We start from the raw sequence: 72,089 nt of genomic DNA, 5'->3' as shown, positions 1-72,089 counted from the left end.
TTGTCTCCATGGGTCGATTGCTGACTCGGGCACCTAATGGCCGTTCTGCTGTGAGTCAAAGATTTTCGAATCGGACGAAAAACTGATAGTGAATTGTAACATTCAGGGCCACCTAATGACGATGGACCACGCAAATTGCGTCCCGATTCAATACATCGTCCTCCAGCCGAGTTGACTCCATGGGTCTATTGCTGCCTCGGGCACCTTATGGCCGTTCTGCTGTGAATCTAGATTATACGTAGAATGGGATGAAAAACTGATAGTGAATTGTAACGTTCAGGGCCACCTAATGACGATGGATCACTCAAATTACGTCCCGATTCAATACATCGTCCCCAGCCGACTTGACTCCATGGGACTATTGCTGCCTCGGGCACCTTATGGCCGTTCTGCTGTGAGTCTAGATTATAGAATGGGATGAAAAACTGATAGTGAATTGTAACGTTCAGGGCCACCTAATGACGATGGATCATTCAAATTGCGTCCCGATTCAATACATCGTCCTCCAGCAGACTTGTCTCCATGGGTCGATTGCTGCCTCGGGCACCTTATGGCCGTTCTGCTGTGAGTCAATGATTTTCGAATCGGACGAAAAACTGATAGTGATTTGTAACATTCAGGGCCACCTAATGACGATGGACCACACAAAATGCGTCCCGATTCAGTACATCGTCCACTAGCCGACTTGACTCCATGGGACTATTGCTGCCTCGGGTACCTTATGGCCGTTCTGCTGTGAGTCTAGATTATAGAATGGGATGAAAAACTGATAGTGAATTGTAGCGTTCAGGGCCACCTAATGACGATGGATCACTCAAATTGCGTCCCGATTCAATACATCGTCCTCCAGCAGACTTGTCTCCATGGGTCTATTGCTGCCTCGGGCACCTTATGGCAGGCCTGCTGTGACTCAAAGATTTTCGAATCGGACGAAAAACTAATAGTGAATTGTAACGTTCAGGGCCTCCTAATGACGATGGAACACTCAAATTGCGTCCCGATTCAATACATCGTCCTCCAGCAGACTTGTCTCCATGGGTCTATTGCAGCCTCGGGCACCATATGGCCGTTCTGCTGTGAGTCAAAGATTTTCGAATCGGACGAAAAACTGATAGTGAATTGTAACATTCAGGGCCACCTAATGACGATGGACCACACAAATTGCGTCCCGATTCAGTACATCGTCCTCCAGCCGACCTGACTCCATGGGTCTATTGCTGCCTCAGGCACCTTATGGCCGTTCTGCTGTGAGTCTAGATTATCGAATGGGACGAAAAACTGATAGTGAATTGTAACGTTCAGGGCCACCTAATGACGATGGATCACTCAAATTGCGTCCCGATTCAATATATCGTCCTCCAGCAGACTTGTTTCCATGGGTCTATTGTTGCCTCGGGCACCTTATAGCCGTTCTGCGGTGAGTCAAAGATTTTCGAATCGGACGAAAAACTGATAGTGAATTGTAACTTTCAGGGCAACCTAAAGACGATGGATCACTCAAATTGCGTCCCGATTCAATATATCGTCCTCCTGCCGACTTGTCTCCATGGGTCTATTGCTGCCTCGGGAACCTTATGGCCGTTCTGCTGTGAGTCAAAGAGCTTCGAATCGGACGAAAAACTGATGGTAAATTGGAACGTTCAGGGCCTCCTAATGACGATGGAACACTCAAATTGCGTCCCGATTCAATACATCGTCCTCCAGCGGACTTGTCTCCATTGGTCTATTGCTGCCTCGGGCACCTAATGGCCGTTCTGCTGTGTCAAAGACTTTCGAATCGGACGAAAAACTGATAGTGAATTGTAACATTCAGGGCCACCTAATGACGATGGACCACGCAAATTGGGTCCCGATTCAATACATCGTCCTCCAGCCGAGTTGACTCCATGGGTCTATTGCTGCCACGGGCACCTTATGGCCGTTCTGCTGTGAATCTAGATTATCGAATGGGACGAAAAACTGATAGTGAATTGTAACGTTCAGGGCCACCTAATGACGATGGATCACTCAAATTGCGTCCCGATTCAATACATCGTCCTCCAGCAGACTTGTCTCCATGGGTCGATTGCTGCCTCGGGCACCTTATGGCAGTCCTGCTGTGACTCAAAGATTTTCGAATCGGACGAAAAACTGATAGTGAATTGTAACGTTCAGGGCCACCTAATGACGATGGAACACTCAAATTGCGTCCCGATTCAATACATCGTCCTCCAGCAGACTTGTCTCCATGGGTCTATTGCTGCCTGGGGCACCTTATGGCCGTTCTGCTGTGAGTCAAAGATTTTCGAATCGGACGAAAAACTGATAGTGAATTGTAACGTTCAGGGCCACCTAATGACGATGGATCACTCAAATTGCGTCCCGATTCAATACATCGTCCTCCAGCCGACATGTCTCCATGGGTCTATTGCTGCCTTGGCACCTTATGGCCGTTCTGCTGTGAGTCAAAGATTTTCGAATCGGACGAAAAACTGATAGTGAATTGTAACGTTCAGGGCCACCTAATGACGATGGATCACTCAAATTGCGTCCCGATTCAATACATTGTCCTCCAGCAGACTGTCTCCATGGGTCTATTGCAGCCTCGGGCACCTTATGACCGTTCAGCTGTGACTCAAAGATTTTCGAATCGGACGAAAAACTGATAGTGAATTGTAACGGTCAGGGCCTCCTAATGATGGAACACTAAAATTGCGTCCCGATTCAATACATCGTCCTCCAGCAGACTTGACTTCATGGGTCTATTGCTGCCTCGGGTCCCTTATGGCCGTTCCGCTGTGAGTCAAAGATTTTCGAATCGGACGAAAAACTGATAGTGAATTGTAACGTTCAGGGACACCTAATGACGATGGATCTCTCAAATTGCGTCCCGATTCAATACATCGTCCTCCAGCCGACTTGACTCCATGGGTCTATTGCTGCCTCGGGCACCTTATGGCCGTTCTGCTGTGAGTCTAGATTATCGAATGGGACAAAAAACTGATAGTGAATTGTAACGTTCAGGGCCTCCTAATGACGATGGATCACTCAAATTGCGTCCCGATTCAATACATCGTCCTCCATCAGACTTGTCTCCATGGGTCTACTGCTACCTCGGCACCTTATGGCCGTTCTGCTGTGAGTCTAGATTATCGAATGGGACTAAATCTGATTGTGAATTGTAACGTTCAGGGCCACCTAATGACGATGGATCACTCAAATTGCGTCCCGATTCAATACATCGTCCTCCAGCCGACTTGACTCCATGGGTCTAATGCTGCCTTGGCACCTTATGGCCGTTCTGCTGTGAGTCAAAGATTTTCGAATCGGACGAAAAACTGATAGTGAATTGTAACGTTCAGGGCCTCCTAATGACGATGGAACACTCAAATTGCGTCCCGATTCAATACATCGTCCTCCAGCCGACTTGTATCCATGGGTCTTTTGCTGCCTCGGGCACCTTATGGCCGTTCTGCTGTGAGTCAAAGATTTTCGAATCGGACGAAAAACTGATAGTGAATTGTAACGTTCAGGGCCTCCTAATGACGATGGAACACTAAAATTGCGTCCCGATTCAATACATCGTCCTCCAGCAGACTTGACTTCATGGGTCTATTGCTGCCTCGGGCACCTTATGGCCGTTCCGCTGTGAGTCAAAGATTTTCGAATCGGACGAAAAACTGATAGTGAATTGTAACGTTCAGGGCCACCTCATGACGATGGATCTCTCAAATTGCGTCCCGATTCAATACATCGTCCTCCATCCGACTTGACTCCATGGGTCTATTGCTGCCTCGGGCACCTTATGGCCGTTCTGCTGTGAGTCTAGATTATCGAATGGGACAAAAAACTGATAGTGAATTGTAACGTTCAGGGCCTCCTAATGACGATGGATCACTCAAATTGCGTCCCGATTCAATACATCGTCCTCCAGCAGACTTGTCTCCATGGGTCTATTGCTGCCTCGGGCACCTTATGGCCGTTCTGCTGTGAGTCTAGATTATCGAATGGGACGAAAAACTGATAGTGAATTGTAACGTTCAGGGCCACCTAATGACGATGGATCACTCAAATTGCGTCCCGATTCAATACATCGTCCTCCAGCCGACTTGATTCCATGGGTCTACTGCTGCCTCGGGCACCTTATGGCCGTTCTGCTGTGAGTCTAGATTATCGAATGGGACGAAAAACTGATAGTGAATTGTAACGTTCAGGGCCTCCTAATGACGATGGATCACTCAAATTGCGTCGCGATTCAATACATCGTCCTCCAGCAGATTTGTCTCCATGGGTCGCTTGCTGCCTCGGGCACATTATGGCCCTTCTGCTGTGAGTCAAAGATTTTCGAGTCGGACGAAAAACTGATAGTGATTTGTAACATTCAGGGCCACCTAATGACGATGGACCACACAAATTGCGTCCCGATTCAGTACATCGTCCACTAGCCAACTTGACTCCATGGGACTATTGCTGCCTCGGGCACCTTATGGCCGTTCTGCTGTGAGTCTAGATTATAGAATGGGACAAAAAACTGATAGTGAATTGTAACGTTCAGGGCCACCTAATGACGATGGATCACTCAAATTGCGTCCCCATTCAATACATCGTCCTCCAGCAGACTTGTCTCCATGGGTCTAATGCTGCCTCGGGCACCTTATGGCATGCCTGCTGTGACTCAAAGATTTTCGAATCGGACGAAAAACTGATAGTGAATTGTAACGTTCAGGGCCACCTAATGACGATGGATCACTCAAATTGCGTCCCGATTCAATACATCGTCCTCCAGCCGACTTGACTCCATGGGTCTATTGTTGCCTCGGGCACCTTATGGCCGTTCTGCTGTGAGTCTAGATTATCGAATGGGACAAAAAACCGATAGTGAATTGTAACGTTCAGAGCTTCCTAATGACGATGGATCACTCAAAATGCGTCCCGATTCAATACATCGTCCTCCAGCAGACTTGTCTCCATGGGTCTATTGCTGCCTCGGGCACCTTATGGCCGTTCTGCTGTGAGTCTAGATTATCGAATGGGACGAAAAACTGATAGTGAATTGTAACGTTCAGGGCCTCCTAATGACGATGGATCACTCAAATTGCGTCCCGATTCAATATATCGTCCTCCAGCCGACTTGTCTCCATGGGTCTATTGCTGCCTCGGGCACCTTATGGCCGTTCTGCTGTGAGTCAAAGACTTTCGAATCGGACGAAAAACTGATGGTAAATTGGAACGTTCAGGGCCTCCTAATGACGATGGAACACTCAAATTGCGTCCCGATTCAATACATCGTCCTCCAGCGGACTTGTCTCCATTGGTCTATTGCTGCCTCGGGCACCTAATGGCCGTTCTGCTGTGTCAAAGACTTTCGAATCGGACGAAAAACTGAAGTGAATTGTAACATTCAGGGCCACCTAATGACGATGGACCACGCAAATTGGGTCCCGATTCAATACATCGTCCTCCAGCCGAGTTGACTCCATGGGTCTATTGCTGCCACGGGCACCTTATGGCCGTTCTGCTGTGAATCTAGATTATCGAATGGGACGAAAAACTGATAGTGAATTGTAACGTTCAGGGCCACCTAATGACGATGGATCACTCAAATTGCGTCCCGATTCAATACATCGTCCTCCAGCAGACTTGTCTCCATGGGTCGATTGCTGCCTCGGGCACCTTATGGCAGTCCTGCTGTGACTCAAAGATTTTCGAATCGGACGAAAAACTGATAGTGAATTGTAACGTTCAGGGCCTCCTAATGACGATGGAACACTCAAATTGCGTCCCGATTCAATACATCGTCCTCCAGCAGACTTGTCTCCATGGGTCTATTGCTGCCTCGGGCACCTTATGGCCGTTCTGCTGTGAGTCAAAGATTTTCGAATCGGACGAAAAACTGATAGTGAATTGTAACGTTCAGGGCCACCTAATGACGATGGATCACTCAAATTGCGTCCCGTTTCAATACATCGTCCTCCAGCCGACTTGACTCCATGGGTCTATTGCTGCCTCGGGCACCTTATGGCCGTTCTGCTGTGAGTCTAGATTATCGAATGGGACGAAAAACTGATAGTGAATTGTAACGTTCAGGGTCTCCTAATGACGATGACTCACTCAAATTGCGTCCCGATTCAATACATCGTCCTCCAGCAGACTTGTCTCCATGGGTCGATTGCTGCCTCGGGCACCTTATGGCCGTTGTGCTGTGAGTGAAAGATTTTCGAATCGGACGAAAAACTGATAGTGATTTGTAACATTTAGGGCCACCTAATGACGATGGAACACACAAATTGCGTCCCGATTCAGTACATCGTCCACTAGCCGATTTGTCTCCATGGGTCTATTGCTGCCTCGGGCACCTTATGGCAGGCCTCCTGTGACTCAAAGATTTTCGAATCGGACGAAAAACTGATGGTGAATTGTAACGTTCAGGGCCTCCTAATGACGATGGAACACTCAAATTGCGTCCCGATTCAATACATCGTCCTCCAGCAGACTTGTCTCCATGGTTCGATTGCTGCCTCGGGCACCTAATGGCCATTCTGCTGTGAGTCTAGATTATCGAATGGGACGTAAAACTGATAGTGAATTGTAACGTTCAGGGCCACCTAATGACGATGGATCACTCAAATTGCGTCCCGATTCAATATATCGTCCTCCAGCAGACTTGTTTCCATGGGTCTATTGTTGCCTCGGGCACCTTATAGCCGTTCTGCTGTGAGTCAAAGATTTTCGAATCGGACGAAAAACTGATAGTGAATTGTAACTTTCAGGGCAACCTAAAGACGATGGATCACTCAAATTGCGTCCCGATTCAATATATCGTCCTCCAGCCGACTTGTCTCCATGGGTCTATTGCTGCCTCGGGCACCTTATGGCCGTTCTGCTGTGAGTCAAAGAGTTTCGAATCGGACGAAAAACTGATGGTAAATTGGAACGTTCAGGGCCTCCTAATGACGATGGAACACTCAAATTGCGTCCCGATTCAATACATCGTCCTCCAGCGGACTTGTCTCCATTGGTCTATTGCTGCCTCGGGCACCTAATGGCCGTTCTGCTGTGTCAAGGACTTTCGAATCGGACGAAAAACTGAAGTGAATTGTAACATTCAGGGCCACCTAATGACGATGGACCACGCAAATTGGGTCCCGATTCAATACATCGTCCTCCAGCCGAGTTGACTCCATGGGTCTATTGCTGCCACGGGCACCTTATGGCCGTTCTGCTGTGAATCTAGATTATCGAATGGGACGAAAAACTGATAGTGAATTGTAACGTTCAGGGCCACCTAATGACGATGGATCACTCAAATTGCGTCCCGATTCAATACATCGTCCTCCAGCAGACTTGTCTCCATGGGTCGATTGCTGCCTCGGGCACCTTATGGCAGGCCTGCTGTGACTCAAAGATTTTCGAATCGGACGAAAAACTGATAGTGAATTGTAACGTTCAGGGCCTCCTAATGACGATGGAACACCCAAATTGCGTCCCGATTCAATACATCGTCCTCCAGCAGACTTGTCTCCATGCGTCTATTGCTGCCTCGGGCACCTAATGGCCGCTCTGCTGTGAGTCAAAGATTTTCGAATCGGACGAAAAACTGATAGTGAATTGTAACGTTCAGGGCCACCTAATGACGATGGATCACTCAAATTGCGTCCCGATTCAATACATCGTCCTCCAGCCGACATGTCTCCATGGGTCTATTGCTGCCTTGGCACCTTATGGCCGTTCTGCTGTGAGTCAAAGATTTTCGAATCAGACGAAAAACTGATAGTGAATTGTAACGTTCAGGGCCACCTAATGACGATGGATCACTCAAATTGCGTCCCGATTCAATACATTGTCCTCCAGCAGACTGTCTCCATGGGTCTATTGCAGCCTCGGGCACCTTATGACCGTTCAGCTGTGACTCAAAGATTTTCGAATCGGACGAAAAACTGATAGTGAATTGTAACGGTCAGGGCCTCCTAATGATGGAACACTAAAATTGCGTCCCGATTCAATACATCGTCCTCCAGCAGACTTGACTTCATGGGTCTATTGCTGCCTCGGGCACCTTATGGCCGTTCCGCTGTGAGTCAAAGATTTTCGAATCGGACGAAAAACTGATAGTGAATTGTAACGTTCAGGGCCACCTAATGACGATGGATCTCTCAAATTGCGTCCCGATTCAATACATCGTCCTCCAGCCGACTTGACTCCATGGGTCTATTGCTGCCTCGGGCACCTTATGGCCGTTCTGCTGTGAGTCTACATTATCGAATGGGACAAAAAACTGATAGTGAATTGTAACGTTCAGGGCCTCCTAATGACGATGGATCACTCAAATTGCGTCCCGATTCAATACATCGTCCTCCAGCAGACTTGTCTCCATGGGTCTATTGCTGCCTCGGGCACCTTATGGCCGTTCTGCTGTGAGTCTAGATTATCGAATGGGACGAAATCTGATTGTGAATTGTAACGTTCAGGGCCACCTAATGACGATGGATCACTCAAATTGCGTCCCGATTCAATACATCGTCCTCCAGCCGACTTGACTCCATGGGTCTATTGCTGCCTCGGGCACCTTATGGCCGTTCTGCTGTGAGTCTAGATTATCGAATGGGACGAAAAACTGATAGTGAATTGTAACGGTCAGGGCCTCCTAATGACGATGGATCACTCAAATTGCGTCCCGATTCAATACATCGTCCTGCAGCCGACTTGACTCCATGGGTCTATTGCTGCCTCGGGCACCTAATGGCCGTTCTGCTGTGAGTCAAAGATTTTCGAATCGGACGAAAAACTGATAGTGAATTGTAACTTTCAGGGCCACCTAATGACGATGGATCACTCAAATTGCGTCCCGATTCAATACATCGTCCTCCAGCAGACTTGTCTCCATGGGTCTATTGCTGCCTCGGGCACCTGATGGCCGTTCTGCTGTGAGTCAAAGATTTTCGAATCGGACGAAAAACTGATAGTGAATTGTAACGTTCAGGGCCACCTAATGACGATGGATCACTCACATTGCGTCCCGATTCAATACATCGTCCTCCAGCCGATATGTCTCCATGGGTCTAATGCTGCCTTGGCACCTTATGGCCGTTCTGCTGTGAGTCAAAGATTTTCGAATCGGACGAAAAACTGATAGTGAATTGTAACGTTCAGGGCCTCCTAATGACGATGGAACACTCAAATTGCGTCCCGATTCAATACATCGTCCTCCAGCCGACTTGTATCCATGGGTCTTTTGCTGCCTCGGGCACCTTATGGCCGATCTGCTGTGAGTCAAAGATTTTCGAATCGGACGAAAAACTGATAGTGAATTGTAACGATCAGGGCCTCCTAATGACGATGGAACACTAAAATTGCGTCCCGATTCAATACATCGTCCTCTAGCAGACTTGACTTCATGGGTCTATTGCTGCCTCGGGCACCTTATGGCCGTTCCGCTGTGAGTCAAAGATTTTCGAATCGGACGAAAAACTGATAGTGAATTGTAACGTTCAGGGCCACCTCATGACGATGGATCTCTCAAATTGCGTCCCGATTCAATACATCGTCCTCCAGCCGACTTGACTCCATGGGTCTATTGCTGCCTCGGGCACCTTATGGCCGTTCTGCTGTGAGTCTAGATTATCGAATAGGACAAAAAACTGATAGTGAATTGTAACGTTCAGGGCCTCCTAATGACGATGGATCACTCAAATTGCGTCCCGATTCAATACATCGTCCTCCAGCAGACTTGTCTCCATGGGTCTATTGCTGCCTCGGGCACCTTATGGCCGTTCTGCTGTGAGTCTAGATTATCGAATGGGACGAAAAACTGATAGTGAATTGTAACGTTCAGGGCCACCTAATGACGATGGATCACTCAAATTGCGTCCCGATTCAATACATCGTCCTCCAGCCGACTTGATTCCATGGGTCTACTGCTGCCTCGGGCACCTTATGGCCGTTCTGCTGTGAGTCTAGATTATCGAATGGGACGAAAAACTGATAGTGAATTGTAACGTTCAGGGCCTCCTAATGACGATGGATCACTCAAATTGCGTCCCGATTCAATACATCGTCCTCCAGCAGATTTGTCTCCATGGGTCGATTGCTGCCTCGGGCACATTATGGCCCTTCTGCTGTGAGTCAAAGATTTTCGAGTCGGACGAAAAACTGATAGTGATTTGTAACATTCAGGGCCACCTAATGACGATGGACCACACAAATTGCGTCCCGATTCAGTACATCGTCCACTAGCCAACTTGACTCCATGGGACTATTGCTGCCTCGGGCACCTTATGGCCGTTCTGCTGTGAGTCTAGATTATAGAATGGGACAAAAAACTGATAGTGAATTGTAACGTTCAGGGCCACCTAATGACGATGGATCACTCAAATTGCGTCCCCATTCAATACATCGTCCTCCAGCAGACTTGTCTCCATGATTCTAATGCTGCCTCGGGCACCTTATGGCATGCCTGCTGTGACTCAAAGATTTTCGAATCGGACGAAAAACTGATAGTGAATTGTAACGTTCAGGGCCACCTAATGACGATGGATCACTCAAATTGCGTCCCGATTCAATACATCGTCCTCCAGCCGACTTGACTCCATGAGTCTATTGTTGCCTCGGGCACCTTATGGCCGTTCTGCTGTGAGTCTAGATTATCGAATGGGATAAAAAACCGATAGTGAATTGTAACGTTCAGAGCTTCCTAATGACGATGGATCACTCAAAATGCGTCCCGATTCAATACATCGTCCTCCAGCAGACTTGTCTCCATGGGTCTATTGCTGCCTCGGGCACCTTATGGCCGTTCTGCTGTGAGTCTAGATTATCGAATGGGACGAAAAACTGATAGTGAATTGTAACGTTCAGGGCCTCCTAATGACGATGGATCACTCAAATTGCGTCCCGTTTCAATACATCGTCCTCCAGCCGACTTGACTCCATGGGTCTATTGCTGCCTCGGGCACCTTATGGCCGTTCTGCTGTGAGTCTAGATTATCGAATGGGACGAAAAACTGATAGTGAATTGTAACGTTCAGGGTCTCCTAATGACGATGACTCACTCAAATTGCGTCCCGATTCAATACATCGTCCTCCAGCAGACTTGTCTCCATGGGTCGATTGCTGCCTCGGGCACCTTATGGCGGTTGTGCTGTGAGTCAAAGATTTTCGAATCGGACGAAAAACTGATAGTGATTTGTAACATTTAGGGCCACCTAATGACGATGGAACACACAAATTGCGTCCCGATTCAGTACATCGTCCACTAGCCGATTTGTCTCCATGGGTCTATTGCTGCCTCGGGCACCTTATGGCAGGCCTCCTGTGACTCAAAGATTTTCGAATCGGACGAAAAACTGATGGTGAATTGTAACGTTCAGGGCCTCCTAATGACGATGGAACACTCAAATTGCGTCCCGATTCAATACATCGTCCTCCAGCAGACTTGTCTCCATGGTTCGATTGCTGCCTCGGGCACCTAATAGCCGTTCTGCTGTGAGTCTAGATTATCGAATGGGACGAAAAACTGATAGTGAATTGTAACGTTCAGGGCTCCTAATGACGATGGATCACTCAAATTGCGTCCCGATTCAATACATCGTCCTCCAGCAGACTTGTCTCCATGGGTCGATTGCTGCCTCGGGCACCTAATGGCCGTTCTGCTGTGAGTCAAAGATTTTCGAATCGGACGAAAAACTGATAGTGAATTGTAACATTCAGGGCCACCTAATGACGATGGACCACGCAAATTGCGTCCCGATTCAATACATCGTCCTCCAGCCGAGTTGACTCCATGGCTCTATTGCTGCCTTGGGCACCTTATGGCCGTTCTGCTGTGAATCTAGATTATCGAATGGGACGAAAAACTGATAGTGAATTGTAACGTTCAGGGCCACCTAATGACGATGGAATACTCAAATTGCGTCCCGATTCAATACATCGTCCCCAGCCGACTTGTCTCCATGGGTCTCTTGCTGCCTCGGGCACCTTATGGCCGTTCTGCTGTGAGTCTAGATTATCGAATGGGACGAAAAACTGATAGTGAATTGTAACATTCAGGGCCACCTAATGACGATGGATCACTCAAATTGCGTCCTGATTCAATACATCGTCCTCCAGCAGACTTATCTCCATGGGTCGATTGCTGCCTCGGGCACCTTATGGCAGTTCTGCTGTGAGCAAAGATTTTCGAATCGGACGAAAAACTGATAGTGATTTGTAACACTCAGGGCCACCTAATGACGACGGACCACACAAATTGGGTCCCGATTCAGTACATCGTCCACTAGCCGACTTGACTCCATGGGACTATTGCTGCCTCGGGCACCTTATGGCCGTTCTGCTGTGAGTCTAGATTATAGAATGTGACAAAAAACTGATAGTGAATTGTAACGTTAGGGGCAACCTAAAGACGATGGATCACTCAAATTGCGTCCCGATTCAATACATCGTCCTCCAGCAGACTTGTCTCCATGCGTCTATTGCTGTCTCGGGCACTTTATGGCCGTTCTGCTGTGAGTCAAAGATTTTCGAATCGGACGAAAATTTGATAGTGAATTGTAACGTTCAGGGCCACCTAATGACGATGGATCACTCAAATTGCGTCCCGATTCAATACATCGTCCTCCAGCCGACTTGACTCCATGGGTCTATTGCTGCCTCGGGCACCTTATGGCAGTTCTGCTGTCAGCAAAGATTTTCGAATCGGACGAAAAACTGATAGTGATTTGTAACACTCAGGGCCACCTAATGACGACGGACCACACAAATTGGGTCCCGATTCAGTACATCGTCCACTAGCCGACTTGACTCCATGGGACTATTGCTGCCTCGGGCACCTTATGGCCGTTCTGCTGTGAGTCTAGATTATCGAATGGGACAAAAAACTGATTGTGAATTGTAACGTTCAGGGCCTCCTAATGACGATGGATCACTCAAATTGCGTCGCGATTCAATACATCGTCCTCCAGCAGACTTGTCTCCATGGGTCTATTGCTGCCTCGGGCACCTTATGGCCGTTCTGCTGTGAGTCTAGATTATCGAATGGGACGAAAAACTCATAGTGAATTGTAACGTTCAGGGCCTCCTAATGACGATGGATCACTCAAATTGCGTCCCGATTCAATACATCGTCCTCCAGCCGACTTGACTCCATGGGTCTATTGCTGCCTCGGGCACCTTATGGCCGTTCTGCTGTGAGTCTTGATTATCGAATGGGACGAAAAACTGATAGTGAATTGTAACGTTCAGGGTCTCCTAATGACGATGGATCACTCAAATTGCGTCCCGATTCAATACATCGTCCTCCAGCAGACTTGTCTCCATGGGTCGATTGCTGCCTCGGGCACCTAATGGCCGTTCTGCTGTGAGTCAAAGATTTTCGAATCGGACGAAAAACTGATAGTGAATTGTAACATTCAGGGCCACCTAATGACGATGGACCACGCAAATTGCGTCCCGATTCAATACATCGTCCTCCAGCCGAGTTGACTCCATGGGTCTATTGCTGCCTCGGGCACCTTATGGCCGTTCTGCTGTGAATCTAGATTATCGAATGGGACGAAAAACTGATAGTGAATTGTAACGATCAGGGCCACCTAATGACGATGGATCACTCAAATTACGTCCCGATTCAATACATCGTCCCCAGCCGACTTGACTCCATGGGACTATTGCTGCCTCGGGCGCCTTATGGCCGTTCTGCTGTGAGTCTAGATTATAGAATGGGATGAAAAACTGATAGTGAATTGTAACGTTCAGGGACACCTAATGACGATGGATCACTCAAATTGCGTCCCGATTCAATACATCGTCCTCAGGCAGACTTGTCTCCATGGGTCTATTGCTGCCTCGGGCACCTTATGGCCGTTCTGCTGTGAGTCTAGATTATCGAATGGGACGAAAAACTGATAGTGAATTGTAACGTTCAGGGTCACCTAATGACGATAGATCTCTCAAATTGCGTCCCGATTCAATACATCGTCCTCCAGCCGACTTGCCTCCATGGGTCTATTGCTGACTCGGGCACCTTATGGCCGTTCTGCTGTGATTCTAGATTATCGAATGGGACGAAAAACTGATAGTGAATTGTATCATTCAGGGCCACCTAATGACGATGGATCACTCAAATTGCGTCCCGATTCAATACATCGTCCTCCAGCAGACTTGTCTCCATGGGTCGATTGCTGCCTCGGGCACCTTATGGCCGTTCTGCTGTGAGTCAAAGATTTTCGAATCGGACGAAAAACTGATAGTGATTTGTAACATTCAGGGCCACCTAATGACGATGGACCACACAAATTGCGTCCCGATTCAGTACATCGTCCACTAGCCGACTTGACTCCATGGGACTATTGCTGCCTCGGGCACCTTATGGCCGTTCTGCTGTGAGTCTAGATTATAGAATGGGATGAAAAACTGATAGTGAATTGTAACGTTCAGGGCCTCCTAATGACGATGGAACACTCAAATTGCGTCCCGATTCAATATATCGTCCTGCAGCAGACTTGTTTCCATGGGTCTATTGTTGCCTCGGGCACCTTATGGCCGTTCTGCTGTGAGTCAAAGATTTTCGAATCGGACGAAAAACTGATAGTGATTTGTAACATTTAGGGCCACCTAATGACGATGGAACACACAAATTGCGTCCCGATTCAGTACATCGTCCACTAGCCGATTTGTCTCCATGGGTCTATTGCTGCCTCGGGCACCTTATGGCAGGCCTCCTGTGACTCAAAGATTTTCGAATCGGACGAAAAACTGATAGTGAATTGTAACATTCAGGGCCACCTAATGACGATGGACCACACAAATTGCGTCCCGATTCAGTACATCGTCCTCCAGCCGACCTGACTCCATGGGTCTATTGCTGCCTCAGGCACCTTATGGCCGTTCTGCTGTGAGTCTAGATTATCGAATGGGACGAAAAACTGATAGTGAATTGTAACGTTCTGGGCCACCTAATGACGATGGATCACTCAAATTGCGTCCCCATTCAATATATCGTCCTGCAGCAGACTTGTTTCCATGGGTCTATTGTTGCCTCGGGCACCTTATGGCCGTTCTGCAGTGAGTCAAAGATTTTCGAATCGGACGAAAAACTGATAGTGAATTGTAACTTTCAGGGCAACCTAATGACGATGGATCACTCAAATTGCGTCCCGATTCAATACATCGACCTCCAGCAGACTTGTCTCCATGGGTCTATTGCTGCCTCGGGCACCTTATGGCCGATCTGCTGTGAGTCTAGATTATCGAAGGGACGAAAAACTGATAGTGAATTGTAACGTTCAGGGCCACCTAATGACGATGGATCACTCAAACTGCGTCCCGATTCAATACATCGTCATCCAGCCGACTTGACTCCATGGGTCTATTGCTGCAACGGGCACCTTATGGCCGTTCTGCTGTGAGTCTAGATTATCGAACGGGACAAAAAACTAATAGTGAATTGTAACGTTCAGGGCCACCTAATGACGATGGATCACTCAAATTGCGTCCCGATTCAATACATCGACCTCCAGCAGACTTGTCTCCATGGGTCTATTGCTGCCTCGGGCACCTTATGGCCGATCTGCTGTGAGTCTAGATTATCGAAGGGACGAAAAACTGATAGTGAATTGTAACGTTCAGGGCCACCTAATGACGATGGATCACTCAAATTGCGTCCCGATTCAATACATCGTCCTCCAGCCGACTTGACTCCATGGGTCTATTGCTGCCTCGGGCACCTTACGGCCGTTCTGCAGTGAGTCTTGATTATCGAATGGGACGAAAAACTGATAGTGAATTGTAACGTTCAGGGTCTCCTAATGACGATGGATCACTCAAATTGCGTCCCGATTCAATACATCGTCCTCCAGCAGACTTGTCTCCATGGGTCGATTGCTGCCTCGGGCACCTAATGGCCGTTCTGCTGTGAGTCAAAGATTTTCGAATCGGACGAAAAACTGATAGTGAATTGTAACATTCAGGGCCACCTAATGACGATGGACCACGCAAATTGCGTCCCGATTCAATACATCGTCCTCCAGCCGAGTTGACTCCATGGGTCTATTGCTGCCTCGGGCACCTTATGGCCGTTCTGCTGTGAATCTAGATTATCGAATGGGACGAAAAACTGATAGTGAATTGTAACGATCAGGGCCACCTAATGTCGATGGATCACTCAAATTACGTCCCGATTCAATACATCGTCCCCAGCCGACTTGACTCCATGGGACTATTGCTGCCTCGGGCACCTTATGGCCGTTCTGCTGTGAGTCTAGATTATAGAATGGGATGAAAAACTGATAGTGAATTGTAACGTTCAGGGACACCTAATGACGATGGATCACTCAAATTGCGTCCCGATTCAATACATCGTCCTCAGGCTGACTTGTCTCCATGGGTCAATTGCTGCCTCGGGCACCTTATGGCCGTTCTGCTGTGAGTCTAGTTTATCGAATGGGACGAAAAACTGATAGTGAATTGTAACGTTCAGGGACTCCTAATGACGATGACTCACTCAAATTGCGTCCCGATTCAATACATCGTCCTCCAGCAGACTTGTCTCCATGGGTCGATTGCTGCCTCGGGCACCTTATGGCCGTTGTGCTGTGAGTCAAATATTTTCGAATCGGACGAAAAACTGATAGTGATTTGTAACATTTAGGGCCACCTAATGACGACGGAACACACAAATTGCGTCCCGATTCAGTACATCGTCCACTAGCCGATTTGTCTCCATGGGTCTATTGCTGCCTCGGGCACCTTATGGCAGGCCTCCTGTGACTCAAAGATTTTCGAATCGGACGAAAAACTGATGGTGAATTGTAACGTTCAGGGCCTCCTAATGACGATGGAACACTCAAATTGCGTCCCGATTCAATACATCGTCCTCCAGCAGACTTGTCTCCTTGGTTCGATTGCTGCCTCGGGCACCTAATGGCCGTTCTGCTGTGAGTCTAGATTATCGAATGGGACGAAAAACTGATAGTGAATTGTAACGTTCAGGGCTCCTAATGACGATGGATCACTCAAATTGCGTCCCGATTCAATACATCGTCCTCCAGCAGACTTGTCTCCATGGGTCGATTGCTGCCTCGGGCACCTAATGGCCGTTCTGCTGTGAGTCAAAGATTTTCGAATCGGACGAAAAACTGATAGTGAATTGTAACATTCAGGGCCACCTAATGACGATGGACCACGCAAATTGCGTCCCGATTCAATACATCGTCCTCCAGCCGAGTTGACTCCATGGCTCTATTGCTGCCTCGGGCACCTTATGGCCGTTCTGCTGTGAATCTAGATTATCGAATGGGACGAAAAACTGATAGTGAATTGTAACGTTCAGGGCCACCTAATGACGATGGAATACTCAAATTGCGTCCCGATTCAATACATCGTCCCCAGCCGACTTGTCTCCATGGGTCTCTTGCTGCCTCGGGCACCTTATGGCCGTTCTGCTGTGAGTCTAGATTATCGAATGGGACGAAAAACTGATAGTGAATTGTAACATTCAGGGCCACCTAATGACGATGGATCACTCAAATTGCGTCCTGATTCAATACATCGTCCTCCAGCAGACTTATCTCCATGGGTCGATTGCTGCCTCGGGCACCTTATGGCAGTTCTGCTGTGAGCAAAGATTTTCGAATCGGACGAAAAACTGATAGTGATTTGTAACACTCAGGGCCACCTAATGACGACGGACCACACAAATTGGGTCCCGATTCGGTACATCGTCCACTAGCCGACTTGACTCTATGGGACTATTGCTGCCTCGGGCACCTTATGGCCGTTCTGCTGTGAGTCTAGATTATAGAATGTGACAAAAAACTGATAGTGAATTGTAACGTTAGGGGCAACCTAAAGACGATGGATCACTCAAATTGCGTCCCGATTCAATACATCGTCCTCCAGCAGACTTGTCTCCATGGGTCTATTGCTACCTTGGGCACCTTATGGCAGGCCTGCTGTGACTCAAAGATTTTCGAATCGGACGAAAAACTGATAGTGAATTGTAACGTTCAGGGCCTCCTAATGACGATGGAACACTCAAATTGCGTCCCGATTCAATACATCGTCCTCCAGCAGACTTGTCTCCATGCGTCTATTGCTGTCTCGGGCACTTTATGGCCGTTCTGCTGTGAGTCAAAGATTTTCGAATCGGACGAAAAACTGATAGTGAATTGTAACGTTCAGGGCCACCTAATGACGATGGATCACTCAAATTGCGTCCCGATTCAATACATCGTCCTCCAGCCGACTTGACTCCATGGGTCTATTGCTGCCTCGGGCACCTTATGGCAGTTCTGCTGTGAGCAAAGATTTTCGAATCGGACGAAAAACTGATAGTGATTTGTAACACTCAGGGCCACCTAATGACGACGGACCACACAAATTGGGTCCCGATTCAGTACATCGTCCACTAGCCGACTTGACTCCATGGGACTATTGCTGCCTCGGGCACCTTATGGCCGTTCTGCTGTGAGTCTAGATTATCGAATGGGACAAAAAACTGATTGTGAATTGTAACGTTCAGGGCCTCCTAATGACGATGGATCACTCAAATTGCGTCGCGATTCAATACATCGTCCTCCAGCAGACTTGTCTCCATGGGTCTATTGCTGCCTCGGGCACCTTATGGCCGTTCTGCTGTGAGTCTAGATTATCGAATGGGACGAAAAACTCATAGTGAATTGTAACGTTCAGGGCCTCCTAATGACGATGGATCACTCAAATTGCGTCCCGATTCAATACATCGTCCTCCAGCCGACTTGACTCCATGGGTCTATTGCTGCCTCGGGCACCTTATGGCCGTTCTGCTGTGAGTCTTGATTATCGAATGGGACGAAAAACTGATAGTGAATTGTAACGTTCAGGGTCTCCTAATGACGATGGATCACTCAAATTGCGTCCCGATTCAATACATCGTCCTCCAGCAGACTTGTCTCCATGGGTCGATTGCTGCCTCGGGCACCTAATGGCCGTTCTGCTGTGAGTCAAAGATTTTCGAATCGGACGAAAAACTGATAGTGAATTGTAACATTCAGGGCCACCTAATGACGATGGACCACGCAAATTGCGTCCCGATTCAATACATCGTCCTCCAGCCGAGTTGACTCCATGGGTCTATTGCTGCCTCGGGCACCTTATGGCCGTTCTGCTGTGAATCTAGATTATCGAATGGGACGAAAAACTGATAGTGAATTGTAACGATCAGGGCCACCTAATGACGATGGATCACTCAAATTACGTCCCGATTCAATACATCGTCCCCAGCCGACTTGACTCCATGGGACCATTGCTGCCTCGGGCACCTTATGGCCGTTCTGCTGTGAGTCTAGATTATAGAATGGGATGAAAAACTGATAGTGAATTGTAACGTTCAGGGACACCTAATGACGAAGGATAACTCAAATTGCGTCCCGATTCAATACATCGTCCTCAGACAGACTTGTCTCCATGGGTCTATTGCTGCCTCGGGCACCTTATGGCCGTTCTGCTGTGAGTCTAGATTATCGAATGTGACGAAAAACTGATAGTGAATTGTAACGTTCAGGGTCACCTAATGACGATAGATCTCTCAAATTGCGTCCCGATTCAATACATCGTCCTCCAGCCGACTTGACTCCATGGGTCTATTGCTGCCTCAGGCACCTTATGGCCGTTCTGCTGTGAGTCTAGATTATAGAATGGGATGAAAAACTGATAGTGAATTGTAACGTTCAGGGCCTCCTAATGACGATGGAACACTCAAATTGCGTCCCGATTCAATATATCGTCCTGCAGCAGACTTGTTTCCATGGGTCTATTGTTGCCTCGGGCACCTTATGGCCGTTCTGCTGTGAGTCAAAGATTTTCGAATCGGACGAAAAACTGATAGTGAATTGTAACATTCAGGGCCACCTAATGACGATGGAACACACAAATTGCGTCCCGATTCAGTACATCGTCCTCCAGCCGACCTGACTCCATGGGTCTATTGCTGCCTCAGGCACCTTATGGCCGTTCTGCTGTGAGTCTAGATTATCGAATGGGACGAAAAACTGATAGTGAATTGTAACGTTCAGGGCCACCTAATGACGATGGATCACTCAAATTGCGTCCCGATTCAATACATCGTCCTCCAGCAGACTTGTCTCCATGGGTCTATTGCTGCCTCGGGCACCTTATGGCAGGCCTGCTGTGACTCAAAGATTTTCGAATCGGACGAAAAACTAATAATGAATTGTAACGTTCAGGGCCTCCTAATGACGATGGAACTCTCAAATTGCGTCCCGATTCAATACATCGTCCTCCAGCAGACTTGTCTCCATGGGTCTATTGCAGCCTCGGGCATCTTATGGCCGTTCTGCTGTGAGTCAAAGATTTTCGAATCGGACGAAAAACTGATAGTGAATTGTAACATTCAGGGCCACCTAATGACGATGGACCACACAAATTGCGTCCCGATTCAGTACATCGTCCTCCAGCCGACCTGACTCCATGGGTCTATTGCTGCCTCAGGCACCTTATGGCCGTTCTGCTGTGAGTCTAGATTATCGAATGGGACGAAAAACTGATAGTGAATTGTAACGTTCTGGGCCACCTAATGACGATGGATCACTCAAATTGCGTCCCGATTCAATACATCGTCATCCAGCCGACTTGACTCCATGGGTCTATTGCAGCCTCGGGCATCTTATGGCCGTTCTGCTGTGAGTCAAAGAGTTTCGAATCGGACGAAAAACTGATGCTAAATTGGAACGTTCAGGGCCTCCTAATGACGATGGAACACTCAAATTGCGTCCCGATTCAATACATCGTCCTCCAGCGGACTTGTCTCCATTGGTCTATTGCTGCCTCGGGCACCTAATGGCCGTTCTGCTGTGAGTCAAAGACTTTCGAATCGGACGAAAAACTGATAGTGAATTGTAACATTCAGGGCCACCTAATGACGATGGACCACGCAAATTGGGTCCCGATTCAATACATCGTCCTCCAGCCGAGTTGACTCCATGGGTCTATTGCTGCCACGGGCACCTTATGGCCGATCTGCTGTGAATCGAGATTATCGAATGGCACGAAAAACTGATAGTGAATTGTAACGTTCAGGGCCACCTAATGACGATGGATCACTCAAACTGCGTCCCGATTCAATACATCGTCATCCAGCCGACTTGACTCCATGGGTCTATTGCTGCAACGGGCACCTTATGGCCGTTCTGCTGTGAGTCTAGATTATCGAACGGGACAAAAAACTAATAGTGAATTGTAACGTTCAGGGCCACCTAATGACGATGGATCACTCAAATTGCGTCCCGATTCAATACATCGACCTCCAGCAGACTTGTCTCCATGGGTCTATTGCTGCCTCGGGCACCTTATGGCCGATCTGCTGTGAGTCTAGATTATCGAAGGGACGAAAAACTGACAGTGAATTGTAACGTTCAGGGCCACCTAATGACGATGGATCACTCAAATTGCGTCCCGATTCAATACATCGTCCTCCAGCCGACTTGACTCCATGGGTCTATTGCTGCCTCGGGCACCTTACGGCCGTTCTGCAGTGAGTCTTGATTATCGAATGGGACGAAAAACTGATAGTGAATTGTAACGTTCAGGGTCTCCTAATGACGATGGATCACTCAAATTGCGTCGCGATTCAATACATCGTCCTCCAGCAGACTTGTCTCCATGGGTCGATTGCTGCCTCGGGCACCTAATGGCCGTTCTGCTGTGAGTCAAAGATTTTCGAATCGGACGAAAAACTGATAGTGAATTGTAACATTCAGGGCCACCTAATGACGATGGACCACGCAAATTGCGTCCCGATTCAATACATCGTCCTCCAGCCGAGTTGACTCCATGGGTCTATTGCTGCCTCGGGCACCTTATGGCCGTTCTGCTGTGAATCTAGATTATCGAATGGGACGAAAAACTGATAGTGAATTGTAACGATCAGGGCCACCTAATGACGATGGATCACTCAAATTACGTCCCGATTCAATACATCGTCCCCAGCCGACTTGACTCCATGGGACTATTGCTGCCTCGGGCACCTTATGGCCGTTCTGCTGTGAGTCTAGATTATAGAATGGGATGAAAAACTGATAGTGAATTGTAACGTTCAGGGACACCTAATGACGATGGATCACTCAAATTGCGTCCCGATTCAATACATCGTCCTCAGGCTGACTTGTCTCCATGGGTCAATTGCTGCCTCGGGCACCTTATGGCCGTTCTGCTGTGAGTCTAGATTATCGAATGGGACGAAAAACTGATAGTGAATTGTAACGTTCAGGGTCACCTAATGACGATAGATCTCTCAAATTGCGTCCCGATTCAATACATCGTCCTCCAGCCGACTTGACTCCATGGGTCTATTGCTGCCTCGGGCACCTTATGGCCGTTCTGCTGTGATTCTAGATTATCGAATGGGACGAAAAACTGATAGTGAATTGTAACATTCAGGGCCACCTAATGACGATGGATCACTCAAATTACGTCCCGATTCAATACATCGTCCCCAGCCGACTTGACTCCATGGGACTATTGCTGCCTCGGGCACCTTATGGCCGTTCTGCTGTGAGTCTAGATTATAGAATGGGATGAAAAACTGATAGTGAATTGTAACGTTCAGGGCCTCCTAATGACGATGGAACACTCAAATTGCGTCTCGATTCAATACATCGTCCTCCAGCAGACTTGTCTCCATGGGTCTATTGCAGCCTCGGGCACCTTATGGCCGTTCTGCTGTGAGTCAAAGATTTTCGAATCGGACGAAAAACTGATAGTGAATTGTAACATTCAGGGCCACCTAATGACGATGGACCACACAAATTGCGTCCCGATTCAGTACATCGTCCTCCAGCCGACCTGACTCCATGGGTCTATTGCTGCCTCAGGCACCTTATGGCCGTTCTGCTGTGAGTCTAGATTATCGAATGGGACGAAAAACTGATAGTGAATTGTAACGTTCAGGGCCACCTAATGACGATGGATCACTCAAATTGCGTCCCGATTCAATATATCGTCCTGCAGCAGACTTGTTTCCATGGGTCTATTGTTGCCTCGGGCACCTTATGGCCGTTCTGCTGTGAGTCAAAGATTTTCGAATCGGACGAAAAACTGATAGTGAATTGTAACTTTCAGGGCAACCTAATGACGATGGATCACTCAAATTGCGTGCCGATTCAATACATCGTCCTCCAGCAGACTTGTCTCCATGGGTCTATTGCTGCCTCGGGCACCTTATGGCAGGCCTGCTGTGACTCAAAGATTTTCGAATCGGACGAAAAACTAATAATGAATTGTAACGTTCAGGGCCTCCTAATGACGATGGAACACTCAAATTGCTTCCCGATTCAATACATCGTCCTCCAGCAGACTTGTCTCCATGGGTCTATTGCAGCCTCGGGCATCTTATGGCCGTTCTGCTGTGAGTCAAAGATTTTCGAATCGGACGAAAAACTGATTGTGAATTGTAACATTCAGGGCCACCTAATGACGATGGACCACACAAATTGCGTCCCGATTCAGTACATCGCCCTCCAGCCGACCTGACTCCATGGGTCTATTGCTGCCTCAGGCAACTTATGGCCGTTCTGCTGTGAGTCTAGATTATCGAATGGGACGAAAAACTGATAGTGAATTGTAACGTTCTGGGCCACCTAATGACGATGGATCACTCAAATTGCGTCCCGATTCAATATATCGTCCTGCAGCAGACTTGTTTCCATGGGTCTATTGTTGCCTCGGGCACCTTATGGCCGTTCTGCTGTGAGTCAAAGATTTTCGAATCGGACGAAAAACTGATAGTGAATTGTAACTTTCAGGGCAACCTAATGACGATGGATCACTCAAATTGCGTCCCGATTCAATATATCGTCCTCCAGCCGACTTGTCTCCATGGGTCTATTGCTGCCTCGGGCACCTTATGGCCGTTCTGCTGTGAGTCAAAGAGTTTCGAATCGGACGAAAAACTGATAGTGAATTGTAACAATCAGGGCCACCTAATGACGATGGACCACGCAAATTGGGTCCCGATTCAATACATCGTCCTCCAGCCGAGTTGACTCCATGGGTCTATTGCTGCCACGGGCACCTTATGGCCGATCTGCTGTGAATCGAGATTATCGAATGGGACGAAAAACTGATAGTGAATTGTAACGTTCAGGGCCACCTAATGACGATGGATCACTCAAACTGCGTCCCGATTCAATACATCGTCCTCCAGCCGACTTGACTCCATGGGTCTATTGCTGCAACGGGCACCTTATGGCCGTTCTGCTGTGAGTCTAGATTATCGAACGGGACAAAAAACTAATAGTGAATTGTAACGTTCAGGGCCACCTAATGACGATGGATCACTCAAATTGCGTCCCGATTCAATACATCGACCTCCAGCAGACTTGTCTCCATGGGTCTATTGCTGCCTCGGGCACCTTATGGCCGTTCTGCTGTGAGTCTAGATTATCGAAGGGACGAAAAACTGATAGTGAATTGTAACGTTCAGGGCCACCTAATGACGATGGATCACTCAAATTGCGTCCCGATTCAATACATCGTCCTCCAGCCGACTTGACCCCATGGGTCTATTGCTGCCTCGGGCACCTTATGGCCGTTCTGCTGTGAGTCTTGATTATCGAATGGGACGAAAAACTGATAGTGAATTGTAACGTTCAGGGTCTCCTAATGACGATGGATCACTCAAATTGCGTCCCGATTCAATACATCGTCCTCCAGCAGACTTGTCTCCATGGGTCGATTGCTGCCTCGGGCACCTAATTGCCGTTCTGCTGTGAGTCAAAGATTTTCGAATCGGACGAAAAACTGATAGTGAATTGTAACATTCAGGGCCACCTAATGACGATGGACCACGCAAATTGCGTCCCGATTCAATACATCGTCCTCCAGCCGAGTTGACTCCATGGGTCTATTGCTGCCTCGGGCACCTTATGGCCGTTCGGCTGTGAATCTAGATTATCGAATGGGACGAAAAACTGATAGTGAATTGTAACGATCAGGGCCACCTAATGACGATGGATCACTCAAATTACGTCCCGATTCAATACATCGTCCCCAGCCGACTTGACTCCATGGGACTATTGCTGCCTCGGGCACCTTATGGCCGTTCTGCTGTGAGTCTAGATTATAGAAAGGATGAAAAACTGATAGTGAATTGTAACGTTCAGGGACACCTAATGACGATGGATCACTCAAATTGCGTCCCGATTCAATACATCGTCCTCAGGCAGACTTGTCTCCATGGGTCAATTGCTGCCTCGGGCACCTTATGGCCGTTCTGCTGTGAGTCTAGATTATCGAATGGGACCAAAAACTGATAGTGAATTGTAACGTTCAGGGTCACCTAATGACGATAGATCTCTCAAATTGCGTCCCGATTCAATACATCGTCCTCCAGCCGACTTGACTCCATGGGTCTATTGCTGCCTCGGGCACCTTATGGCCGTTCTGCTGTGATTCTAGATTATCGAATGGGACGAAAAACTGATAGTGAATTGTAACATTCAGGGCCACCTAATGACGATGGATCACTCAAATTACGTCCCGATTCAATACATCGTCCCCAGCCGACTTGACTCCATGGGACTATTGCTGCCTCGGGCACCTTATGGCCGTTCTGCTGTGAGTCTAGATTATAGAATGGGATGAAAAACTGATAGTGAATTGTAACGTTCAGGGCCTCCTAATGACGATGGAACACTCAAATTGCGTCTCGATTCAATACATCGTCCTCCAGCAGACTTGTCTCCATGGGTCTATTGCAGCCTCGGGCACCTTATGGCCGTTCTGCTGTGAGTCAAAGATTTTCGAATCGGACGAAAAACTGATAGTGAATTGTAACATTAAGGGCCACCTAATGACGATGGACCACACAAATTGCGTCCCGATTCAGTACATCGTCCTCCAGCCGACCTGACTCCATGGGTCTATTGCTGCCTCAGGCACCTTATGGCCGTTCTGCTGTGAGTCTAGATTATCGAATGGGACGAAAAACTGATAGTGAATTGTAACGTTCAGGGCCACCTAATGACGATGGATCACTCAAATTGCGTCCCGATTCAATATATCGTCCTGCAGCAGACTTGTTTCCATGGGTCTATTGTTGCCTCGGGCACCTTATGGCCGTTCTGCTGTGAGTCAAAGATTTTCGAATCGGACGAAAAACTGATAGTGAATTGTAACTTTCAGGGCAACCTAATGACGATGGATCACTCAAATTGCGTCCCGATTCAATACATCGTCCTCCAGCAGACTTGTCTCCATGGGTCTATTGCTGCCTCGGGCACCTTATGGCAGGCCTGCTGTGACTCAAAGATTTTCGAATCGGACGAAAAACTAATAATGAATTGTAACGTTCAGGGCCTCCTAATGACGATGGAACACTCAAATTGCGTCCCGATTCAATACATCGTCCTCCAGCAGACTTGTCTCCATGGGTCTATTGCAGCCTCGGGCATCTTATGGCCGTTCTGCTGTGAGTCAAAGATTTTCGAATCGGACGAAAAACTGATAGTGAATTGTAACATTCAGGGCCACCTAATGACGATGGACCACACAAATTGCGTCCCGATTCAGTACATCGTCCTCCAGCCGACCTGACTCCATGGGTCTATTGCTGCCTCTGGCACCTTATGGCCGTTCTGCTGTGAGTCTAGATTATCGAATGGGACGAAAAACTGATAGTGAATTGTAACGTTCTGGGCCACCTAATAACGATGGATCACTCAAATTGCGTCCCGATTCAATATATCGTCCTGCAGCAGACTTGTTTCCATGGGTCTATTGTTGCCTCGGGCACCTTATGGCCGTTCTGCTGTGAGTCAAAGGTTTTCGAATCGGACGAAAAACTGATAGTGAATTGTAACTTTCAGGGCAACCTAATGACGATGGATCACTCAAATTGCGTCCCGATTCAATATATCGTCCTCCAGCCGACTTGTCTCCATGGGTCTATTGCTGCCTCGGGCACCTTATGGCCGTTCTGCTGTGAGTCAAAGAGTTTCGAATCGGACGAAAAACTGATGGTAAATTGGAACGTTCAGGGCCTCCTAATGACGATGGAACACTCAAATTGCGTCCCGATTCAATACATCGTCCTCCAGCGGACTTGTCTCCATTGGTCTATTGCTGCCTCGGGCACCTAATGGCCGTTCTGCTGTGAGTCAAAGACTTTCGAATCGGACGAAAAACTGATAGTGAATTGTAACATTCAGGGCCACCTAATGACGATGGACCACGCAAATTGGGTCCCGATTCAATACATCGTCCTCCAGCCGAGTTGACTCCATGGGTCTATTGCTGCCACGGGCACCTTATGGCCGATGTGCTGTGAATCGAGATTATCGAATGGGTCGAAAAACTGATAGTGAATTGTAACGTTCAGGGCCACCTAATGACGATGGATCACTCAAACTGCGTCCCGATTCAATACATCGTCCTCCAGCCGACTTGACTCCATGGGTCTATTGCTGCAACGGGCACCTTATGGCCGTTCTGCTGAGAGTCTAGATTATCGAACGGGACAAAAAACTAATAGTGAATTGTAACGTTCAGGGCCACCTAATGACGATGGATCACTCAAATTGCGTCCCGATTCAATACATCGACCTCCAGCAGACTTGTCTCCATGGGTCTATTGCTGCCTCGGGCACCTTATGGCCGTTCTGCTGTGAGTCTAGATTATCGAATGGGACGAAAAACTGATAGTGAATTGTAACGTTCAGGGCCACCTAATGACGATGGATCACTCAAATTGCGTCCCGATTCAATACATCGTCCTCCAGCCGACTTGACTCCATGGGTCTATTGCTGCCTCGGGCACCTTATGGCCATTCTGCTGTGAGTCTAGATTATAGAATAGGACGAAAAACTGATAGTGAATTGTAACGTTCAGGGCCTCCTAATGACGATGGATCACTCAAATTGCGTCCCGATTCACTACATCGTCCTCCAGCCGACTTGACTCCATGGGTCTATTGCTGCCTCGGGCACCTTATGGCCCTTCTGCTGTGAATCTAGATTATCGAATGGGACGAAAAACTGATAGTGAATTGTATCGTTCAGGGCCACCTAATGACGATGGATCACTCAAATTGCGTCCCGATTCAATACATCGTCCCCAGCCGACTTGTCCCCATGGGTCTATTGCTGCCTCGGGCACCTTATGGCCGTTCTGCTGTGAGTCTAGATTATCGAATGGGACGAAAAACTGATAGTGAATTGTAACGTTCAGGGCCACCTAATGACGATGGATCACTCAAATTGCTTCCCGATTCAATACATCGTCCTCCAGCAGACTTGTCTCCATGGGTCTATTGCTGCCTCGGTCACCTTATGGCAGGCCTGCTGTGACTCAAAGATTTTCGAATCGGACGAAATACTGATAGTGAATTGTAACGTTCAGGGCCTCCTAATGACGATGGAACACTCAAATTGCGTCCCGATTCAATACATCGTCCTCCAGCAGACTTGTCTCCATGCGTCTATTGCTGCCTCGGGCACTTTATGGCGTTCTGCTGTGAGTCAAAGATTTTCGAATCGGACGAAAAACTGATAGTGAATTGTAACGTTCAGGGCCTCCTAATGACGATGGATCACTCAAATTGCGTCCCGATTCAATACATCGTCCTCCAGCCGACTTGACTCCATGGGTCTATTGCTGCCTCGGGCACCTTATGGCCGTTCTGCTGTGACTCTAGATTATAGAATGGGATGAAAAACGTATAGTGAATTGTAACGTTCAGGGCCTCCTAATGACGATGGATCACTCAAATTGCGTCCCGATTCAATACATCGTCCTCCAGCAGACTTGTCTCCATGGGTCTATTGCTGCCTCGGGCACCTTATGGCAGGCCTGCTGTGACTCAAAGATTTTCGAATCGGACGAAAAACTGATAGTGAATTGTAACGTTCAGGGCCACCTAATGACGATGGATCACTAAAATTGCGTCTCGATTCAATATATCGTCTTCCAGCCGACTTGACTCCATGGGTCTATTGCTGCCTCGGGCACCTTATGGCCGTTCTGCTGTGAGTCTAGATTATCGAATGGGACGAAAAACTGATAGTGAATTGTAACATTCAGGGCCACCTAATGCCGATGGACCACGCAAATTGCGTCCCGATTTTATACATCGTCCTCCAGCCGAGTTGACTCCATAGGTCTATTGCTGCCTCGGGCACCTTATGGCCGTTCTGCTGTGAGTCAAAGATTTTCGAATCGGACGAAAAACTGATAGTGAATTGTAACTTTCAGGGCCACCTAATGACGATGGATCACTCAAATTGCGTCCCGATTCAATACATCGTCCTCCAGCAGACATGTCTCCATGGGTCGATTGCTGCCTCGGGCACCTTGTGGCCGTTCTGCTGTGAGTCAAAGATTTTCGAATCGGACGAAAAACTGATAGTGATTTGTAACATTCAGGGCCACCTAATGACGATGGACCACACAAATTGCGTCCCGATTCAGTACATCGTCCACTAGCCGACTTGACTCCATGGGACTATTGCAGCCTCGGGCACCTTATGGCCGTTCTGCTGTGAGTCTAGATTATAGAATGGGATGAAAAACTGATAGTGAATTGTAACGTTCAGGGCCACCTAATGACGATGGATCACTCAAATTGCGTCCCGATTCACTACATCGTCCTCCAGCAGACTTGTCACCATGGGTCTATTGCTGCCTCGGGCACCTTATGGCAGGCCTGCTGTGACTCAAAGATTTTCGAATCGGACGAAAAACTAATAGTGAATTGTTACGTTCAGGGCCTCCTAATGACGATGGAACACTCAAATTGCGTCCCGATTCAATACATCGTCCTCCAGCAGACTTGTCTCCATGGGTCTATTGCAGCCTCGGGCACCATATGGCCGTTCTGCTGTGAGTCAAAGATTTTCGAATCGGACGAAAAACGGATAGTGAATTGTAACTTTCAGGGCCTCCTAATGACGATGGACCACACAAATTGCGTCCCGATTCAGTACATCGTCCTCCAGCCGACCTGACTCCATGGGTCTATTGCTGCCCCAGGCACCTTATGGCCGTTCTGCTGTGAGTTTAGATTATCGAATGGGACGAAAAACTGATAGTGAATTGTAACGTTCAGGGCCTCCTAATGACGATGGAACACTCAAACTGCGTCCCGATTCAATACATCGTCCTCCAGCAGACTTGTCTCCATGGGTCTATTGTTGCCTCGGGCACCTTATGGCCGTTCTGCTGTGAGTCAAAGATTTTCGAAACGGACGAAAAACTGATAGTGAATTGTAACTTTCAGGGCAACCTAATGACGATGGATCACTCAAATTGCGTCCCGATTCAATATATCGTCCTCCAGCCGACTTGTCTCCATGGGTCTATTGCTGCCTCGGGCACCTTATGGCCGTTCTGCTGTGAGTCTAGATTATCGAATGGGACGAAAAACTGATAGTGAATTGTAACGTTCAGGGTCACCTAATGACGATAGATCTCTCAAATTGCGTCCCGATTCAATACATCGTCCTCCAGCCGACTTGACTCCATGGGTCTATTGCTGCCTCGTTCACCTTATGGCCGTTCTGCTGTGATTCTAGATTATCGAATGGGACGAAAAACTGATAGTGAATTGTAACATTCAGGGCCACCTAATGACGATGGATCACTCAAATTACGTCCCGATTCAATACATCGTCCCCAGCCGACTTGACTCCATGGGACTATTGCTGCCTCGGGCACCTTATGGCCGTTCTGCTGTGAGTCTAGATTATAGAATGGGATGAAAAACTGATAGTGAATTGTAACGTTCAGGGCCTCCTAATGACGATGGAACACTCAAATTGCGTCTCGATTCAATACATCGTCCTCCAGCAGACTTGTCTCCATGGGTCTATTGCAGCCTCGGGCACCTTATGGCCGTTCTGCTGTGAGTCAAAGATTTTCGAATCGGACGAAAAACTGATAGTGAATTGTAACATTCAGGGCCACCTAATGACGATGGACCACACAAATTGCGTCCCGATTCAGTACATCGTCCTCCAGCCGACCTGACTCCATGGGTCTATTGCTGCCTCAGGCACCTTATGGCCGTTCTGCTGTGAGTCTAGATTATCGAATGGGACGAAAAACTGATAGTGAATTGTAACGTTCTGGGCCACCTAATGACGATGGATCACTCAAATTGCGTCCCGATTCAATATATCGTCCTGCAGCAGACTTGTTTCCATGGGTCTATTGTTGCCTCGGGCACCTTATGGCCGTTCTGCTGTGAGTCAAAGATTTTCGAATCGGACGAAAAACTGATAGTGAATTGTAACTTTCAGGGCAACCTAATGACGATGGATCACTCAAATTGCGTCCCGATTCAATACATCGTCCTCCAGCAGACTTGTCTCCATGGGTCTATTGCTGCCTCGGGCACCTTATGGCAGGCCTGCTGTAACTCAAAGATTTTCGAATCGGACGAAAAACTAATAATGAATTGTAACGTTCAGGGCCTCCTAATGACGATGGAACACTCAAATTGCGTCCCGATTCAATACATCGTCCTCCAGCAGACTTGTCTCCATGGGTCTATTGCAGCCTCGGGCATCTTATGGCCGTTCTGCTGTGAGTCAAAGATTTTCGAATCGGACGAAAAACTGATAGTGAATTGTAACATTCAGGGCCACCTAATGACGATGGACCACACAAATTGCGTCCCGATTCAGTACATCGTCCTCCAGCCGACCTGACTCCATGGGTCTATTGCTGCCTCAGGCACCTTATGGCCGTTCTGCTGTGAGTCTAGATTATCGAATGGGACGAAAAACTGATAGTGAATTGTAACGTTCTGGGCCACCTAATGACGATGGATCACTCAAATTGCGTCCCGATTCAATATATCGTCCTGCAGCAGACTTGTTTCCATGGGTCTATTGTTGCTTCGGGCACCTTATGGCCGTTCTGCTGTGAGTCAAAGATTTTCGAATCGGACGAAAAACTGATAGTGAATTGTAACTTTCAGGGCAACCTAATGACGATGGATCACTCAAATTGCGACCCGATTCAATATATCGTCCTCCAGCCGACTTGTCTCCATGGGTCTATTGCTGCCTCGGGCACCTTATGGCCGTTCTGCTGTGAGTCAAAGAGTTTCGAATCGGACGAAAAACTGATGGTAAATTGGAACGTTCAGGGCCTCCTAATGACGATGGAACACTCAAATTGCGTCCCGATTCAATACATCGTCCTCCAGCGGACTTGTCTCCATTGGTCTATTGCTGCCTCGGGCACCTAATGGCCGTTCTGCTGTGAGTCAAAGACTTTCGAATCGGACGAAAAACTGATAGTGAATTGTAACATTCAGGGCCACCTAATGACGATGGACCACGCAAATTGGGTCCCGATTCAATACATCGTCCTCCAGCCGAGTTGACTCCATGGGTCTATTGCTGCCACGGGCACCTTATGGCCGTTCTGCTGTGAGTCTAGATTATCGAACGGGACAAAAAACTAATAGTGAATTGTAACGTTCAGGGCCACCTAATGACGATGGATCACTCAAATTGCGTCCCGATTCAATACATCGACCTCCAGCAGACTTGTCTCCATGGGTCTATTGCTGCCTCGGGCACCTTATGGCCGTTCTGCTGTGAGTCTAGATTATCGAATGGGACGAAAAACTGATAGTGAATTGTAACGTTCAGGGCCACCTAATGACGATGGATCACTCAAATTGCGTCCCGATTCAATACATCGTCCTCCAGCCGACTTGACTCCATGGGTCTATTGCTGCCTCGGGCACCTTATGGCCGTTCTGCTGTGAGTCTAGATTATAGAATGGGACGAAAAACTGATAGTGAATTGTAACGTTCAGGGCCTCCTAATGACGATGGATCACTCAAATTGCGTCCCGATTCACTACATCGTCCTCCAGCCGACTTGACTCCATGGGTCTATTGCTGCCTCGGGCACCTTATGGCCCTTCTGCTGTGAATCTAGATTATCGAATGGGACGAAAAACTGATAGTGAATTGTATCGTTCAGGGCCACCTAATGACGATGGATCACTCAAATTGCGTCCCGATTCAATACATCGTCCCCAGCCGACTTGTCCCCATGGGTCTATTGCTGCCTCGGGCACCTTATGGCCGTTCTGCTGTGAGTCTAGATTATCGAATGGGACGAAAAACTGATAGTGAATTGTAACGTTCAGGGCCACCTAATGACGATGGATCACTCAAATTGCTTCCCGATTCAATACATCGTCCTCCAGCAGACTTGTCTCCATGGGTCTATTGCTGCCTCGGGCACCTTATGGCAGGCCTGCTGTGACTCAAAGATTTTCGAATCGGACGAAATACTGATAGTGAATTGTAACGTTCAGGGCCTCCTAATGACGATGGAACACTCAAATTGCGTCCCGATTCAATACATCGTCCTCCAGCAGACTTGTCTCCATGCGTCTATTGCTGCCTCGGGCACTTTATGGCGTTCTGCTGTGAGTCAAAGATTTTCGAATCGGACGAAAAACTGATAGTGAATTGTAACGTTCAGGGCCTCCTAATGACGATGGATCACTCAAATTGCGTCCCGATTCAATACATCGTCCTCCAGCCGACTTGACTCCATGGGTCTATTGCTGCCTCGGGCACCTTATGGCCGTTCTGCTGTGAGTCTAGATTATAGAATGGGATGAAAAACGTATAGTGAATTGTAACGTTCAGGGCCTCCTAATGACGATGGATCACTCAAATTGCGTCCCGATTCAATACATCGTCCTCCAGCAGACTTGTCTCCATGGGTCTATTGCTGCCTCGGGCACCTTATGGCAGGCCTGCTGTGACTCAAAGATTTTCGAATCGGACGAAAAACTGATAGTGAATTGTAACGTTCAGGGCCACCTAATGACGATGGATCACTAAAATTGCGTCTCGATTCAATATATCGTCTTCCAGCCGACTTGACTCCATGGGTCTATTGCTGCCTCGGGCACCTTATGGCCGTTCTGCTGTGAGTCTAGATTATCGAATGGGACGAAAAACTGATAGTGAATTGTAACGTTCAGGTACTCCTAATGAGGATGGATCACTCAAATTGCGTCCCGATTCAATACATGGTCCTCCAGCCGACTTGACTCCATGGGTCTATTGCTGCCTCGGGCACCTTATGGCCGTTCTGCTGTGAGTCTAGATTATCGAATGGGACGAAAAACTGATAGTGAATTGTAACATTCAGGGCCACCTAATGCCGATGGACCACGCAAATTGCGTCCCGATTCAATACATCGTCCTCCAGCCGAGTTGACTCCATAGGTCTATTGCTGCCTCGGGCACCTTATGGCCGTTCTGCTGTGAGTCAAAGATTTTGGAATCGGACGAAAAACTGATAGTGAATTGTAACTTTCAGGGCCACCTAATGACGATGGATCACTCAAATTGCGTCCCGATTCAATACATCGTCCTCCAGCAGACATGTCTCCATGGGTCGATTGCTGCCTCGGGCCCTTGTGGCCGTTCTGCTGTGAGTCAAAGATTTTCGAATCGGACGAAAAACTGATAGTGATTTGTAACATTCAGGGCAACCTAATGACGATGGACCACACAAATTGCGTCCCGATTCAGTACATCGTCCACTAGCCGACTTGACTCCATGGGACTATTGCAGCCTCGGGCACCTTATGGCCGTTCTGCTGTGAGTCTAGATTATAGAATGGGATGAAAAACTGATAGTGAATTGTAACGTTCAGGGCCACCTAATGACGATGGATCACTCAAATTGCGTCCCGATTCACTACATCGTCCTCCAGCAGACTTGTCACCATGGGTCTATTGCTGCCTCGGGCACCTTATGGCAGGCCTGCTGTGACTCAAAGATTTTCGAATCGGACGAAAAACTAATAATGAATTGTAACGTTCAGGGCCTCCTAATGACGATGGAACACTCAAATTGCGTCCCGATTCAATACATCGTCCTCCAGCAGACTTGTCCCCATGGGTCTATTGCAGCCTCGGGCACCATATGGCCGTTCTGCTGTGAGTCAAAGATTTTCGAATCGGACGAAAAACGGATAGTGAATTGTAACATTCAGGGCCTCCTAATGACGATGGACCACACAAATTGCGTCCCGATTCAGTACATCGTCCTCCAGCCGACCTGACTCCATGGGTCTATCGCTGCCCCAGGCACCTTATGGCCGTTCTGCTGTGAGTTTAGATTATCGAATGGGACGAAAAACTGATAGTGAATTGTAACGTTCAGGGCCTCCTAATGACGATGGAACACTCAAATTGCGTCCCGATTCAATACATCGTCCTCCAGCAGACTTGTCTCCATGGGTCTATTGTTGCCTCGGGCACCTTATGGCCGTTCTGCTGTGAGTCAAAGATTTTCGAATCGGACGAAAAACTGATAGTGAATTGTAACTTTCAGGGCAACCTAATGACGATGGATCACTCAAATTGCGTCCCGATTCAATATATCGTCCTCCAGCCGACTTGTCTCCATGGGTCTATTGCTGCCTCGGGCACCTTATGGCCGTTCTGCTGTGAGTCAAAGAGTTTCGAATCGGACGAAAAACTGATGGTAAATTGGAACGTTCAGGGCCTCCTAATGACGATGGAACACTCAAATTGCGTCCCGATTCAATACATCGTCCTCCAGCGGACTTGTCTCCATTGGTCTATTGCTGCCTCGGGCACCTAATGGCCGTTCTGCTGTGAGTCAAAGACTTTCGAATCGGACGAAAAACTGACAGTGAATTGTAACATTCAGGGCCACCTAATGACGATGGACCACGCAAATTGGGTCCCGATTCAATACATCGTCCTCCAGCCGAGTTGACTCCATGGGTCTATTGCTGCCACGGGCACCTTATGGCCGATCTGCTGTGAATCGAGATTATCGAATGGGACGAAAAACTGATAGTGAATTGTAACGTTCAGGGCCACCTAATGACGATGGATCACTCAAATTGCGTCCCGATTCAATACATCGTCCCCAGCCGACTTGTCCCCATGGGTCTATTGCTGCCTCGGGCACCTTATGGCCGTTCTGCTGTGAGTCTAGATTATCGAATGGGACGAAAAACTGATAGTGAATTGTAACGTTCAGGGCCACCTAATGACGATGGATCACTCAAATTGCTTCCCGATTCAATACATCGTCCTCCAGCAGACTTGTCTCCATGGGTCTATTGCTGCCTCGGGCACCTTATGGCAGGCCTGCTGTGACTCAAAGATTTTCGAATCGGACGAAATACTGATAGTGAATTGTAACGTTCAGGGCCTCCTAATGACGATGGAACACTCAAATTGCGTCCCGATTCAATACATCGTCCTCCAGCAGACTTGTCTCCATGCGTCTATTGCTGCCTCGGGCACTTTATGGCGTTCTGCTGTGAGTCAAAGATTTTCGAATCGGACGAAAAACTGATAGTGAATTGTAACGTTCTGGGCCACCTAATGACGATGGATCACTCAAATTGCGTCCCGATTCAATACATCGTCCTCCAGCCGACTTGACTCCATGGGTCTATTGCTGCCTCGGGCACCTTATGGCCGTTCTGCTGTGAGTCTAGATTATAGAATGGGATGAAAAACGTATAGTGAATTGTAACGTTCAGGGCCTCCTAATGACGATGGATCACTCAAATTGCGTCCCGATTCAATACATCGTCCTCCAGCAGACTTGTCTCCATGGGTCTATTGCTGCCTCGGGCACCTTATGGCAGGCCTGCTGTGACTCAAAGATTTTCGAATCGGACGAAAAACTGATAGTGAATTGTAACGTTCAGGGCCACCTAATGACGATGGATCACTAAAATTGCGTCTCGATTCAATATATCGTCTTCCAGCCGACTTGACTCCATGGGTCTATTGCTGCCTCGGGCACCTTATGGCCGTTCTGCTGTGAGTCTAGATTATCGAATGGGACGAAAAACTGATAGTGAATTGTAACGTTCAGGTACTCCTAATGACGATGGATCACTCAAATTGCGTCCCGATTCAATACATGGTCCTCCAGCCGACTTGACTCCATGGGTCTATTGCTGCCTCGGGCACCTTATGGCCGTTCTGCTGTGAGTCTAGATTATCGAATGGGACGAAAAACTGATAGTGAATTGTAACATTTAGGGCCACCTAATGCCGATGGACCACGCAAATTGCGTCCCGATTCAATACATCGTCCTCCAGCCGAGTTGACTCCATAGGTCTACTGCTGCCTCGGGCACCTTGTGGCCGTTCTGCTGTGAGTCAAAGATTTTCGAATCGGACGAAAAACTGATAGTGATTTGTAACATTCAGGGCCACCTAATGACGATGGACCACACAAATTGCGTCCCGATTCAGTACATCGTCCACTAGCCGACTTGACTCCATGGGACTATTGCAGCCTCGGGCACCTTATGGCCGTTCTGCTGTGAGTCTAGATTATAGAATGGGATGAAAAACTGATAGTGAATTGTAACGTTCAGGGCCACCTAATGACGATGGATCACTCAAATTGCGTCCCGATTCACTACATCGTCCTCCAGCAGACTTGTCACCATGGGTCTATTGCTGCGTCGGGCACCTTATGGCAGGCCTGCTGTGACTCAAAGATTTTCGAATCGGACGAAAAACTAATAGTGAATTGTAACGTTCAGGGCCTCCTAATGACGATGGAACACTCAAATTGCGTCCCGATTCAATACATCGTCCTCCAGCAGACTTGTCTCCATGGGTCTATTGCAGCCTCGGGCACCATATGGCCGTTCTGCTGTGAGTCAAAGATTTTCGAATCGGACGAAAAACGGATAGTGAATTGTAACATTCAGGGCCTCCTAATGACGATGGACCACACAAATTGCGTCCCGATTCAGTACATCGTCCTCCAGCCGACCTGACTCCATGGGTCTATTGCTGCCTCAGGCACCTTATGGCCGGTCTGCTGTGAGTCTAGATTATCGAATGGGACGAAAAACTGATAGTGAATTGTAACGATCAGGGCCACCTAATGACGATGGATCACTCAAATTGCGTCCCGATTCAATATATCGTCCTCCAGCAGACTTGTTTCCATGGGTCTATTGTTGCCTCGGGCACCTTATAGCCGTTCTGCTGTGAGTCAAAGATTTTCGAATCGGACGAAAAACTGATAGTGAATTGTAACGTTCAGGGCCACCTAATGACGATGGATCACTCAAATTGCGTCCCGATTCAATACATCGTCTTCCAGCCGACTTGACTCCATGGGTCTATTGCTGCCTCGGGCACCTTATGGCCGTTCTGCTGTGAGTCTAGATTATCGAATGGGACGAAAAACTGATAGTGAATTGTAATATTCAGGGCCACCTAATGCCGATGGACCACGCAAATTGCGTCCCGATTCAATACATCGTCCTCCAGCCGAGTTGACTCCATAGGTCTATTGCTGCCTCGGGCACCTTATGGCCGTTCTGCTGTGAGTCAAAGATTTTCGAATCGGACGAAAAACTGATAGTGAATTGTAACTTTCAGGGCCACCTAATGACGATGGATCACTCAAATTGCGTCCCGATTCAATACATCGTCCTCCAGCAGACTTGTCTCCATGGGTCGATTGCTGCCTCGGGCACCTTATGGCCGTTCTGCTGTGAGTCAAAGATTTTCGAATCGGACGAAAAACTGATAGTGATTTGTAACATTCAGGGCCACCTAATGACGATGGACCACACAAATTGCGTCCCGATTTAGTACATCGTCCACTAGCCGACTTGACTCCATGGGACTATTGCTGCCTCGGGCACCTTATGGCCGTTCTGCTGTGTGTCTAGATTATAGAATGGGATGAAAAACTGATAGTGAATTGTAACGTTCAGGGCCACCTAATGACGATGGATCACTCAAATTGCGTCCCGATTCAATACATCGTCCTCCAGCAGACTTGTCTCCATGGGTCTATTGCTGCCTCGGGCACCTTATAGCAGGCCTGCTGTGACTCAAAGATTTTCGAATCGGACGAAAAACTAATAGTGAATTGTAACGTTCAGGGCCTCCTAATGACGATGGAACACTCAAATTGCGTCCCGATTCAATACATCGTCCTCCAGCAGACTTGTCTCCATGGGTCTATTGCAGCCTCGGGCACCATATGGCCGTTCTGCTGTGAGTCAAAGATTTTCGAATCGGACGAAAAACGGATAGTGAATTGTAACATTCAGGGCCTCCTAATGACGATGGACCACACAAATTGCGTCCCGATTCAGTACATCGTCCTCCAGCCGACCTGACTCCATGGGTCTATTGCTGCCTCAGGCACCTTATGGCCGTTCTGCTGTGAGTCTAGATTATCGAATGGGACGAAAAACTGATAGTGAATTGTAACGTTCAGGGCCACCTAATGACGATGGATCACTCAAATTGCGTCCCGATTCAATATATCGTCCTGCAGCAGACTTGTTTCCATGGGTCTATTGTTGCCTCGGGCACCTTATAGCCGTTCTGCTGTGAGTCAAAGATTTTCGAATCGGACGAAAAACTGATAGTGAATTGTAACTTTCAGGGCAACCTAATGACGATGGATCACTCAAATTGCGTCCCGATTCAATATATCGTCCTCCAGCCGACTTGTCTCCATGGGTCTATTGCTGCCTCGGGCACCTTATGGCCGTTCTGCTGTGAGTCAAAGAGTTTCGAATCGGACGAAAAACTGATTGTAAATTGGAACGTTCAGGGCCTCCTAATGCCGATGGAACACTCAAATTGCGTCCCGATTCAATACATCGTCCTCCAGCGGACTTGTCTCCATTGGTCTATTGCTGCCTCGGGCACCTAATGGCCGTTCTGCTGTGTCAAAGACTTTCGAATCGGACGAAAAACTGATAGTGAATTGTAACGTTCAGGGCCACCTAATGACGATGGATCACTCAAATTGCGTCCCGATTAAATACATCGTCCTCCAGCCGACTTGACTCCATGGGTCTAATGCTGCCTCGGGCACCTTATGGCCGTTCTGCTGTGAGTCTAGATTATCGAATGGGACAAAATTCTGATAGTGAATTGTAACGTTCAGGGCCTCATAATGACGATGGATCACTCAAATTGCGTCCCGATTCAATACATCGTCCTCCAGCAGACTTGTCTCCATGGGTCTATTGCTGCCTCGGGCACCTTATGGCCGTTCTGCTGTGAGTCTAGATTACCGAATGGGACGAAAAACTGATAGTGAATTGTAACGTTCAGGGCCTCCTATGACGATGGATCACTCAATTTGCGTCCCGATTCAATACATCGTCCTCCAGCCGACTTGACTCCATGGGTCTATTGCTGCCTCGGGCACCTTATGGCCGTTCTGCTGTGAGTCTAGATTATCGAATGGGACGAAAAACTGATAGTGAATTGTAATATTCAGGGCCACCTAATGCCGATGGACCACGCAAATTGCGTCCCGATTCAATACATCGTCCTCCAGCCGAGTTGACTCCATAGGTCTATTGCTGCCTCGGGCACCTTATGGCCGTTCTGCTGTGAGTCAAAGATTTTCGAATCGGACGAAAAACTGATAGTGAATTGTAACTTTCAGGGCCACCTAATGACGATGGATCACTCAAATTGCGTCCCGATTCAATACATCGTCCTCCAGCAGACTTGTCTCCATGGGTCGATTGCTGCCTCGGGCACCTTATGGCCGTTCTGCTGTGAGTCAAAGATTTTCGAATCGGACGAAAAACTGATAGTGATTTGTAACATTCAGGGCCACCTAATGACGATGGACCACACAAATTGCGTCCCGATTTAGTACATCGTCCACTAGCCGACTTGACTCCATGGGACTATTGCTGCCTCGGGCACCTTATGGCCGTTCTGCTGTGTGTCTAGATTATAGAATGGGATGAAAAACTGATAGTGAATTGTAACGTTCAGGGCCACCTAATGACGATGGAACACTCAAATTGCGTCCCGATTCAATACATCGTCCTCCAGCAGACTTGTCTCCATGGGTCTATTGCTGCCTCGGGCACCTTATAGCAGGCCTGCTGTGAGTCAAAGAGTTTCGAATCGGACGAAAAACTGATTGTAAATTGGAACGTTCAGGGCCTCCTAATGCCGATGGAACACTCAAATTGCGTCCCGATTCAATACATCGTCCTCCAGCGGACTTGTCTCCATTGGTCTATTGCTGCCTCGGGCACCTAATGGCCGTTCTGCTGTGTCAAAGACTTTCGAATCGGACGAAAAACTGATAGTGAATTGTAACGTTCAGGGCCACCTAATGACGATGGATCACTCAAATTGCGTCCCGATTAAATACATCGTCCTCCAGCCGACTTGACTCCATGGGTCTAATGCTGCCTCGGGCACCTTATGGCCGTTCTGCTGTGAGTCTAGATTATCGAATGGGACAAAATTCTGATAGTGAATTGTAACGTTCAGGGCCTCATAATGACGATGGATCACTCAAATTGCGTCCCGATTCAATACATCGTCCTCCAGCAGACTTGTCTCCATGGGTCTATTGCTGCCTCGGGCACCTTATGGCCGTTCTGCTGTGAGTCTAGATTACCGAATGGGACGAAAAACTGATAGTGAATTGTAACGTTCAGGGCCTCCTATGACGATGGATCACTCAATTTGCGTCCCGATTCAATACATCGTCCTCCAGCCGACTTGACTCCATGGGTCTATTGCTGCCTCGGGCACCTTATGGCCGTTCTGCTGTGAGTCTAGATTATCGAATGGGACGAAAAACTGATAGTGAATTGTAACGTTCAGGTCCTCCTAATGACGATGGACCACTCAAATTGCGTCCCGATTCAATACATGGTCCTCCAGCCGACTTGACTCCATGGTTCTATTGCTGCCTCGGCCACCTTATGGCCGTTCTGCTGTGAGTCTAGATTATCGAATGGGACGAAAAACTAATAGTGAATTGTAACGTTCAGGGCCTCTTAATGACGATGGATCACTCAAATTGCGTCCCGATTCAATACATCGTCCTCCAGCAGACTTGTCTCCATGGGTCGATTGCTGCCTCGGGCACCTAATGGCCGTTCGGCTGTGAGTCAAAGATTTTCGAATCGGACGAAAAACTGATAGTGAATTGTAACATTCAGGGCCACCTAATGCCGATGGACCACGCAAATTGCGTCCCGATTCAATACATCGTCCTCCAGCCGAGTTGACTCCATGGTTCTATTGCTGCCTCGGGCACCTTATGGCCGTTCTGCTGTGAGTCAAAGATTTTGGAATCGGACGAAAAACTGATAGTGAATTGTAACTTTCAGGGCCACCTAATGACGATGGATCACCCAAATTGCGTCCCGATTCAATACATCGTTCTCCAGCAGACTTGTCTCCATCGGTCTATTGCTGCCTCGGGCACCTTATGGCAGGCCTGCTGTGACTCAAAGATTTTCGAATCGGACGAAAAACTAATAGTGAATTGTAACGTTCAGGGCCTCCTAATGACGATGGAACACTCAAATTGCGTCCCGATTCAATACATCGTCCTCCAGCAGACTTGTCTACATGGATCTATTGCAGCCTCGGGCACCATATGGCCGTTCTGCTGTGAGTCAAAGATTTTCGAATCGGACGAAAAACTGATGGTAAATTGGAACGTTCAGGGCCTCCTAATGACGATGGAACACTCAAATTGCGTCCCGATTCAATACATCGTCCTCCAGCAGACTTGTCTCCATTGGTCTATTGCTGCCTCGGGCACCTAATGGCCGTTCTGCTGTGTCAAAGACTTTCGAATCGGACGAAAAACTGATAGTGAATTGTAACATTCAGGGCCACCCAATGACGATGGACCACGCAAATTGGGTCCCGATTCAATACATCGTCATCCAGCCGAGTTGACTCCATGGGTCTATTGCTGCCACGGGCACCTTATGGCCGTTCTGCTGTGAATCTAGATTATCGAATGGGACGAAAAACTGATAGTGAATTGTAACGTTCAGGGCCACCTAATGACGATGGATCACTCAAATTGCGTCCCGATTCAATACTTCGTCCTCCAGCAGACTTGTCTCCATGGGTCGATTGCTGCCTCGGGCACCTTATGGCCGTTCTGCTGTGAGTCAAAGATTTTCGAATCGGACGAAAAACCTGATAGTGATTTGTAACATTCAGGGCCACCTAATGACGATGGACCACACAAATTGCGTCCCGATTCAGTACATCGTCCATTAGCCGAATTGACTCCATGGGACTATTGCTGCCTCGGGCACCTTATGGCCGTTCTGCAGTGAGTCTAAATTATCGAATGGGATGAAAAACTGATAGTGAATTGTAACGTTCAGGGCCACCTAATGACGATGGATCACTCAAATTGCGTCCCGATTCAATACATTGTCCTCCAGCAGACTGTCTCCATGGGTCTATTTCAACCTCGGGCACCTTATGACCGTTCAGCTGTGACTCAAAGATTTTCGAATCGGACGAAAAACTGATAGTGAATTGTAACGTTCAGGGCCACCTAATGACGATGGATCACTCAAATTGCGTCCCGATTCAATACATTGTCCTCCAGCAGACTGTCTCCATGGGTCTATTGCAGCCTCGGGCACGTTATGACCGTTCAGCTGTGACTCAAAGAATTTCGAATCGGACGAAAAAGTGATAGTGAATTGTAACGTTCAGGGCCTCCTAATGACGATGGAACACTCAAATTGCGTATCGATTCAATACATCGTCCTCCAGCCGACTTGTATCCATGGGTCTATTGCTGCCTCGGGCACCTTATGGCCGTTCTGCTGTGAGTCAAAGATTTTCGAATCGGACGAAAAACTGATAGTGAATTGTAACGTTCAGGGCCTCCTAATGACGATGGAACACTAAAATTGCGTCCCGATTCAATACATCGTCCTCCAGCAGACTTGACTTCATGGGTCTATTGCTGCCTCGGGCACCTTATGGCCGTTCCGCTGTGAGTCAAAGATTTTCGAATCGGACGAAAAACTGATAGTGAATTGTAACGTTCAGGGCCACCTAATGACGATGGAGCACTCAAATTGCGTCCCGATTCAATACATTGTCCTCCAGCAGACTGTCTCCATGGGTCTATTGCAACCTCGGGCACCTTATGACCGTTCAGCTGTGACTCAAAGATTTTCGAATCGGACGAAAAACTGATAGTGAATTGTAACGTTCAGGGCCTCCTAATGACGATGGAACACTCAAATTGCGTCCCGATTCAATACATCGTCCTCCAGCCGACTTGTATCCATGGGTCTTTTGCTGCCTCGGGCACCTTATGGCCATTCTGCTGTGAGTCAAAGATTTTCGAATCGGACGAAAAACTGATAGTGAATTGTAACGTTCAGGGCCTCCTAATGACGATGGAACACTAAAATTGCGTCCCGATTCAATACATCGTCCTCCAGCAGACTTGACTTCATGGGTCTATTGCTGCCTCGGGCACCTTATGGCCGTTCTGCTGTGAGTCAAAGAGTTTCGAATCGGACGAAAAACTGATGGTAAATTGGAACGTTCAGGGCCTCCTAATGACGATGGAACACTCAAATTGCGTCCCGATTCAATACATCGTCCTCCAGCAGACTTGTCTCCATTGGTCTATTGCTGCCTCGGGCACCTAATGGCCGTTCTGCTGTGTCAAAGACTTTCGAATCGGACGAAAAACTGATAGTGAATTGTAACATTCAGGGCCACCTAATGACGATGGACCACGCAAATTGGGTCCCGATTCAATACATCGTCCTCCAGCCGAGTTGACTCCATGGGTCTATTGCTGCCACGGGCACCTTATGGCCGTTCTGCTGTGAATCTAGATTATCGAATGGGACGAAAAACTGATAGTGAATTGTAACGTTCAGGGCCACCTAATGACGATGGATCACTCAAATTGCGTCCCGATTCAATACATCGTCCTCCAGCAGACTTGTCTCCATGGGTCGATTGCTGCCTCGGGCACCTTATGGCCGTTCTGCTGTGAGTCAAAGATTTTCGAATCGGACGAAAAACCTGATAGTGATTTGTAACATTCAGGGCCACCTAATGACGATGGACCACACAAATTGCGTCCCGATTCAGTACATCGTCCATTAGCCGACTTGACTCCATGGGACTATTGCTGCCTCGGGCACCTTATGGCAGTCCTGCTGTGACTCAAAGATTTTCGAATCGGACGAAAAACTGATAGTGAATTGTAACATTCAGGGCCACCTAATGACGATGGACCACACAAATTGCGTCCCGATTCAGTACATCGTCCTCCAGCCGACCCGACTCCATGGGTCTATTGCTGCCTCGGGCACCTTATGGTCGTTCTGCTGTGAGTCTAGATTATCGAATGGGACGAAAAACTGATAGTGAATTGTAACTTTCAGGGCCATCTAATGACGATGGATCACTCAAATTGCGTCCCGATTCAATACATCGTCCTCCAGCAGACTTGTCTCCATGGGTCTATTGCTGCCTCGGGCACCTTATGGCCGTTCTGCTGTGAGTCAAAGATTTTCGAATCGGACGAAAAACTGATAGTGAATTGTAACGTTCAGGGCCACCTAATGACGATGGATCACTCAAATTGCGTCCCGATTCAATACATCGTCCTCCAGCCGACATGCCTCCATGGGGCTATTGCTGCCTTGGCACCTTATGGCCGTTCTGCTGTGAGTCAAAGATTTTCGAATCGGACGAAAAACTGATAGTGAATTGTAACGTTCAGGGCCACCTAATGACGATGGATCACTCAAATTGCGTCCCGATTCAATACATTGTCCTCCAGCAGACTGTCTCCATGGGTCTATTGCAGCCTCGGGCACCTTATGACCGTTCAGCTGTGACTCAAAGATTTTCGAATCGGACGAAAAACTGATAGTGAATTGTAACGTTCAGGGCCTCCTAATGACGATGGAACACTCAAATTGCGTCCCGATTCAATACATCGTCCTCCAGCCGACTTGTATCCATGGGTCTATTGCTGCCTCGGGCACCTTATGGCCGTTCTGCTGTGAGTCAAAGATTTTCGAATCGGACGAAAAACTGATAGTGAATTGTAACGTTCAGGGCCTCCTAATGACGATGGAACACTAAAATTGCGTCCCGATTCAATACATCGTCCTCCAGCAGACTTGACTTCATGGGTCTATTGCTGCCTCGGGCACCTTATGGCCGTTCCGCTGTGAGTCAAAGATTTTCGAATCGGACGAAAAACTGATAGTGAATTGTAACGTTCAGGGCCACCTAATGACGATGGATCTCTCAAATTGCGTCCCGATTCAATACATCGTCCTCCAGCCGACTTGACTCCATGGGTCTATTGCTGCCTCGGGCACCTTATGGCCGTTCTGCTGTGAGTCTAAATTATCGAATGGGATGAAAAACTGATAGTGAATTGTAACGTTCAGGGCCACCTAATGACGATGGATCACTCAAATTGCGTCCCGATTCAATACATCGTCCTCCAGCAGACTTGTCTCCATGGGTCAATTGCTGCCTCGGGCACCTTATGGCAGTCCTGCTGTGACTCAAAGATTTTCGAATCGGACGAAAAACTGATAGTGAATTGTAACGTTCAGGGCCTCCTAATGACGATGGAACACTCAAATTGCGTCCCGATTCAATACATCGTCCTGCAGCAGACTTGTCTCCATGGGTCTATTGCTGCCTCGGGCACCTTATGGCCGTTCTGCTGTGGGTCAAAGATTTTCGAATCGGACGAAAAACTGATAGTGAATTGTAACATTCAGGGCCACCTAATGACGATGGACCACACAAATTGCGTCCCGATTCAGTACATCGTCCTCCAGCCGACCCGACTCCATGGGTCTATTGCTGCCTCGGGCACCTTATGGTCGTTCTGCTGTGAGTCTAGATTATCGAATGGGACGAAAAACTGATAGTGAATTGTAACTTTCAGGGCCATCTAATGACGATGGATCACTCAAATTGCGTCCCGATTCAATACATCGTCCTCCAGCAGACTTGTCTCCATGGGTCTATTGCTGCCTCGGGCACATTATGGCCGTTCTGCTGTGAGTCAAAGATTTTCGAATCGGACGAAAAACTGATAGTGAATTGTAACGTTCAGGGCCACCTAATGACGATGGATCACTCAAATTGCGTCCCGATTCAATACATCGTCCTCCAGCCGACATGTCTCCATGGGTCCATTGCTGCCTTGGCACCTTATGGCCGTTCTGCTGTGAGTCAAAGATTTTCGAATCGGACGAAAAACTGATAGTGAATTGTAACGTTCAGGGCCACCTAATGACGATGGATCACTCAAATTGCGTCCCGATTCAATACATTGTCCTCCAGCAGACTGTCTCCATGGGTCTATTGCAGCCTCGGGCACCTAATGACCGTTCAGCTGTGACTCAAAGATTTTCGAATCGGACGAAAAAGTGATAGTGAATTGTAACGTTCAGGGCCTCCTAATGACGATGGAACACTCAAATTGCGTCCCGATTCAATACATCGTCCTCCAGCCGACTTGTATCCATGGGTCTATTGCTGCCTCGGGCACCTTATGGCCGTTCTGCTGTGAGTCAAAGATTTTCGAATCGGACGAAAAACTGATAGTGAATTGTAACGTTCAGGGCCTCCTAATGACGATGGAACACTAAAATTGCGTCCCGATTCAATACATCGTCCTCCAGCAGACTTGACTTCATGGGTCTATTGCTGCCTCGGGCACCTTATGGCCGTTCCGCTGTGAGTCAAAGATTTTCGAATCGGACGAAAAACTGATAGTGAATTGTAACGTTCAGGGCCACCTAATGACGATGGATCTCTCAAATTGCGTCCCGATTCAATACATCGTCCTCCAGCCGACTTGACTCCATGGGTCTATTGCTGCCTCGGGCACCTTATGGCCGTTCTGCTGTCAGTCTAGATTATCGAATGGGACGAAATCTGATTGTGAATTGTAACGTTCAGGGCCACCTAATGACGATGGATCACTCAAATTGCGTCCCGATTCAATACATCGTCCTCCAGCCGACTTGACTCCATGGGTCTATTGCTGCCTCGGGCACCTTATGGCCGTTCTGCTGTGAGTCTAGATTATCGAATGGGACGAAAAACTGATAGTGAATTGTAACGGTCAGGGCCTCCTAATGACGATGGATCACTCAAATTGCGTCCCGATTCAATACATCGTCCTGCAGCCGACTTGAATCCATGGGTCTATTGCTGCCTCGGGCACCTAATGGCCGTTCTGCTGTGAGTCAAAGATTTTCGAATCGGACGAAAAACTGATAGTGAATTGGAACGTTCAGGGCCACCTAATGACGATGGATCACTCAAATTGCGTCCCGATTCAATACATCGTCCTCCAGCCGACATGTCTCCATGGGTCTATTGCTGCCTTGGCACCTTATGGCCGTTCTGCTGTGAGTCAAAGATTTTCGAATCGGACGAAAAACTGATAGTGAATTGTAACGTTCAGGGCCACCTAATGACGATGGATCACTCAAATTGCGTCCCGATTCAATACATTGTCCTCCAGCAGACTGTCTCCATGGGTCTATTTCAACCTCGGGCACCTTATGACCCTTCAGCTGTGACTCAAAGATTTTCGAATCGGACGAAAAACTGATAGTGAATTGTAACGTTCAGGGCCTCCTAATGACGATGGAACACTCAAATTGCGTCCCAATTCAATACATCGTCCTCCAGCCGACTTGAATCCATGGGTCTTTTGCTGCCTCGGGCACCTTATGGCCATTCTGCTGTGAGTCAAAGATTTTCGAATCGGACGAAAAACTGATAGTGAATTGTAACGTTCAGGGCCTCCTAATGACGATGGAACACTAAAATTGCGTCCCGATTCAATACATCGTCCTCCAGCAGACTTGACTTCATGGGTCTATTGCTGCCTCGGGCACCTTATGGCCGTTCCGCTGTGAGTCAAAGATTTTCGAATCGGACGAAAAACTGATAGTGAATTGTAACGTTCAGGGCCACCTAATGACGATGGATCTCTCAAATTGCGTCCCGAATCAATACATCGTCCTCCAGCCGACTTGACTCCATGGGTCTATTGCTGCCTCGGGCACCTTATGGCCGTTCTGCTGTGAGTCTAGATTATCGAATGGGACGAAAAACTGATAGTGAATTGTAACGTTCAGGGCCACCTAATGACGATGGATCACTCAAATTGCGTCCTGATTCAATACATCGTCCTCCAGCAGACTTGACTTCATGGGTCTATTGCTGCCTCAGGCACCTTATGGCCGTTCTGCTGTGAGTCAAAGATTTTCGAATCGGACGAAAAACTGATAGTGATTTGTAACATTCAGGGCCACCTAATGACGATGGACCACACAAATTGCGTCCCGATTCAGTACATCGTCCACTAGCCGACTTGACTCCATGGGACTATTGCTGCCTCGGGCACCTTATGGCCGTTCTGCTGTGAGTCTAGATGATAGAATGGGATGAAAAACTGATAGTGAATTGTAACGTTCAGTGCCACCTAATGACGATGGATCACTCAAATTGCGTCCCGATTCAATACATCGTCCTTCAGCAGACTTGTCTCCATGGGTCTATTGCTGCCTCGGGCACCTTATGGCAGGCCTGCTGTTACTCAAAGATTTTCGAATCGGACGAAAAACTGATAGTGAATTGTAACGTTCAGGGCCTCCTAATGACGATGGAACACTCAAATTGCGTCCCAATTCAATACATCGTCCTCCAGCAGACTTGTCTCCATGCGTCTATTGCTGCCTCGGGCACCTTATGGCCGTTCTGCTGTGAGTCAAAGATTTTCGAATCGGACGAAAAACTGATAGTGAATTGTAACGTTCAGGGCCACCTAATGACGATGGATCACTCAAATTGCGTCCCGATTCAATTCATCGTCCTCCAGCCGACTTGACTCCATGGGTCTATTGCTGCCTCGGGCACCTTATGGCCGTTCTGCTGTGAGTCTAGATTATCGAATGGGACAAAAAACTGATAGTGAATTGTAACCTTCAGGGCCTCCTAATGACGATGGATCACTCAAATTGCGTCCCGATTCAATACATCGTCCTCCAGCAGACTTGTCACCATGGGTCTATTGCTGCCTCGGGCACCTTATGGCCGTTCTGCTGTGAGTCTAGATTATCGAATGGGACGAAAAACTGATAGTCAATTGTAACGTTCAGGGCCACCTAATGACGATGGATCACTAAAATTGCGTCCCGATTCAATACATCGTCCTCCAGCAGACTTGACTTCATGGGTCTATTGCTGCCTCGGGCACCTTATGGCCGTTCTGCTGTGAGTCAAAGATTTTCGAATCGGACGAAAAACTGATAGTGAATTGTAACTTTCAGGGCCACCTAATGACGATGGATCACTCAAATTGCGTCCCGATTCAATACATCGTCCTCCAGCAGACTTGTCTCCATGGGTCGATTGCTGCCTCGGGCACCTTATGGCCGTTCTGCTGTGAGTAAAAGATTTTCGAATCGGACGAAAAACTGACAGTGATTTGTAACATTCAGGGCCACCTAATGACGATGGATCACTCAAATTGCGTCCCGATTCAATACATCGTCCTCCAGCCGAGTTGACTCCATGGGTCTACTGCTGCCTTGGGCACCTTATGGCCGTTCTGCTGTGAATCTAGATTATCGAATGGGACGAAAAACTGATAGTGAATTGTAACGTTCAGGGCCACCTAATGACGATGGATCACTCAAATTGCGTCCCGATTCAATACATCGTCCCCAGCCGACTTGTCTCCATGGGTCTATTGCTGCCTCGGGCACCTTATGGCCGTTCTGCTGTGAGTCTAGATTATCGAATGGGACGAAAAACTGATAGTGAATTGTAACGTTCAGGGCCACCTAATGACGATGGATCACTCAAATTGCGTCCTGATTCAATACATCGTCCTCCAGCAGACTTGACTTCATGGGTCTATTGCTGCCTCGGGCACCTTATGGCCGTTCAGCTGTGACTCAAAGATTTTCGAATCGGACGAAAAACTGATAGTGAATTGTAACGTTCAGGGCCACCTAATGACGATGGATCACTCAAATTGCATCCCGATTCAATACATCGTCCTCCAGCAGACTTGACTTCATGGGTCTATTGCTGCCTCGGGCACCTTATGGCCGTTCTGCTGTGAGTCAAAGATTTTCCAATCGGACGAAAAACTGAAAGTGAATTGTAACTTTCAGGGCCACCTAATGACGATGGATCACTCAAATTGCGTCCCGATTCAATACATTGTCCTCCAGCAGACTGTCTCCATGGGTCTATTGCAGCCTCGGGCACATTATGGCCGTTCAGCTGTGACTCAAAGATTTTCGAATCGGACGAAAAACTGATAGTGAATTGTAACGTTCAGGGCCTCCTAATGACGATGGAACACTCAAATTGCGTCCCGATTCAATACATCGTCCTCCAGCCGACTTGTCTCCATGGGTCTATTGCTGCCTCGGGCACCTTATGGCCGTTCTGCTGTGAGTCAAAGATTTTCGAATCGGACGAAAAACTGATAGTGAATTGTAACTTTCAGGGCCACCTAATGACGATGGATCACTCAAATTGCGTCCCGATTCAATACATCGTCCTCCAGCCGACTTGTCTCCATGGGTCTATTGCTGCCTCGGGCACCTTATGGCCGTTCTGCTGTGAGTCTAGATTATCGAATGGGACGAAAAACTGATAGTGAATTGTAACGTTCAGTGCCACCTAATGACGATGGATCACTCAAATTGCGTCCCGATTCAATACATCGTCCTCCAGCCGACTTGACTCCATGGGTCTATTGCTGCCTCGGGCACCTTATGGCCGTTCTGCTGTGAGTCTAGATTATCGAATGGGACGAAAAACTGATAGTAAATTGTAACGTTGAGGGCCTCCTAATGACGATGGATCACTCAAATTGCGTCCCGATTCAATTCATCGTCCTCCAGCCGAGTTGACTCCATGGGTCTATTGCTGCCCCGGGCACCTTATGGCCGTTCTGCTGTGAATCTAGATTATCGAATGGGACGAAAAACTGATAGTGAATTAAAACGTTCAGGGCCACCTAATGACGATGGATCACTCAAATTGCGTCCCGATTCAATACATCGTCCCCAGCCGACTTGTCTCCATGGGTCTATTGCTGCCTCGGGCACCTTATGGCCGTTCTGCTGTGAGTCTAGATTATCGAATGGGACGAAAAACTGATAGTGAATTGTAACGTTCAGGGCCACCTAATGACGATGGATCACTCAAATTGCGTCCTGATTCAATACATCGTCCTCCAGCAGACTTGACTTCATGGGTCTATTGCTGCCTCGGGCACCTTATGGCCGTTCTGCTGTGAGTCAAAGATTTTCGAATCGGACGAAAAACTGATAGTGATTTGTAACATTCAGGGCCACCTAATGACGATGGACCACACAAATTGCGTCCCGATTCAGTACATCGTCCACTAGCCGACTTGACTCCATGGGACTATTGCTGCCTCGGGCACCTTATGGCCGTTCTGCTGTGAGTCCAGATTATCGAATGGGACGAAAAACTGATAGTGAATTGTAACGTTCAGGGCCACCTAATGACGATGGATCACTCAAATTGCGTCCCGATTCAATACATCGTCCTCCAGCAGACTTGTCTCCATGCGTCTATTGCTGCCTCGGGCACCTTATGGCCGTTCTGCTGTGAGTCAAAGATTTTCGAATCGGACGAAAAACTGATAGTGAATTGTAACGTTCAGGGCCTCCTAATGACGATGGAACACTCAAATTGCGTCCCAATTCAATACATCGTCCTCCAGCAGACTTGTCTCCATGCGTCTATTGCTGCCTCGGGCACCTTATGGCCGTTCTGCTGTGAGTCAAAGATTTTCGAATCGGACGAAAAACTGATAGTGAATTGTAACGTTCAGGGCCACCTAATGACGATGGATCACTCAAATTGCGTCCCGATTCAATTCATCGTCCTCCAGCCGACTTGACTCCATGGGTCTATTGCTGCCTCGGGCACCTTATGGCCGTTCTGCTGTGAGTCTAGATTATCGAATGGGACAAAAAACTGATAGTGAATTGTAACCTTCAGGGCCTCCTAATGACGATGGATCACTCAAATTGCGTCCCGATTCAATACATCGTCCTCCAGCAGACTTGTCACCATGGGTCTATTGCTGCCTCGGGCACCTTATGGCCGTTCTGCTGTGAGTCTAGATTATCGAATGGGACGAAAAACTGATAGTGAATTGTAACGTTCAGGGCCACCTAATGACGATGGATCACTAAAATTGCGTCCCGATTCAATACATCGTCCTCCAGCAGACTTGACTTCATGGGTCTATTGCTGCCTCGGGCACCTTATGGCCGTTCTGCTGTGAGTCAAAGATTTTCGAATCGGACGAAAAACTGATAGTGAATTGTAACTTTCAGGGCCACCTAATGACGATGGATCACTCAAATTGCGTCCCGATTCAATACATCGTCCTCCAGCAGACTTGTCTCCATGGGTCGATTGCTGCCTCGGGCACCTTATGGCCGTTGTGCTGTGAGTAAAAGATTTTCGAATCGGACGAAAAACTGATAGTGATTTGTAACATTCAGGGCCACCTAATGACGATGGATCACTCAAATTGCGTCCCGATTCAATACATCGTCCTCCAGCCGAGTTGACTCCATGGGTCTACTGCTGCCTTGGGCACCTTATGGCCGTTCTGCTGTGAATCTAGATTATCGAATGGGACGAAAAACTGATAGTGAATTGTAACGTTCAGGGCCACCTAATGACGATGGATCACTCAAATTGCGTCCCGATTCAATACATCGTCCCCAGCCGACTTGTCTCCATGGGTCTATTGCTGCCTCGGGCACCTTATGGCCGTTCTGCTGTGAGTCTAGATTATCGAATGGGACGAAAAACTGATAGTGAATTGTAACGTTCAGGGCCACCTAATGACGATGGATCACTCAAATTGCGTCCTGATTCAATACATCGTCCTCCAGCAGACTTGACTTCATGGGTCTATTGCTGCCTCGGGCACCTTATGGCCGTTCAGCTGTGACTCAAAGATTTTCGAATCGGACGAAAAACTGATAGTGAATTGTAACGTTCAGGGCCACCTAATGACGATGGATCACTCAAATTGCATCCCGATTCAATACATCGTCCTCCAGCAGACTTGACTTCATGGGTCTATTGCTGCCTCGGGCACCTTATGGCCGTTCTGCTGTGAGTCAAAGATTTTCCAATCGGACGAAAAACTGAAAGTGAATTGTAACTTTCAGGGCCACCTAATGACGATGGATCACTCAAATTGCGTCCCGATTCAATACATTGTCCTCCAGCAGACTGTCTCCATGGGTCTATTGCAGCCTCGGGCACATTATGGCCGTTCAGCTGTGACTCAAAGATTTTCGAATCGGACGAAAAACTGATAGTGAATTGTAACGTTCAGGGCCTCCTAATGACGATGGAACACTCAAATTGCGTCCCGATTCAATACATCGTCCTCCAGCCGACTTGTCTCCATGGGTCTATTGCTGCCTCGGGCACCTTATGGCCGTTCTGCTGTGAGTCAAAGATTTTCGAATCGGACGAAAAACTGATAGTGAATTGTAACTTTCAGGGCCACCTAATGACGATGGATCACTCAAATTGCGTCCCGATTCAATACATCGTCCTCCAGCCGACTTGTCTCCATGGGTCTATTGCTGCCTCGGGCACCTTATGGCCGTTCTGCTGTGAGTCTAGATTATCGAATGGGACGAAAAACTGATAGTGAATTGTAACGTTCAGTGCCACCTAATGACGATGGATCACTCAAATTGCGTCCCGATTCAATACATCGTCCTCCAGCCGACTTGACTCCATGGGTCTATTGCTGCCTCGGGCACCTTATGGCCGTTCTGCTGTGAGTCTAGATTATCGAATGGGACGAAAAACTGATAGTAAATTGTAACGTTCAGGGCCTCCTAATGACGATGGATCACTCAAATTGCGTCCCGATTCAATTCATCGTCCTCCAGCCGAGTTGACTCCATGGGTCTATTGCTGCCCCGGGCACCTTATGGCCGTTCTGCTGTGAATCTAGATTATCGAATGGGACGAAAAACTGATAGTGAATTAAAACGTTCAGGGCCACCTAATGACGATGGATCACTCAAATTGCGTCCCGATTCAATACATCGTCCCCAGCCGACTTGTCTCCATGGGTCTATTGCTGCCTCGGGCAACTTATGGCCGTTCTGCTGTGAGTCTAGATTATCGAATGGGACGAAAAACTGATAGTGAATTGTAACGTTCAGGGCCACCTAATGACGATGGATCACTCAAATTGCGTCCTGATTCAATACATCGTCCTCCAGCAGACTTGACTTCATGGGTCTATTGCTGCCTCGGGCACCTTATGGCCGTTCTGCTGTGAGTCAAAGATTTTCGAATCGGACGAAAAACTGATAGTGATTTGTAAAATTCAGGGCCACCTAATGACGATGGACCACACAAATTGCGTCCCGATTCAGTGCATCGTCCACTAGCCGACTTGACTCCATGGGACTATTGCTGCTTCGGGCACCTTATGGCCGTTCTGCTGTGAGTCCAGATTATCGAATGGGACGAAAAACTGATAGTGAATTGTAACGTTCAGGGCCACCTAATGACGATGGATCACTCAAATTGCGTCCCGATTCAATACATCGTCCTCCAGCAGACTTGTCTCCATGCGTCTATTGCTGCCTCGGGCACCTTATGGCCGTTCTGCTGTGAGTCAAAGATTTTCGAATCGGACGAAAAACTGATAGTGAATTGTAACGTTCAGGGCCACCTAATGACGATGGATCACTCAAATTGCGTCCCGATTCAATACATCGTCCTCCAGCCGACTTGTCTCCATGGGTCTATTGCTGCCTCGGGCACCTTATGGCCGTTCTGCTGTGAGTCTAGATTATCGAATGGGACAAAAAACTGACAGTGAACTGTAACGTTCAGGGCCTCCTAATGACGATGGATCACTCAAATTGCGTCCCGATTCAATACATCGTCCTCCAGCAGACTTGTCACCATGGGTCTATTGCTGCCTCGGGCACCTTATGGCCGTTCTGCTGTGAGTCTAGATTATCGAATGGGACGAAAAACTGATAGTGAATTGTAACGTTCAGGGCCACCTAATGACGATGGATCACTCAAATTGCGTCCCGATTCAATACATCGTCCTCCAGCAGACTTGACTTCATGGGTCTATTGCTGCCTCGGGCACCTTATGGCCGTTCTGCTGTGAGTCAAGATTATCGAATGGGACGAAAAACTGATAGTGAATTGTAACGTTCAGGGCCACCTAATGACGATGGATCACTCAAATTGCGTCCCGATTCAATACATCGTCCTCCAGCCGACTTGACTGCTGCCTCGGGCACCTTATGGCCGTTCAGCTGTGAGTCTAGATTATCGAATGGGACGAAAAACTGATAGTGAATTGTAACGTTCAGGGCCTCCTAATGACGATGGATCACTCAAATTGCGTCCCGATTCAATACATCGTCCCCAGCCGACTTGTCTCCATGGGTCTATTGCTGCCTCGGGCACCTAATGGCCGTTCTGCTGTGAGTCTAGATTATCGAATGGGACGAAAAACTGATAGTGAATTGTAACGTTCAGGGCCACCTAATGACGATGGATCACTCAAATTTAGTCCTGATTCAATACATCGTCCTCCAGCAGACTGAGACTTCATGGGTCTATTGCTGCCTCGGGCACCTTATGGCCCTTCTGCTGTGAGTCAAAGATTTTCAAATCGGACAAAAAACTGATAGTGATTTGTAACATTCACGGCCACCTAATGACAATGGACCACACAAATTGCGTCCCGATTCAGTACATCGTCCACTAGCCGACTTGACTCCATGGGACTATTGCTGCCTCGGGCACCTTATGGCCGTTCTGCTGTGAGTCTAGATTATCGAATGGGACAAAAAACTGATAGTGAATTGTAACTTTCAGGGCCACCTAATGACGATGGATCACTGAAATTGCGTCCCGATTCAATACATTGTCCTCCAGCAGACTGTCTCCATGGGTCTATTGCAGCCTCGGGCACCTTATGGCCGTTCAGCTGTGACTCAAAGATTTTCGAATCGGACGAAAAAATGATAGTGAATTGTAACGTTCAGGGCCACCTAATGACGATGGATCACTCAAATTGCGTCCCGATTCAATACATCGTCCTGCAGCCGACTTGACTCCATGGGTCTATTGCTGCCTCGGGCACCTTATGGCCGTTCTGCTGTGAGTCTAGATTATCGAATGGGACGAAAAACTGATAGTGAATTGTAACGTTCAGGGCCTCCTAATGACGATGGATCACTCAAATTGCGTCCCGATTCAATTCATCGTCCTCCAGCCGACTTGTCTCCATGGGTCTATTGCTGCCTCGGGCACCTTATGGCCGTTCTGCTGTGAGTCTAGATTATCGAATGGGACGAAAAACTGATAGTGAATTGTAACGTTCAGGGCCACCTAATGACGATGGATCACTCAAATTGCGTACTGATTCAATACATCGTCCTCCAGCAGACTTGACTTCATGGGTCTATTGCTGCCTCGGGCACCTTATGGCCGTTCTGCTGTGAGTCAAAGATTTTCGAATCGGACGAAAAACTGATAGTGATTTGTAACATTCAGGGCCACCTAATGACGATGGACCACACAAATTGCGTCCCGATTCAGTACATCGTCCACTAGCCGACTTGACTCCATGGTTCGATTGCTGCCTCGGGCACCTTATGGCCGTTCAGCTGTGACTCAAGTATTTTCGAATCGGACGAAAAACTGATAGTGAATTGTAACGTTCAGGGCCTCCTAATGACGATGGAACACTCAAATTGCGTCCCGATTCAATACATCGTCCTCCAGCCGACTTGTCTCCATGGGTCTGTTGCTGCCTCGGGCACCTTATGGCCGTTCTGCTGTGAGTCTAGATTATCGAATGGGACGAAAAACTGAAAGTGAAATGTAACGTTCAGGGCCACCTAATGACGATGGATCACTCAAATTGCGTCCCGACTTGACTCCATGGGTCTATTGCTGCCTCGGGCACCTTATGGCCGTTCTGCTGTGAGTCTAGATTATCGAATGGGACGAAAAACTGATAGTGAATTGTAACGTTCAGGGCCACCTAATGACGATGGATCATTCAAATTGCGTCCCGATTCAATACATCGTCCTCCAGCCGACTTGACTCCATGGGTCTATTGCTGGCTCGGGCACCTTATGGCCGTTCTGCTGTGAGTCTAGATTATCGAATGGGACGAAAAACTGATAGTGAATTGTAACTTTCAGGGCCACCTAATGACGATGGATCACTCAAATTGCGTCCCGATTAAATACATCGTCCTCCAGCAGACTTGTCTCCATGGGTCGATTGCTGCCTCGGGCACCTTATGGCCGTTCCGCTGTGAGTCAAAGATTTTCGAATCGGACGAAAAACTGATAGTGAATTGTAACTTTCAAGGCCACCTAATGACGATGGATCACTCAAATTGCGTCCCGATTCAATACATCGTCCTCCAGCAGACTTGACTTCATGGGTCTATTGCTGCCTCGGGCACCTTATGGCCGTTCTTCTGTGAGTCAAAGATTTTCGAATCGGACGAAAAACTGATAGTGAATTGTAACTTTCAGGGCCACCTAATGACGATGGATCACTCAAATTGCGTCCTGATTCAATACATCGTCCTCCAGCAGACTTGACTTCATGGGTCTATTGCTGCCTCGGGCACCTTATGGCCGTTCTGCTGTGAGTCAAAGATTTTGGAATCGGACGAAAAACTGAAAGTGAATTGTAACTTTCAGGGCCACCTAATGACGATGGATCACTCAAATTGCGTCCCGATTCAATACATTGTCCTCCAGCAGACTGTCTCCATGGGTCTATTGTAGCCTCGGGCACCTTATGGCCGTTCAGCTGTGACTCAAAGATTTTCGAATCGGACGAAAAAATGATAGTGAATTGTAACGTTCAGGGCCTCCTAATGACGATGGAACACTCAAATTGCGTCCCGATTCAATACATCGTCCTCCAGCCGACTTGTCTCCATGGGTCTATTGCTGCCTCGGGCACCTTATGGCCGTTCTGCTGTGAGTCTAGATTATCGAATGGGACGAAAATCTGATAGTGAATTGTAACGTTCAGGGCCACCTAATGACGATGGATCACTCAAATTTCGTCCCGATTCAATACATCGTCCTCCAGCCGACTTGACTCCATGGGTCTATTGCTGCCTCGGGCACCTTATGGCCGTTCTGCTGTGAGTCTAGATTATCGAATGGGACGAAAAACTGATAGTGAATTGTAACGTTCAGGGCCTCCTAATGACGATGGATCACTCAAATTGCGTCCCGATTCAATTCATCGTCCTCCAGCCGAGTTGACACTATGGGTCTATTGCTGCCCCGGGCACCTTATGGCCGTTCTGCTGTGAATCTACATTATCGAATTGGACGAAAAACTGATAGTGAATTAAAACGTTCAGGGCCACCTAATGACGATGGATCACTCAAATTGCGTCCCGATTCAATACATCGTCCCCAGCCGACTTGTCTCCATGGGTCTATTGCTGCCTCGGGCACCTTATGGCCGTTCTGCTGTGAGTCTAGATTATCGAATGGGACGAAAAACTGATAGTGAATTGTAACGTTCAGGGCCACCTAATGACGATGGATCACTCAAATTGCGTACTGATTCAATACATCGTCCTCCAGCAGACTTGACTTCATGGGTCTATTGCTGCCTCGGGCACCTTATGGCCGTTCTGCTGTGAGTCAAAGATTTTCGAATCGGACGAAAAACTGATAGTGATTTGTAACATTCAGGGCCACCTAATGACGATGGACCACACAAATTGCGTCCCGATTCAGTACATCGTCCACTAGCCGACTTGACTCCATGGTTCGATTGCTGCCTCGGGCACCTTATGGCCGTTCAGCTGTGACTCAAGTATTTTCGAATCGGACGAAAAACTGATAGTGAATTGTAACGTTCAGGGCCTCCTAATGACGATGGAACACTCAAATTGCGTCCCGATTCAATACATCGTCCTCCAGCCGACTTGTCTCCATGGGTCTGTTGCTGCCTCGGGCACCTTATGGCCGTTCTGCTGTGAGTCTAGATTATCGAATGTGACCAAAAACTGATAGTGAAATGTAACGTTCAGGGCCACCTAATGACGATGGATCACTCAAATTGCGTCCCGATTCAATACATCGTCCTCCAGCCGACTTGACTCCATGGGTCTATTGCTGCCTCGGGCACCTTATGGCCGTTCTGCTGTGAGTCTAGATTATCGAATGGGACGAAAAACTGATAGTGAATTGTAACGTTCAGGGCCACCTAATGACGATGGATCATTCAAATTGCGTCCCGATTCAATACATCGTCCTCCAGCCGACTTGACTCCATGGGTCTATTGCTGCCTCGGGCACCTTATGGCCGTTCTGCCGTGAGTCTAGATTATCGAATGGGACGAAAAACTGATAGTGAATTGTAACGTTCAGGGCCTCCTAATGACGATGGATCACTCAAATTGCGTCCCGATTCAATACATCGTCCTCCAGCAGACTTGTCACCATGGGTCTATTGCTGCCTCGGGCACCTTATGGCCGTTCTGCTGTGAGTCTAGATTATCGAATGGGACGAAAAACTGATAGTGAATTGTAACTTTCAGGGCCACCTAATGACGATGGATCACTCAAATTGCGTCCCGATTAAATACATCGTCCTCCAGCAGACTTGTCTCCATGGGTCGATTGCTGCCTCGGGCACCTTATGGCCGTTCCGCTGTGAGTCAAAGATTTTCGAATCGGACGAAAAACTGATAGTGAATTGTAACTTTCAAGGCCACCTAATGACGATGGATCACTCAAATTGCGTCCCGATTCAATACATCGTCCTCCAGCAAACTTGACTTCATGGGTCTATTGCTGCCTCGGGCACCTTATGGCCGTTCTTGTGTGAGTCAAAGATTTTCGAATCGGACGAAAAACTGATAGTGAATTGTAACATTAAGGGCCACCTAATGACGATGGATCACTCAAATTGCGTCCTGATTCAATACATCGTCCTCCAGCAGACTTGACTTCATGGGTCTATTGCTGCCTCGGGCACCTTTGGCCGTTCTGCTGTGAGTCAAAGATTTTGGAATCGGACGAAAAACTGAAAGTGAATTGTAACTTTCAGGGCCACCTAATGACGATGGATCACTCAAATTGCGTCCCGATTCAATACATTGTCCTCCAGCAGACTGTCTCCATGGGTCTATTGCAGACTCGGGCACCTTATGGCCGTTCAGCTGTGACTCAAAGATTTTCGAATCGGACGAAAAACTGATAGTGAATTGTAACGTTCAGGGCCTCCTAATGACGATGGATCACTCAAATTGCGTCCCGATTCAATTCATCGTCCTCCAGCCGAGTTGACTCCATGGGTCTATTGCTGCCTCGGGCACCTTATGGCCGTTCTGCTGTGAATCTAGATTATCGAATGGGACGAAAAACTGATAGTGAATTAAAACGTTCAGGGCCACCTAATGACGATGGATCACGCGAATTGCGTCCCGATTCAATACATCGTCCCCAGCCGACTTGTCTCCATGGGTCTATTGCTGCCTCGGGCACCTTATGGCCGTTCTGCTGTGAGTCTAGATTATCGAATGGGACGAAAAACTGATAGTGAATTGTAACGTTCAGGCCCACCTAATGACGATGGATCACTCAAATTGCGTCCTGATTCAATACATCGTCCTCCAGCAGACTTGACTTCATGGGTCTATTGCTGCCTCGGGCACCTTATGGCCGTTCTTCTGTGAGTCAAAGATTTTCGAATCGGACGAAAAACTGATAGTGAATTGTAACTTTCAGGGCCACCTAATGACGATGGATCACTCAAATTGCGTCCCGATTCAATACATCGTCCTCCAGCAGACTTGACTTCATGGGTCTATTGCTGCCTCGGGCACCTTATGGCCGTTCTGCTGTGAGTCAAAGATTTTCGAATCGGACGAAAAACTTAAAGTGAATTGTAACTTTCAGGGCCACCTAATGACGATGGATCACTCAAATTGCGTCCCGATTCAATACATTGTCCTCCAGCAGACTGTCTCCATGGGTCTATTGCTGCCTCGGGCACCTTATGGCCGTTCTGCTGTGAGTCTAGATTATCGAATGGGACGAAAAACTGATAGTGAATTGTAACGTTCAGGGCCACCTAATGACGATGGATCACTCAAATTGCGTCCCGATTCAATACATCGTCCTCCAGCCGACTTGACTCCATGGTTCTATTGCTGCCTCGGGCACCTTATGGCCGTTCTGCTGTGAGTCTAGATTATCGAATGGGACGAAAAACTGATAGTGAATTGTAACGTTCAGGGCCTCCTAATGACGATGGATCACTCAAATTGCGTCCCGATTCAATACATCGTCCTCCAGCCGACTTGACTCCATGGATCTATTGCTGCCTCGGGCACCTTATGGCCGTTCTGCTGTGAGTCTAGATTATCGAATGGGACGAAAAACTGATAGTGAATTGTAACGTTCAGGGCCTCCTAATGAGGATGGATCACTCAAATTGCGTCCCGATTCAATACATCGTCCTCCAGCAGATTTGTCTCCATGGGTCGATTGCTGCCTCGGGCACCTAATGGCCGTTCTGGTGTGAGTCAAAGATTTTCGAATCGGACGAAAAACTGATAGTGAATTGTAACGTTCAGGGCCTCCTAATGACGATGGATCACTCAAATTGCGTCCCGATTCAATTCATCGTCCTCCAGCCGAGTTGACCCTATGGGTCTATTGCTGCCCCGGGCACCTTATGGCCGTTCTGCTGTGAATCTAGATTATCGAATGGGACGAAAAACTGATAGTGAATTAAAACGTTCAGGGCCACCTAATGACGATGGATCACTCAAATTTTGTCCCGATTCAATACATCGTCCCCAGCCGACTTGTCTCCATGGGTCTATTGCTGCCTCGGGCACCTTATGGCCGTTCTGCTGGGAGTCTAGATTATCGAATGGGACGAAAAACTGATAGTGAATTGTAACGTTCAGGGCCTCCTAATGACGATGGATCACTCAAATTGCGTCCTGATTCAATACATCGTCCTCCAGCCGACTTGACTCCATGGGTCTATTGCTGCCTCGGGCACCTTATGGCCGTTCTGCTGTGAGTCTAGATTATCGAATGGGACGAAAAACTGATAGTGAATTGTAACGTTCAGGCCCACCTAATGACGATGGATCACTCAAATTGCGTCCTGATTCAATACATCGTCCTCCAGCAGACTTGACTTCATGGGTCTATTGCTGCCTCGGGCACCTTATGGCCGTTCTTCTGTGAGTCAAAGATTTTCGAATCGGACGAAAAACTGATAGTGAATTGTAACTTTCAGGGCCACCTAATGACGATGGATCACTCAAATTGCGTCCCGATTCAATACATCGTCCTCCAGCAGACTTGACTTCATGGGTCTATTGCTGCCTCGGGCACCTTATGGCCGTTCTGCTGTGAGTCAAAGATTTTCGAATCGGACGAAAAACTTAAAGTGAATTGTAACTTTCAGGGCCACCTAATGACGATGGATCACTCAAATTGCGTCCCGATTCAATACATTGTCCTCCAGCAGACTGTCTCCATGGGTCTATTGCTGCCTCGGGCACCTTATGGCCGTTCTGCTGTGAGTCTAGATTATCGAATGGGACGAAAATCTGATAGTGAATTGTAACGTTCAGGGCCACCTAATGACGATGGATCACTCAAATTGCGTTCCGATTCAATACATCGTCCTCCAGCCGACTTGACACCATGGTTCTATTGCTGCCTCGGGCACCTTATGGCCGTTCTGCTGTGAGTCTAGATTATCGAATGGGACGAAAAACTGATAGTGAATTGTAACGTTCAGGGCCTCCTAATGACGATGGATCACTCAAATTGCGTCCCGATTCAATACATCGTCCTCCAGCCGACTTGACTCCATGGGTCTATTGCTGCCTCGGGCACCTTATGGCCGTTCTGCTGTGAGTCTAGATTATCGAATGGGACGAAAAACTGATAGTGAATTGTAACGCTCAGGGCCTCCTAATGAGGATGGATCACTCAAATTGCGTCCCGATTCAATACATCGTCCTCCAGCAGACTTGTCTCCATGGGTCGATTGCTGCCTCGGGCACCTAATGGCCGTTCTGGTGTGAGTCAAAGATTTTCGAATCGGACGAAAAACTGATAGTGAATTGTAACGTTCAGGGCCTCCTAATGACGATGGATCACTCAAATTGCGTCCCGATTCAATTCATCGTCCTCCAGCCGAGTTGACTCTATGGGTCTATTGCTGCCCCGGGCATCTTATGGCCGTTCTGCTGTGAATCTAGATTATCGAATGGGACGAAAAACTGATAGTGAATTAAAACGTTCAGGGCCACCTAATGACGATGGATCACTCAAATTGCGTCCCGATTCAATACATCGTCCCCAGCCGACTTGTCTCCATGGGTCTATTGCTGCCTCGGGCACCTTATGGCCGTTCTGCTGTGAGTCAAAGATTTTCGAATCGGACGAAAAACTGATAGTGATTTGTAACATTCAGGGCCACCTAATGACGATGGACCACACAAATTGCGTCCCGATTCAGTACATCGTCCACTAGCCGACTTGACTCCATGGGACTATTGCTGCCTCGGGCACCTTATGGCCGTTCTGCTGTGAGTCTGGATGATAGAATGGGATGAAAAACTGATAGTGAATTGTAACGTTCAGGGCCACCTAATGACGATGGATCACTCAAATTGCGTCCCGATTCAATACATCGTCCTCCAGCAGACTTGTCTCCATGGGTCTATTGCTGCCTCGGGCACCTTATGGCCGTTCTGATGTGAATCTAGATTATCGAATGGGACGAAAAACTGATAGTGAATTGTAACGTTCAGGGCCACCTAATGACGATGGATCACTCAAATTGCGTCCCGATTCAATACATCGTCCTCCAGCAGACTTGTCTCCATGGGTCGATTGCTGCCTCGGGCACCTAATGGCCGTTCTGGTGTGAGTCAAAGATTTTCGAATCGGACGAAAAACTGATAGTGAATTGTAACGTTCAGGGCCTCCTAATGACGATGGATCACTCAAATTGCGTCCCGATTCAATACATCGTCCTCCAGCCGACTTGACTCCATGGGTCTATTGCTGCCTCGGGCACCTTATGGCCGTTCTGCTGTGAGTCTAGATTATCGAATGGGACGAAAAACTGATAGTGAATTGTAACGTTCAGGGCCTCCTAATGAGGATGGATCACTCAAATTGCGTCCCGATTCAATACATCGTCCTCCAGCAGACTTGTCTCCATGGGTCGATTGCTGCCTCGGGCACCTAATGGCCGTTCTGGTGTGAGTCAAAGATTTTCGAATCGGACGAAAAACTGATAGTGAATTGTAACGTTCAGGGCCTCCTAATGACGATGGATCACTCAAATTGCGTCCCGATTCAATTCATCGTCCTCCAGCCGAGTTGACTCCATGGGTCTATTGCTGCCTCGGGCACCTTATGGCCGTTCTGCTGTGAATCTAGATTATCGAATGGGACGAAAAACTGATAGTGAATTAAAACGTTCAGGGCCACCTAATGACGATGGATCACGCAAATTGCGTCGCGATTCAATACATCGTCCCCAGCCGACTTGTCTCCATGGGTCTATTGCTGCCTCGGGCACCTTATGGCCGTTCTGCTGTGAGTCTAGATTATCGAATGGGACGAAAAACTGATAGTGAATTGTAACGTTCAGGCCCACCTAATGACGATGGATCACTCAAATTGCGTCCTGATTCAATACATCGTCCTCCAGCAGACTTGACTTCATGGGTCTATTGCTGCCTCGGGCACCTTATGGCCGTTCTTCTGTGAGTCAAAGATTTTCGAATCGGATGAAAAACTGATAGTGAATTGTAACTTTCAGGGCCACCTAATGACGATGGATCACTCAAATTGCGTCCCGATTCAATACATCGTCCTCGAGCAGACGTGACTTCATGGGTCTATTGCTGCCTAGGGCACCTTATGGCCGTTCTGCTGTGAGTCAAAGATTTTCGAATCGGACGAAAAACTTAAAGTGAATTGTAACTTTCAGGGCCACCTAATGACGATGGATCACTCAAATTGCGTCCCGATTCAATACATTGTCCTCCAGCAGACTGTCTCCATGGGTCTATTGCTGCCTCGGGCACCTTATGGCCGTTCTGCTGTGAGTCTAGATTATCGAATGCTACGAAAAACTGATAGTGAATTGTAACGTTCAGGGCCACCTAATGACGATGGATCACTCAAATTGCGTCCCGATTCAATACATCGTCCTCCAGCCGACTTGACTCCATGGTTCTATTGCTGCCTCGGGCACCTTATGGCCGTTCTGCTGTGAGTCTAGATTATCAAATGGGACGAAAAACTGATAGTGAATTGTAACGTTCAGGGCCTCCTAATGACGATGGATCACTCAAATTGCGTCCCGATTCAATACATCGTCCTCCAGCCGACTTGACTCCATGGGTCTATTGCTGCCTCGGGCACCTTATGGCCGTTCTGCTGTGAGTCTAGATTATCGAATGGGACGAAAAACTGATAGTGAATTGTAACGTTCAGGACCTCCTAATGAGGATGGATCACTCAAATTGCGTCCCGATTCAATACATCGTCCTCCAGCAGACTTGTCTCCATGCGTCTATTGCTGCCTCGGGCACCTTATGGCCGTTCTGCTGTGAATCTAGATTATCGAATGGGACGAAAAACTGATAGTGAATTAAAACGTTCAGGGCCACCTAATGACGATGGATCACTCAAATTGCGTCCCGATTCAATACATCGTCCCCAGCCGACTTGTCTCCATGGGTCTATTGCTGCCTCGGGCACCTTATGGCCGTTCTGCTGTGAGTCAAAGATTTTCGAATCGGACGAAATACTTATAGTGATTTGTAACATTCAGGGCCACCTAATGACGATGGACCACACAAATTGCGTCCCGATTCAGTACATCGTCCACTAGCCGACTTGACTCCATGGGACTATTGCTGCCTCGGGCACCTTATGGCCGTTCTGCTGTGAGTCTAGATGATAGAATGGGATGAAAAACTGATAGTGAATTGTAACGTTCAGGGCCACCTAATGACGATGGATCACTCAAATTGCGTCCCGATTCAATACATCGTCCTCCAGCAGACTTGTCTCCATGCGTCTATTGCTGCCTCGGGCACCTTATGGCCGTTCTGCTGTGAGTCAAAGATTTTCGAATCGGACGAAAAACTGATAGTGAATTGTAACATTCAGGGCCACCTAATGACGATGGACCACGCAAATTGCGTCCCGATTCAATACATCGTCCTCCAGCCGAGTTGACTCCATGGGTCTATTGCTGCCTCGGGCACCTTATGGCCGTTCTGATGTGAATCTAGATTATCGAATGGGACGAAAAACTGATAGTGAATTGTAACGTTCAGGGCCACCTAATGACGATGGATCACTCAAATTGCGTCCCGATTCAATACATCGTCCTCCAGCAGACTTGTCTCCATGGGTCGATTGCTGCCTCGGGCACCTAATGGCCGTTCTGGTGTGAGTCAAAGATTTTCGAATCGGACGAAAAACTGATAGTGAATTGTAACGTTCAGGGCCTCCTAATGAGGATGGATCACTCAAATTGCGTCCCGATTCAATACATCGTCCTCCAGCAGACTTGTCTCCATGGGTCGATTGCTGCCTCGGGCACCTAATGGCCGTTCTGGTGTGAGTCAAAGATTTTCGAATCGGACGAAAAACTGATAGTGAATTGTAACGTTCAGGGCCTCCTAATGACGATGGATCACTCAAATTGCGTCCCGATTCAATTCATCGTCCTCCAGCCGAGTTGACTCCATGGGTCTATTGCTGCCTCGGGCACCTTATGGCCGTTCTGCTGTGAATCTAGATTATCGAATGGGACGAAAAACTGATAGTGAATTAAAACGTTCAGGGCCACCTAATGACGATGGATCACGCAAATTGCGTCGCGATTCAATACATCGTCCCCAGCCGACTTGTCTCCATGGGTCTATTGCTGCCTCGGGCACCTTATGGCCGTTCTGCTGTGAGTCTAGATTATCGAATGGGCCGAAAAACTGATAATGAATTGTAACGTTCAGGCCCACCTAATGACGATGGATCACTCAAATTGCGTCCTGATTCAATACATCGTCCTCCAGCAGACTTGACTTCATGGGTCTATTGCTGCCTCGGGCACCTTATGGCCGTTCTTCTGTGAGTCAAAGATTTTCGAATCGGATGAAAAACTGATAGTGAATTGTAACTTTCAGGGCCACCTAATGACGATGGATCACTCAAATTGCGTCCCGATTCAATACATCGTCCTCCAGCAGACTTGACTTCATGGGTCTATTGCTGCCTCGGGCACCTTATGGCCGTTCTGCTGTGAGTCAAAGATTTTCGAATCGGACGAAAAACTTAAAGTGAATTGTAACTCTCAGGGCCACCTAATGACGATGGATCACTCAAATTGCGTCCCGATTCAATACATTGTCCTCCAGCAGACTGTCTCCATGGGTCTATTGCTGCCTCGGGCACCTTATGGCCGTTCTGCTGTGAGTCTAGATTATCGAATGCTACGAAAAACTGATAGTGAATTGTAACGTTCAGGGCCACCTAATGACGATGGATCACTCAAATTGCGTCCCGATTCAATACATCGTCCTCCAGCCGACTTGACTCCATGGTTCTATTGCTGCCTCGGGCACCTTATGGCCGTTCTGCTGTGAGTCTAGATTATCGAATGGGACGAAAAACTGATAGTGAATTGTAACGTTCAGGGCCTCCTAATGACGATGGATCACTCAAATTGCGTCCCGATTCAATACATCGTCCTCCAGCCGATTTGACTCCATGGGTCTATTGCTGCCTCGGGCACCTTATGGCCGTTCTGCTGTGAGTCTAGATTATCGAATGGGACGAAAAACTGATAGTGAATTGTAACGTTCAGGGCCTCCTAATGAGGATGGATCACTCAAATTGCGTCCCGATTCAATACATCGTCCTCCAGCAGACTTGTCTCCATGGGTCGATTGCTGCCTCGGGCACCTAATGGCCGTTCTGGTGTGAGTCAAAGATTTTCGAATCGGACGAAAAACTGATAGTGAATTGTAACGTTCAGGGCCTCCTAATGACGATGGATCACTCAAATTGCGTCCCGATTCAATTCATCGTCCTCCAGCCTAGTTGACTCTATGGGTCTATTGCTGCACCGGGCACCTTATGGCCGTTCTGCTGTGAATCTAGATTATCGAATGGGACGAAAAACTGATAGTGAATTAAAACGTTCAGGGCCACCTAATGACGATGGATCACTCAAATTGCGTCCCGATTCAATACATCGTCCCCAGCCGACTTGTCTCCATGGGTCTATTGCTGCCTCGGGCACCTTATGGCCGTTCTGCTGTGAGTCTAGATTATCGAATGGGACGAAAAACTGATTGTGAATTGTAACGTTCAGGGCCACCTAATGACGATGGATCACTCAAATTGCGTCCTGATTCAATACATCGTCCTCCAGCAGACTTGACTTCATGGGTCTATTGCTGCCTCGGGCACCTTATGGCCGTTCTGCTGTGAGTCAAAGATTTTCGAATCGGACGAAAAACTGATAGTGATTTGTAACATTCAGGGCCACCTAATGACGATGGACCACACAAATTGCGTCCCGATTCAGTACATCGTCCACTAGCCGACTTGACTCCATGGGACTATTGCTGCCTCGGGCACCTTATGGCCGTTCTGCTGTGAGTCTAGATGATAGAATGGGATGAAAAACTGATACTGAATTGTAACGTTCAGGGCCACCTAATGACGATGGATCACTCAAATTGCGTCCCGATTCAATACATCGTCCTCCAGCAGACTTGTCTCCATGCGTCTATTGCTGCCTCGGGCACCTTATGGCCGTTCTGCTGTGAATCTAGATTATCGAATGGGACGAAAAACTGATAGTGAATTGTAACGTTCAGGGCCACCTAATGACGATGGATCACTCAAATTGCGTCCCGATTCAATACATCGTCTCCATGCGTCTATTGCTGTCTCGGGCACCTTATGGCAGGCCTGCTGTGACTCAAAGATTTTCGAATCGGACGAAAAACTGATAGTGAATTGTAACATTCAGGGCCACCTAATGACGATGGATCACTCAAATTGCGTCCCGATTCAATACATCGTCCTCCAGCAGACTTGTCTCCATGCGTCTATTGCTGCCTTGGGCACCTTATGGCCGTTCTGCTGTGAGTCAAAGATTTTCGAATCGGACGAAAAACTGAAAGTGAATTGTAACGTTCAGGGCCACCTAATGACGATGGATCACTCAAATTGCGTCCCGATTCAATACATCGTCCTCCAGCCGACTTGACTCCATGGGTCTATTGCTGCCTCGGGCACCTTATGGCCGTTCTGCTGTGAGTCTAGATTATCGAATGGGAAGAAAAAATGATAGTGAATTGTAACATTCAGGGCCTCCTAATGACGATGGATCACTCAAATTGCGTCCCGATTCAATACATCGTCCTCCAGCCGACTTGACTCCATGGGTCTATTACTGCCTCGGGCACCTTATGGCCGTTCTGCTGTGAGTCTAGATTATCGAATGGGACGAAAAACTGATAGTGAATTGTAACGTTCAGGGCCTCCTAATGACGATGGATCACTCAAATTGCGTCCCGATTCAATACATCGTCCTCCAGCAGACTTGTCTCCATGGGTCGATTGCTGCCTCGGGCACCTAATGGCCGTTCTGCTGTGAGTCAAAGATTTTAGAATCGGACGAAAAACTGATAGTGAATTGTAACATTCAGGGCCACCTAATGACGATGGACCACGCAAATTGCGTCCCGATTCAATTCATCGTCCTCCAGCCGAGTTTACTCCATGGGTCTATTGCTGCCCCGGGCACCTTATGGCCGTTCTGCTGTGAATCTAGATTATCAAATGGGACGAAAAACTGATAGTGAATTAAAACGTTCAGGGCCACCTAATGACGATGGATCACTCAAATTGCGTCCCGATTCAATACATCGTCCCCAGCCGACCAGTCTCCATGGGTCTATTGCTGCCTCGGGCACCTTATGGCCGTTCTGCTGTGAGTCTAGATTATCGAATGGGACGAAAAACTGATAGTGAATTGTGACGTTCAGGGCCTCCTAATGACGATGGATCACTCAAATTGCGTCCCGATTCAATACATCGTCCTCCAGCAGACTTGACTTCATGGGTCTATTGCTGCCTCGGGCACCTTATGGCCGTTCTGCTGTGAGTCAAAGATTTTCGAATCGGACGAAAAACTGATAGTGATTTGTAACATTCAGGGCCACCTAATGACGATGGACCACACAAATTGCGTCCCGATTCAGTACATCGTCCACTAGCCGACTTGACTCCATGGGACTATTGCTGCCTCGGGCACCTTATGGCCGTTCTGCTGTGAGTCTAGATGATAGAATGGGATGAAAAACTGATAGTGAATTGTAACGTTCAGGGCCACCTAATGACGATGGATCACTCAAATTGCGTCCCGATTCAATACATCGTCCTCCAGCAGACTTGTCTCCATGGGTCTATTGCTGCCTCGGGCACCTTATGGCAGGCCTGCTGTGACTCAAAGATTTTCGAATCGGACGAAAAACTGATAGTGAATTGTAACGTTCAGGGCCTCCTAATGACGATGGAACACTCAAATTGCGTCCCGATTCAATACATCGTCCTCCAGCAGACCTGTCTCCATGCGTCAATTGCTGCCTCGGGCACCTTATGGCAGTTCTGCTGTGAGTCAAAGATTTTCGAATCGGACGAAAAACTGATAGTGAATTGTAACGTTCAGGGCCACCTAATGAAGATGGATCACTCAAATTGCGTCCCGATTCAATACATCGTACTCCAGCCGACTTGACTCCATGGGTCTATTGCTGCCTCGGGCACCTTATGGCCGTTCTGCTGTGAGTCTAGATTATCGAATGGGACGAAAAACTGATAGTGAATTGTAACGTTCAGGGCCACCTAATGACGATGGATCACTCAAATTGCGTCCCGATTCAATACATCGTCCTCCAGCCGACTTGACTCCATGGGTCTATTGCTGCCTCGGGCACCTTATGGCCGTTCTGCTGTGAGTCTAGATTATCGAATGGGACGAAAAACTGATAGTGAATTGTAACGTTCAGGGC

This window comes from Schistocerca cancellata, unplaced genomic scaffold (assembly GCF_023864275.1).
Source record: "Schistocerca cancellata isolate TAMUIC-IGC-003103 unplaced genomic scaffold, iqSchCanc2.1 HiC_scaffold_1114, whole genome shotgun sequence".
Taxonomy (NCBI): Eukaryota; Metazoa; Arthropoda; class Insecta; order Orthoptera; family Acrididae; genus Schistocerca; species Schistocerca cancellata.
Note: the sequence above shows the minus strand (reverse complement) of the source record.